This window comes from Gavia stellata, chromosome 4, assembly GCF_030936135.1.
Source record: "Gavia stellata isolate bGavSte3 chromosome 4, bGavSte3.hap2, whole genome shotgun sequence".
NCBI lineage: Eukaryota > Metazoa > Chordata > Aves > Gaviiformes > Gaviidae > Gavia > Gavia stellata.
Window position 1 is genome coordinate 59,448,624 of NC_082597.1, and position 72,089 is coordinate 59,520,712.

The 72,089-nt window shown below is 43.5% G+C and overlaps 1 protein-coding gene across 1 annotated transcript; it reads right to left on the reverse strand.

The window, feature by feature from the left end:
- Window positions 1-16,048: 16,048 nt before the first annotated feature.
- ISX (intestine specific homeobox) lies at window positions 16,049-43,771 on the reverse strand. Its single transcript, XM_059816705.1, has 5 exons — window positions 43,600-43,771; window positions 35,578-35,820; window positions 21,668-21,819; window positions 16,953-17,069; window positions 16,049-16,291 (listed from the first exon to the last, which is right to left on the reverse strand). Exons 1-5 carry the CDS (start codon window positions 43,769-43,771, stop codon window positions 16,049-16,051), a joined length of 927 nt encoding a protein of 308 aa, XP_059672688.1.
- Between the last annotated feature and the right edge of the window lie 28,318 nt (window positions 43,772-72,089).

Here is a 72,089-nt window from a genome sequence, read left to right on the forward strand (position 1 = left end):
GTGCCGGGGCTACCGATGTTGTTTTAAGGGCTTGTGGGGGCTTTAATTCCTAGCCTGGCAGATGTCAGATACAAGGCGACAATACATTGCAAGGAGAAAACAAGAAAGTGTTGTGGGTAGGAGAGCAGGTATCTAATCCCCTCGTCTGCAAGGCTCTTTGTGGTGGATTCCCATGGATGCAATTTGTGATGGGTCAGTTTAGCCTAGAAAAATTAGCTCCCCCTGCAATCAGGAAAGACTCTGTTTGGGGTGGTTTAGAGCAACTAAAATGGAGCCCATGTCTTTGCAAGACCTTTTGAGAGAGCCTGAAGTTATATCTAATACGTGAGGTTAAGTGCCAGCCACGGCACCTCCAGGGGTCCTGGTGTCCCAATACTTTAAAGATACCAGCTAGATGAATGCGAATATCATCACACTTACAGCAAATGCTAAGAATGCACTATACCATGCTGCTTCTTAGGGAATTTAAAAAATTACCCCTTTCTTCATTGAGGAAGACAAGAAAACCTTTTTTATTGTATAGACACAGAAGCAGAAGTTGGAAAAGTTGGTCAGCTGCTCACGCTATGTTCTTTGGTCTGGAAAGAGGATGAGAAATGTGGCGATGTTTCTCACTTATCCCTGAAATGGTATAGCAGTGGTTCCCACTGAGGCACTTGAGGGTTAAACTTTTTATGGGCCACCTTATTTTTCCTTACGTAGCTCCATGCTCCATTTCAGCCCTGCCAACACCCCGACTGGTTTACGACCTCCCTCAAATAACGTCTTGGAACTCCGGAGCTGTTAGGAGCTGTTGTATAATTGTAAATGAGTTAAACTGTTTGGGAGCCTAATTGCTGCTAAATGACTCAATTGTCTTGTACAGATAGCAGGAAGGTCTCTCTGCTCCCATCCCATGTGTACAGTGTAGGACTGGGGTCATGTAGCTGGTGGCTGATTAAAAAAAAAAAAAGCAAAGGACGTTGGCCTGCCTGGTCAGTCAGATATCTGTTTCCAGTCTGTGGAACTAACTGGCCTTTTGAGCTCTTTAATAGATTGGTGCTGCTCAGACGGTTTGGGAGGTGCTTACCTTCAGGAGCAGAGCATGGACACCCATCATTCCCTCCAGCTCGGCCATGCTCCCTAGCCTCTGTAGAAATCCACATTATTTGTATTTTGCAACCTTTATTCCCTGCACCTGCTCTGCCAGCTGAGCTGAGAGGGAGCTGGGATCCTCCTGAGCTGGTCCCAGGCAGTAAAGCCTGTGCAATGAGCAATTTGATGAAATGAGCTCCCTGTTCCCCATTTTCTCACCTAATGGGCAGAGCAGGGTAGTGCTGTCAGCTACAGGAGCAGACACCTCCTGGGGAAGCAGTGGGGCAACTAGCTGTCCAGCTTCATCCACTGACCTGTGTATCTACCCTTTTCACTATAGGGAAGTGGTAAAAAATTTCAGGGCTGTAGCCAGGCTCTAAGGTAGGGTCACAGCTTGTTAAGTGGTGCTGCTCAGAGAATGTAAAAGCAAGGACTGGTGGGGTTTATATCACACATAATGCTGTTCCTGGCAGTGCTCAGGGGGTGTGACTTTGCACCAAACTTCCCCAATGACTGCCAGTTCCCTATAAGTGTTCTGCCTCACCAGCTGAGATATTTAGCATCTGTTGAGAGGTAAAATCACTCTGGACCAGGCTGTGTTTGACATGTGTTTCTTGGTATGTGAGGAGACACAGATGCATTGCATACAATTTCTGCTTCTACTGAGGGGCAAATACCAGACTGGAAGGCCTTTCAGATGGCAGGAAACTCAAGATGTGGGGCAACACATGGTAAAATATTTTTTTTGCAAAGGAAAATTCCAACACTCAGAAGACCATGGTTTTGTTTTATTTCTCCATGGCATTTTTGACTGGCATGTGAGCATTGCTGCTGTGGTGGACAATGTAACCATTACTTACAGCAAGTGTTAAAGTTATCTATTTTTTTAGTTGAATTTTGTCACAAAGGGAAAAAGAAGTTATGTAAAAAGTAAGATAAAACTTTAGTCTGTAATAGCATAAATGGGGCAATGCTTAGATTAAACCATATTACTGAAGCAGCATTGATTCTGGGTGGGAGAACTGCATGCAGTTGCGGAGCTCAGCAATAGGAAGGCAGCTGTGATGCTTTCCGTTAACGAACACATCCTTGCTGTCATCAGCCCAGGCACTGCCTTTACACTACCCAACTAATAAGGGAGAATAAGGTTGCTTTGAGTTTTTAATATAGTTTCTACCTAATGTGTTGCTTCCATCTGAGTTTGGCTTTGAGCGTCAGGTATTTTTCTAGCCTCAGAAGAAAACTCTGGGGTTTTGAAGCCATTCCTGCTTGGGGAAAAGAAGCCATTAGCGGAGACTTGTGCGGGAACTAGCATTCGCACAGGGTGGTGGCATTTTGCTCATTGCAACGCTGTGAGATGTGGCAAGATAAATCATTTTAATCACAGAGCCAGTGGAGAACGTTGCTTTCTCCCCTCAGATTTCCAGATGACCCAGGTGTAACAATGAAAAAAATAATCCCTTGAAAGGACTTGTAGCTGCTTCAGCTGCAAGATTTAATACTCCATGGCATGGAAATATATGGGAAGCATCTGTCAATGTGTCGGTGTTTTAAAACAAGGAGAGGAAAAAAAAAATAAAAAACAACCAACAAAGAAACACCTAGGTGGACAAGATGGAGTCTGGCTGAGAAAGACCATCCAGAAAGGACATTGCTTTGCTTTTGCTTAGATTTTTCAAGCCAAAACCTTTCTTTTTTGTCCCCTTGTTCTGTGCTAACTCCTCAGTGCTCCCAGGAGACTCTGTCTGAAATGTCAGAGGTCAATTTATAGCAGGACAAATCCAGGAGGCTTTGTAGGAAACCCTGAAAGCGCGCTGGTGGGTTTCAGGTACTTCCATTATTTTCCTAGGTGAGGCAGCTCTCTGTGGAGAAAAGCTGATCTGAAGCATTGCTGTGTAAGAAGGCACAGAGGGGTGGGTGGTAGTCCACGTCCGATGTGCTGTGCACCTCTAGGGAGCCCAGGCGCTTGGCAGATGCTGTCCCCCATTTTCAAGGATCCTTGCCCACATGGTGGTGCCAGAGTGAGATCTCTGGGAAGGGAACCAGCATCCAAATTGTGTAAAATACCTCCAAGTTTGTGTAGGTGGTTGACTTTCTTGGTGAATGTGGACTGCCTTTCTGTGGGAAAGAGCTGGTGGGGGGAAACTCTTCCCAACATGCCCACCACTCCCTCTCCCAGCCTGGAGCTTGGCTTTCTGGTGAAAGGCTTCCTTGAACAGGGAGATGGTGTCCCGTTAAAGTGAATACAAACCTGTTAAGAAGAAGTTGTTAATAGACCAGAGTACAGCCAGTTACTTCTCCTTGCAGTACATGCAGAGTAACTTGTAACCCTGTAATATCTATATACCAGCTACTCATCTCTTGGGCATGGTGGTTGCTGGCATTTCTGGAGAAACTTTCCTCTTCCTAAGCTTATCTAGATGATTTCTTCTGAATCTTCACCCGTGAGCAGGATGCAGGTGAACAGCCTGGGGGCTGAGAAACAAGATCCTTTGGAGATCAGCCAAGGAAAAGGACTTTGGTCTCTGTTCAAAAGTTAGTCTGGTCTGGACACCAGCAGAAGGTTTTCTGCTTGCATTATACTTAGGCAGCAAAACTCATAATTGTCAACAGAGAAACTCTGAGGCCTGCTTGACCTTCCCAGGGTTTTTTCAAGTCTGTCTTTATTGGCACATAGATCTCAAAATTGATGACCTGTACAGGGAGAGATTTTATTTAGTTTGAGTACAGGCAAGAGGGGAGTAAGAAAGGATGTATGTGTGACACAGGCACACACAGGCAGTGTCCAGGGAGCCATCTGTGGGCCACCTGAGCCAAGGGGAGGGTATCTTTGCTCAGGTGCAGCTCCTGGGAGAGTGTGCCTAAGTAGCTTGCAGGCTGAACCTGGCTGGTGTCTTGCCAGGTTATTGCTCTGCATTGGCCAAAACTAAGCATACCTCAACTGTCATGCCAGCTTACTGTGAGGTGACATTTAGCACAACTGCTGCCTGTGCTCCATGCTGCATAAAAATGTCGGCATGCCATTTGGCTATTTCGGAGCTGGAGGAACCGGTCCTATCCCTGGGAGTTGTAATCTATTTGATTTATTTAGCACCTGTGCTCCTGCTTTTAATTTTTTTACACTGGGAACTTGTAATGAGTTTAGTGAGTTAAAATCAGATTTTCAAGGGTGGCTCTTCACTGCCAGCAAAAGAGAAAAAAATTCTTCTAGAGTTTCTTGTCTAATGCTAGAAAATACTTTCCATCACCCCTAGGGAACTGTGCCTACCAGAGACTGGGAGTGATTCTGGAAGCAGCAGGCAGGCAAATCACTTACTTATTTTATTAGCTATATTTTGCAGCCCAGTATGTTTGTACAGTAAATAACATTTTGCATAAAGTCAATGGCTGATGCTGTGCTTTTTATCATGGACTGCTGTTTTTTACAGCTGCTCTTTTAAGTGTCAGCACTGAGCATTTGTTGGTGTCATCATCTGCACTTTACATTGCTATGTGCGGTGATATAACTGTTCCAAAGCTTTGTACTGTGACAGGGGTGTCACAGTTTTTTGGGAGAGATGGAACCACACTTTGAGCATTTTTCACTCTTTGCATGGCCACGTTTATGGCATTTGTAAAATTCTGTGCGATTTTATGGCGTTTGTAAAATAGCGTCATTTTATGGCAGATGGGAAGTGCTGTGATTTCGATGAAAAATGGGCTACACTGGTTTCAGTGGGAGAGTTTTGCAATACCACCGAGGGATAAAAAACACACCCAAACTTTCTGAGCATAGTAGAAAAATCTTTTAAGGACAGCAGCAATTAAAGTGTTTTCTGCCTTTGGCATGTAAGTGATCATTCTTTTTGTGGTAAACAGTATTTGCTGCTTTGCATGATACATATGAGAAAAGAGTGCAGCAAGAAAACCTCTGTAGTTAAGAATTTTAATAAGGCAGAACCTCAAGGAAATTATATATTTATAGTCACACACATATGTAAAGGTGTAATCATGTTCAAAGGCTGCCAATTTCCTTATGTCGATGATGGTAAAATGTAGCTCTGTGCAAAGGGTTGGAGAAGGGGCGTTGGGGCTTGTCTCTGCTTAGTATCCTCCATGTTAATTTGTCCCTATTTGCAGGATGTTAATGCTCCTGTTTGTCAGAATTAAACAGGAGTGTCATTAAATACTGCAGTCATTTTTATTCTTTACAGCTGTGTAACCTTCAATAACTATGGACAATTCCCCCCACCTCACCTCCCCTTCTTGCAGGCTTCACTCTTAGCCATAATTGGAGAAAAATCCAGAGAGGGGCTGGAGGTGAGGTTTGTTAGAGCTGCTAATTAGCTGAGGCCATCACATCAGAATTACAATCCAATTCCTTGGAGGACTCCAGAGCCTCTTCTCCCCAGCTCTGAGACACATGCCGAATTTACCCTCAGAAAACAGGGGCAGATGATTAGTGCTGACATCCTCCAGTTCCCTCACTGAACAGTCTGGCACAGGGTGGTTGGTTTAAGGGCCTTGGCTGGAATTAAGGAGTTTTCTTTCAAGGTTTGCTTTTTTTTTTTTTATTAAAAAGATTCCCAGACTAATTCAACTGAATGTGAAATTTGATGAGGGAAATTTCCTTTCCAGAGCTTCTCATTTTGGGAGGAAGGGAAAAACAACAGCACCTCTGCTGACGATAAAATTCAATTAGAGTTGAACTACCATTGATTGTTTTGATTTCATTTATGTTTATCTTTTAATTAAGCTATCCTCATCTGATCTTTAATATTTTCAAAAATATTTTTTCATCCTCTTTCTTTAGATGTGATTCAGGAGCAGGTGTTCTGTGAGCCTGAATGAAAAGGTATAGTGCTGCACCCCTTATTTACCATGCTGGATGGTGAAGACAGCCTTCTAAGAAGATAAGAGTTGTTAAGATATATATGTTACATTAAGGACAGCATCTAGACCAGGCCTGATACAGGCATTGCGGAGCCATAGTTTTGTGGCCACATCTGGGTTGCCTGAATTAGGTAGTCTCCATGTAGACTCTATGGAGAGATTTAGGCACGCTTGAAGTCCAAAAGCCCCTGCCACTTAAACATGGTTCATAATCCATCTCAGAGGTGGGAGCAGCCAGCATCGCTGAGGGTATCTGCCACCAGCAGCTCTGAGGGTGTGATCTTTGCCACTGCTGCAATTCCCAGGCAAAAAGCCACAGCTGGACCTCAGACCTATTGATTACAGCTTTTATTCACCGGGATGTGTGCCCTAAGTTTTCTCTGCCTGGAGGAAGATGGGATGCACAGCTCTGGTATGGGGGAAGAGAGTAATCCCTTTTCAGGCTGGGTCATGGTGCAGGCAGGAATGCAAAGGCTGTGGGGTCAGAAGGAGAGCAAACATCAAAGAACCCAACCAGGACCTAGTGGTCAGGGTAGTCTGCTGGGAGAAGCAAGACCAGAGTTTGTCTCCCTGATCAGCATCCTCCCCATGGAAAATGAAAGCACAAGATTAATTTTGTCTCTAGTAAATACTTATACTGAGTAAGAACCAGTTATTGCATAACAGTGTGATAAAACATTTTCTGGGCTAGTGCTGTGTGCTGTGATAGATCCTACAAGAGCTGAGAAGACTTGGCTTCCCAGAAGAGAGGGAACTAATTTTCATCGCTCCTTCAGCACTATCATTCATTGTAACACGAGTACAAATTTAACTTTATTAAAGCAGCATTTCTAAGGTAGCTCAGCTAAACACAGAAAATACAAGACACCACCACATGCTGTTGTTTTCATAAGGACGGCAGCTTTAATATTGGAGAGCAATAAATTGCCTGGAATGATATTAAGTCCTAGAATGCTGTGCTAATGCTGGTCTGCACTTGAGTAACTCCCAGTGCAACATCAATGGGCCTCTGGCTGTAGTTCTGTTCAGTGAGTAGGTGTTAGAGGTTTTTTATCCAGCATACACCAATCTCTGGTTCTGCCAAAGACGATGGATGTTTTCTTGTTGATAACAACAGGAACTGAACCGGACTCCCGCACCCAGACTCACCAGCCTTCCTGGAGCCATCCCTAGCACCCAGTTACAAAAAGCTGAACAGCGGATTTTTACAAGGTGTAGATCAGAAAGCAGTTTTTGCCACATAGTACCCTACTTGTTTTGTGACTGGTCATAGGAAATTACCTGTTTTCTGTGTAGTTTGTGGGTTTCAAGAGTCAGCAAAGGCTCATGATACCTGGGGACCATTTTGGATATTTGGGGATCAAAAATGGATCTGCTGTTTGCATAAGACACCTTGCATCCTCCTCAGACTTCAGTCAGTCCTCAAAGAGTCTGGGTGAAAAGTGAGTGGACTGTGACTACCCAGGGAGGCAGGTGCTTGTGCAGGATGAGGAGGTATTCTGATTTTTTGTTCTGAAATAGGCATAGGGAGGAGACCGTCACTGAGTGTTTTGCACAGAGGAGGAAAAGTATAGTCTCGGTCTTGGAGGGTTTCTGGTGGCTGTGGAGACACCACAACTGTCTCACTTGACACAACTCTCACACCTTGACATCACAAGATAATGCCAAGGACAGAGAGGCTGCCGTTGAGAAATGACAGCATGTCGGGTTGTTTGCTTGAGCTGGATGAATGCACAGGAATAACCTGATGCACACAATACAACGTGGAGCAGCACATGCCAAAAACATCCAGTGCTGATCATCTGAGCACCCTATGGCACTGGGCTGGATGTTCATTTGGGGTTGATCCATGGTGGTGTTTTTTGTTTCCTTTCACTCCCAGTTTCTGTAAAATCAGCAGTTTTATCAGTGGAATTTATCTTTTTGCCCAGTAGACTCTAAAGTGTTTCATTCAAGAAATGCACACATACATATACACCCACATTTAAAAACACACATACACTCATCAGATATAGATATCTCTATATTATTCTATTGCTGCCTTTTAGTAATGTATGATATAATTAGATAATAAAATACCTCCTACTCTGGTCAAGTTTTTTCCATCAGTCAACAAGAGTTTATAGCTCTCTGCTCTGCATGGCAGCTTCTTACCCTCTTCACCATTCACCGCTCTCCAGTGATGCTCCGCACAACACCACAGCCAAAAGCTGAGTAAAGAAAAAGCTATCAAGGTAGCTAAATCGGGCACTGAAAAGGGTAGGAAACCCCAAGAGGGTGGAGTGAATCCTCAGCTCTGCCCCCTTTTGTGTTTGCATTGTGACAGAGTCCTTAATTAAATGAATCCACAATGCTTTTTTCCCTGTGGGATCAGACTTCATTGAATGCACAGGATGGAAGGACTTACTGAAAAACAGGCATTAAGTAGGACTTGTTTTTTTCTCTTTATTATTAATTGTGAGCTTTCAGGCCTTAGCTGCTGCCTGCTCTGGTGTTAGAAGTATTCCCAGCCCACCGGTCTCTCTGCAGTTCTCCACCGGGGGGTATTGGAGCCCCACAGACCTATGTCTTGCAAGGGTATGCAATCCCTATACTGCATACAGAAATGGGGGCACAGGTTGGCAACAGCTGGGAGCACTCCTGAGCTTGGCATGCCACTGTCAGATTTTGGAGATCTTATTTTTGCAGGCAGGCAGTGCCAAATAGTGCTGTAGTGTGATCCAGCCAAGGAAGGCATATGGAAAAGGAGCTTTGCGTAAGTGAAAGCTGCAGTTCAAGCCACTAACTGAGCATGCCATAGGAACAGGTAGGGCCAAACCTGCCCCTCACCCCGCCTCAGATCAGCTCTTTGTCCCTGTGCAGTCCACTGCTACCTACCCATCCTGGCTCCATGAACCCACTGGCATCAACTCCGGTTGCACCTCCCTGGCTCCCCAGCAGAGTCTCCTTGTCCAGCCAGCCTCTTCTGCCTATGCCAGTCCTTGTCCTATTTTCCCTCTCCAGCCACAACCCCTCCCTGCCATCCCACCTTCCCTAGGGAATGTGCTCCTGCTATTAGGCTTGAGGAGGTTGCTCCACCATCCTGATCCCGCAGTTGAGGTGGTGGGGCATTCAGAAACCAGAGGAAAAGGGCTCTGGTGGCTATCATGAGAGTCTGTGCCATGTGTTATTCACAGCAAGCCAAGAACTGAGCTTGTGGGGGAAGTCGTGCTGAGCCATCAGAATAAGCATTGCTAGGGAGCATCAACTCCACAAGGAATGTAATTGCTATAATCTGAAGGACACAGAATAAACCTGTGCAAACTGATACTTTTAAAAGACTGATAGTTTGGCCAGACAAGAGTAGTTGGTGACAATGATGGCAAAGAGCACAATTAACAGAAAAGGCCACCTCCATGCCAGATTTCAAGCTCCTGTTCCAACTACTGTTCTCAAAAGGTTACCAGAATTTTGTCACCATGAGCAAAAGAGCACGCTTTCCCCAGCCTCAAGGACTGAATTGCTTAGATATAAGACATCCATCTGAGTCAGACAGATAACACAGAAAAATGTTAAATTTTGAAAGTTAAAATCTGGTAAAATTCAAAGTGTATGAGAGCAGGGGAATTGCGCTGAGGAGTGCTGTAAAATGCCATCAATAAAAGATTGCCCAAACACCTGCAACACTGTCTGAGATTTAAGACCCCTTGGTGGGGACCTGCTTTTCCTTAACGATAGGAAGGATAACCCTGGGAATCATACGGTAGACCCTGAACACCAGATGCCTATCTACTCCTCCTCCAGGCAATCGAAGGAGAAAGCCTTTCCTGAGTAGCTCCCTACACCAGCAACCGTATCATGGCAGTGAGGAGGTGCTTTGCACTCCCTGGTGCCCCTAAAAGTGTGTACACCTGTTCCTGCCTGGGAAATCCTGGCAGCACTGTATGTGTGGGACAGCCCTAAGTTCAGAGCAGAAAAAAGACATTAGCTGAGGGAATAAAGCAAAAGTAGCAGTCGCATTTGTTCTGTTAATGCGTGGAGGAGGCAAAAGAAAGGAGAGGGGGAATAGCAAGGCTTCAGAGAGTGGAAAGTTAGTGACAGGCAAGTGATATCGCTGAGAGCCCTAAACATTTTCCTAGCTTCAGCAGACACAAACAAACCAAAGGGTACTGTCCCAGAGTCAGGAACATGCTTCATGCAGAGAAAGAAATAAAGTGTTAAATTGGCTTTTCCTATTGTTGAGGAGCAGATGAAATGGCTCTTTTCTGCTATTGGAAGTATTTGAAACCATTAAAAGCTGACAAGGCCCAGGGTCTGTAAGGCTGTAAATAGTAGTGTCAATATTTAATTGAAGATGATAAAGGATTCAGTGAATTTCTGTCCCGTAAGCTCGACATCAGCCATGTGACAAAGACGAGGAACGCCATGGCAAAGAATGTGATTATGAGAATCTTGAAATGCAGAAAAAGGGGCAGCTGCTATGAATTCCTGACACGCGGTTGCTGGTAGATACTCTTTTATTCTTTAACAGGCTGCCGATCATTCAGGTGGCCAACACGTACTGCTTGATATGCTGGTCCCAGAAAGGGTCGCAGCGCCAATGCAACCTACCCCATGAGGGGACACCCTGTCCTTGAAATGTCTATGAAAAAGGCTGTCAGAGTAATGAATCATTTGCTACTTTGAGACACAGATATTTTTTTTCCTTGTGCTGATTAAAAAAAAAAATCTGTTTGGGTTTCCTTTCAAATCATTTAATCTAAACCCACCTTGTGGCTTTGACACCAGGTTCATTTTTGATCAAACTCCGGAGCCCTTTCGAAGCTCCAGCTCTGAAGAGCTGGAGTAAAAGGCATTTTCCCTTCCTATCCTCTCCATTCTGCTGGTATTCAGGAGGTCAGGGGGTGAATTTTTATTGCTAGCCACATGAAAATGAAAATAGTCTGTGCAGGTGTCTTTGGATAGACACTGTAAATGATGGATTTCAGCAAAAGTGAGAACATGTAATGAATATGGGGTAAAAACTGCCCCAGGAACAAAGCAGGTTTGCATGAAGACACAAGCAAGGAGGAAGTGCCACAAGAGGCCTTCTTGGGAGAGCCAGACTCTCCTGGTTGGATAAAAGTGCACCTGAATTATTTCACTGACCATTATATTCTAAATTAAGCCCTTATTTACACCCAGCCTTTTTGGTTGATCTCCCTGAGATGCACAGACGTGGACTCATTGGGTCCCTAAGCTAGAAGTGATAGCATTTTCTCATAACACAAAAATGCACCAAACTACCAAGGGGCAAAAAGGGAGTAGAACAAGAAAATATAAGTAGGCATTTAGGTGAGACCTGTAGTCCAGACTAAGGGGAGACGTGAGGTAACAGAGGAAGGACACTTTACAGTCATTTAGCAAAGTCAGGGCAGAGCACAGAGCAGCGAAAGGACGGAGAGCTTGGTCAACAAGGATGAAGAACCATATGTTTGACTGCCTTAAATCACAGCTTTTTTTGACCCAGGGTCTAGTGTGTACCTGTTTGGAACTGCAGAGCAGGCAGCACCCTCTCTGCATGCTCTCTTTCTAACTGTGATCAGAGCATGTGGTAATCACAGGGAAAAAGAAAAGAAAAATAAACCTTTAAAACTAAACCAGCCCCTCCAAACCCCAGCTGTCTTTTCTAGCCACCCCCACAAAACAACAGCAGCAACAATAACAGAAAAGCTTTCCAGAAGCCCTTGGGCTCTCTTCCTGTGGTACAGTTAAAAGCCATCCAATCTGGAAACTCCAGTTAAGAGTAAAAAATACCCCCAAAATGAGCTTTTGATCAGAAGTGCAATCATTGCACACATGTCTTCTTGCTCTGCCCACGTGTGTACATTTCAGTCGGATATGCAGCAAGTTTTCCACATTAAATTATCTAAATAAGAGTCAGGTAGCCTCATCATCCATTTTTTTATGTGGGGTCCTTTTTAAGCCCAGATTTCCTCCTGTACAGTCATGCCCTCTTCCTGTTCAGCAGTACAGGGCCCCTTCTCCCAGGTAGCTGATATGTGGGCAAAGCTGGTCCCAGCCCTGCCAACTTGCCATGCTCCCCATCCCCTTCTCTCTGATGTGTATTTACCATCCCCTTTGGACTTTGTCCCAGTCTCTGCCCTCTTGATTGGTGCTAATTTATGTCGGTTCTCGGACCTTGGTCATCCATCTAATTATTTTTAAACCAATTGAGAATTTTGCCCTCGATATCTATGTCCTAGAGGGATTTACGAGGAAAGATTAAGGACACCAGATAGCTAGGTGAGCTAAAGAACAAGCCAGGGTGCTCTGAGGGCTCAGAGGAGTCTGCAGTGTGCAAACATCATCGGGAGGATTGTGTCTTCCTCGTGCCGAAGAGGACTAATTTCCCAGAAATCAGTGGCCTGGCTCACTGAGAAAAGTCAGTGTGAAAATGGAAATCAGGGCCATAAGCTGGGGGATGGGATTGTTCAGGTTAGAAGGAATTTTATGGGGGATTAAAGGATGAAACTGTCATGTGGAAAATGTAAGCGGGGTGTCATGGAGAGCTGTGAGACTGCAGAGGGGTCTCCCCCAAGGGGGCTGTAAGCCCTGTTGTTTAAGTCACTTGAAATCAGGTGAGGTAAAACCTCTAAGCATTTACCATAAATAATGGCCCTTCATTTTTGTCAGGGACTAGGACAAGATGGGGCTCTCCCGTCACTCATTTCTGAGATGCTATTAGGCTAATGTGACCTGATCCAGTGGACTGCGGCAAGAGCCTTCCAGGATGTCTGTCGATGGGGAGCGCGTAGCTCCACGCTGTCGCCTCTCACTGCCACTGCCTTGGAGAAGTGATTCAGATCCACCGAGGGAACAAAATGTTATCATGACCAGATTTGAGCCTGAGCTCTCTGCCAAGACCTTTGGATAGAGATGACAACTACACATTTTTGTTTGAGAAATGGGATGAGTCTGCTGAGGGGTGGTCAGGGTGTTTCTGGCTGGGACAAGTGTAGCACATGTGCTGGGAGATCAGATGGACTGGTTCACTCCGAGGCAGCACAGCTGGAATCATACACCGGCGGTGAGAAATCTGGTTCCTTTTTTTTCCCAGCCACCTACTCAGGGAATACCACAGACTATTAATCTGAAGTTAGGATGAAACGATGACTGCATTTCTATATGCAGGTCTCACTAGTGTGTGATCAGCTTCCTCGGATGACTTATTCCTCTAGCAACCCTTTGGCAGGTTTAAGATACATTTATGCCCAAAGCAATCCTATGTATCTGAAGCACTGTGGAGTTTAGGGTGTCCCAAAGACTGGGTGTGCCCAACCTGGCATTTTCAGGAAACATCAGAATACAAAACAATGCAAAAATAGCATCCTGGGCACCAGCACAGCCATGAAACAAGTGGACTTTCTTACTTCTTGCTTTGAAGATAGGTAGGGGGTGCAAAGAAAGGGAAAGATGCCACTATTAGATGAGATGGGATAAAAACTGGAAGACTAGGAGGTGTTGGGGTTTAACAAGATGCCATTGCCAGAAACTGTCCATGCTAGTTTGTTCTGTTTGCACCTCAGAATAAAATAATGAAATTGATGAAAAGCAAGGTAATAGTATTAAGTTTCTCTGGGATTTGACCAGCTGCATATGGATGGAGATGCTAGACATAGCCTGAAACCTAGATTTGCTCTTCAGTGGGAAATTCTGAAATGTCAAAAATAAACAAGAAAGCCCAAGCAAAATTATTATACATCAAAACAAACCCTCCAAGTATTGAACCTGCTAGCAAAAAATTAATTCTAAGGCTTTGATTTTTCAACATGAAGTTGAAGTTTGCTCAGCAGCTCTGCTTCTCACCTCTCTGCTCCAAAACAGGGCTTCTAGAGGACCTCAGAGGCATGAAGCAGAGCTTCCAGATTCTGGGCAGGCATCACAATGTGTAGGAACCCTGGCTGTGGGGTTATCAGACAGATATGTTGAGTGGACAGAAAGTAAACAATAACCCTGAAAAGCTGCTTGGTTTCTATTAAAAGACTTGTGAAATTCAAACACTCCATATCCTCACCAAGAAAAATTGTCACGTTATGATCATCCCAGAATCTCCTCTATGCTACACAAATATTCCCCCAGGATAAACTGTCCCAACACAGGTGCTGGCTTGCAGCCCTGGTCTACTTGTGCAAAGAGTGATGCTTCCTTAGCTTTAGATGATTACAATTCCAGTGTCTATATTCAAGCTAATCATTGCATAGGAAACAATTCACACCCTGGAATCTGCACTAATGCGTGGACTTCACCAACCTAGAAACCTTAGTGTGATCACTTTTTCTTCTTTAAAGTGAGCTCAGGGTGCTTAATTCAGGTGTGTGTGGCTGCAATGCAGTCACCTAAAGTTGCATGACGTCAACACCATAGCTAATTCCTGTTGTTTTTAATCAGTTAGGTGCTTAAACCCCTTTGCTGGAGCTGAAGTTTAGTCCTGTATCTAACTGGACTGTCCTTTAGATGACAGATAAGATGCCAGGGATGAAGAGGATATAGACTAAAGACCCAAGCAGGTGTGGGAAAAAGGTCTTGTGTAAGACCTGCAGGAGGAAGGACACAATATATCTGACTTCCGCTGAATAGTTGTGGGCTGGAGAAATGAAACCTATATAGGGTAGGATTTACCTTTTTCCCTGCAAAAATCAGCTACTCCCTAGCTTAGAGATCTCCCAAACCTGAACTACAAGGAAAGCTGGTACCAGCCAGACAACAAGAAAGCTATTGACTCACTGTGATCCACTATGTAACTAACAATTAGCAGCTAGAAGAAGGCTGAAGACCTGGCAGCTGCAGTCTGGCCAGAGGGATTTCTTAAGCAAGAAACCTATTCAGAGTCATTAACCTACCTGCACTCCTGTGTGCACAGGGCAGAATCCCCCACCAAGCCTTTGGGTCATGATTTGCTTTGCTTTTAGACTGTGTCACGAATGGCCACCCTTACAAGTGATATTTCTAGGAGGGAGACCACATTTTAATGACTTTGCTCAGTAGGTTCCCCTGTCAGTGTGAAATATGTGCTGTGGCTGCAAGACAGAAGATGGTGCAACCCTTTAAACAGTGCTTTCCAACATTGCTTCCTGTGGAAGTGGAGACGTCAGTGGAAACAGGATTGGATCCCGAATAAGCAGTGGAAAAAAGCCCCATATGTTGGAAGGAGATGAATATTATGTAAATAATAAGGCATACAGACATTTTGTAAGTGGGCAGGCCGATCTCATTATTGATCAACAATTAAACCAAACTGTGGGTTCGTACCAACCTATTATGCCTAGCAGATTAAACTCAGTTAGGTTGTCTCTTTTTGTTATTGTTTCTGATGGAGTTTAGAGCTTTCTTAATTCAGGTCAAAAATTGAGAGGCTTCCTCATAAGCATTTTAATTAACCAGCTGAAGAATTCTCTTGCCCCCAGAGACTCACAGTACCAAATCCAGAGCTCAGCACTGCTACCCCTCTCAGACTGTCATATTTAAGCTCAAATTGTGTTTGTGCCCCTTTATTCAAGTCAAAAACACAGACAGCAAATCAAACCCACCTCCCTCCCTCATTGACTACTTGGGAAAAAAAAGTATCTTGAAAGTTTGATTTTTGACCTAAACATGTTCTTTGCTCCCCCAGCACATGAGGACCAGAATGTATGAGGAAAGCGACCTAAAACTGTGGAGGAAAACCCTTTTGGCTGGACCTTGGGGCTACACACACCTCATTGCAGGCATCTTGCCTGCCCGAAGCCATCAGTGCAATAGGATCATCCAGTGTTGTCTCAGGGCTGAGTAAAACCCCAGTCCTTTTGCAGGGCTGCTTGGTGCATCATCCCCCCCGGACAGGCTCTCAGTTGAACAGTTGGGTTTCTGCAGAGTATGCTGCTCCTCAGGTCGACGGGGAGGTCCTTCCCAGTCCATGGTGGCTCATGCCCACTTTCACTAGGCTGTGGCGACTTGCGGTGGCACTTCTGCAGCAAGCTGACCTAGTGTCACAGGTCACCATCATCCTGGCAAGCTTGTTCGAGGAGAGGAACCGCACACCTCCAAAATGATCATGGGCTAGAAAAGCATGCCCCCAAAGTTCCCCACTCCCCTGTATCCTCCTCTATGTGGAGCTGGCGCAGATACTGCTCCTTTCCAATTCCAACTTGCGGGGTAGCGGCATGCTGTAAGGGGGAAGGATGTTGAAGAGCAAGTACCGTTTAGGGAAGGGCAGCAGCTCCAAGCGGTGGGGGATGAAGGACAGCGTGCTGGGCAGCCAGGCAGTTGTCAGCTGCCCTTGCAGCGGTGAGTAGTACCCCGCAGCAGGGATGGCAGCAGCGAGCTTTCTTGGCATCACGCTAGGAGCCTTTCAAGAATAAAAATGCAGTCTCAGGCGAGTCAACACAGACTTTTAGTTAGATACAATTTATGATCAAACTTATTTGTTTCCCTGGTGGTCAGTAATTAAGAAGAAAAGTTTAGAAGAATAGACTCCCTAAAACCCAGTAAGTAAGGTGAAATGCCCTTTGCTCTAGCCATGGAAAAATTCCTGTCAGGGAAAGAGCCTGTGTGCCAGCCTAGATAATATTAACTGTCCTGGGCTTAGCAAGGATGTGGGTCAATGGCAAAAAGTGCTGGTCAGCCTAACAAGGCTGGACGTTGTAAAGTGATACTGTCTATTAAGAAACATGGCTTTGTGGCTGCAAAGGTCATATTTCTTCCTGTTCAGGAAATTTCGCATGGTAAAGATATTTTGATCCAAAGTATGATTTACAGGGAAGTGATTTAGAAGTAAAATGGGGAAGGATCATCCTGCAAGACACACCTTGCAGCATATTTACAAAACAGGTTTCATTTCATGAAGAATTGTGTTATTTGACCATATTTGCTGGGATTTCTCTTCATCGTATTGCCGTTTTTGTCTTTTCCAGTCCTCCTTCTCTGGGATAGTCCCATGTGAAGAGGTGACCTGGTGAAGGATAGCTATCTCTCCTTCAGTGGCTTTATACATAGCCTCTGATACTCACTGTGATATCTGACTTGGGAGCAGGAATGAAATCAACTTCTGTCAGATGCTGAAGGCCACCGAAGTTGCCAAACTTTTCATGTTTCCTCCACTTTGCTCGCTGGTTCTGGAACCAGATCTGGATACAGGCAAGAAAGAAAAGGCACAGAAATGAACAGCAGGTGCAGAAGGAACTGCTCACACCCAACTACTTTCCCTACTCTCTAAATGAGCATCAGAAAACATTGACCTGCAGCTCAGCAGAACCAGGGACTGAACCTAAAGGAAAACATGGGGTTCAACACAGCACCTTTCACACTTTGCGTAGCATATGGGATCTCTGGACTATCATGACAACCTCTTTTTTCTCACAGCTCATAGAAAAGCTAGGATCTCCCTGTTCAAGGAAAGACAGTGTCACAAGGTGCAGCAGGTCTTCCAGGGCTCTCCTGGGAATGCAGATCCTTTCGCGGTCAAAGCTTTGAAGCGGTCAAGGCACACAGCATTCTGTTTTCTCTAGGAGGTGTGATTTGTTGCATGACAAGGCTCTTTCACCCTGTTCCCAAGTGCATAGACTGGGATAAGACCCACCTAGATGTTTTGCTGGGCTGCAATAAAAAAGTGTCACCAGTGGGGGTGTAGTAACAGGGTTCTTCCTATATTTAGCTGGTAACATTTTGAAATTCACGTAAGGGACCTCAGCAAAAGAACCATGGGGATACCACCTTCTAAATCACTCAGCAGTCTGAGTATGTTATCTGCCATCTCTTTTGCACTGGAAAACAGACACCTAATTTTCTCAAGGGAGTTACTTTCATCTGTCAGCTGGTCTGACCTATGTGGCTTCTGGCTGAGCCACACAAATATTTATTGTGCAGCAACAGTGCTGCATCTTGTTGCATTGCTGTGAAAAGTTGAATCCTCTTTTCATTGTAGTATCTAGCTGGCTTAGGAACTTGGCTGTTTGAATGTAAACATTTCTTTCTAGGCAAGTGATTCACATGAACACAAGGTGTTAGTGATCAAAACCAGATGCTGTTGGATGTAAATATATATGTATTTTAAACCCAATAATGAGCAGCTCAATTATTTCTACAACTCTTCCCCAGGAAGTAATGGGAATGTCAGGAGCCCTCTGTTATATTGCTGATAGTTAGCAGTATCTGAGGTTACTGAAAGGACAGTCCTGTTTATCTGGGTTTGCATGTATTTGAGAACTGCTTAGTCTGTATGAACTGCTCCATTCCCTTTCTACCATGCAGGAGTTATATGGTGAAACAACACCTTAAAAATGACTCCTCTTTAACATCAACAAAGTGATTGAAGGCAGAGGGGAGACTGAAGTAAAAATTCAACCTCTGAAGTGCTCCTTCCAAAGTCTGCACATGGGATAAAGTCCTCACTTCAGGGATTTTTTTTTAATAAAGGCAAAGCTGTGTTCACAGGTCAAACTGCTCTTTTTTGCCCAACCAGCTCTCCAACACCCTTACCCCTAAAATGATTTCTCAATGCCCATCCTGAATTCCTTTTGCTGGGATTTAAACCTATTCCTCAATGCTCTGTCTACACACAGATGTCAAGCTGCTGATATAATTTATTTTCTGCACACTAATAACCTTGATTTTTCCAGTGTTCCTGAACTATGGCACTGAGATAGGGTGCAGTATTCCCATGTGTGTTCACAAAAGTCACACCAGTGCTAAAGTCAGGGACAAGTGCTTCCTTAATCCTGCCTGAGATTTCACAAAAGACTCATTTGCCCTCTCAATGTTCAGCAGGTTGTCCAAGGAAACAAGGTCTAAAACAGAGTGTAGAGGGAGAGTGGCATGCCCCATGTTGTAGGAATGGCCTCCATTTGTTGCCTTGTAAGATTGTCCTTTTGTTGTTCTCTTGCAGACACATGACCAATGATCTGGAGCTTGCTGTACTAAAGAATCAGCTTTTTCATTATTTTCCAGTCCCCTAATCTTCTTACCATTTCATAACACTATCATGAAAGATTTTATGATTAGGTCATTCAAATTCATGTTTGTGTCAGTAAATGCTTCCTATGAGAGACCACCTTTGAAATGTCCTCATTTGCAATTGGACGCCTGTTGCAGATCTAGCTTTTTGTCTACTAGCACATGCCATTTGATCTGCTCTGTTTTCTTAACCCAAGCAGAGCGTAGGGACAAGGCAAGGTCCTTACAGTGACATGCCATCAATGTTACTACCTTTATCAACCAAATACATAGAATTATAGAACCATAGAAGCATAGAACTGGTTTGGGTTGGAAGGGACATTTTAAAGATGATCTAGTCCAACCACCCTGCTGTGGGCAGAGACATCTTTCACTAGATCAGGTTGCTCAAAGCCCTGGCCAACCTGACTTTGAACACTTCCAATGATGGGACATCCACAAATTCTCTGGGCAACCTGTTCCAAAGTCTTGCTACCCTCATTGTAGAGAATTTCTTCCTAGTATCCCATCTAAATCTACCCTCTTCCAGTTTAAAACTGTCACCAATAGTCTCATCATAAAAAGACGAGTTGGACAACATCTATTTTCCATAAAACAGTGTTGATAAGTATTAAATATGTTACTCTTTCTTTAATTCCTCATTAACAGAGACTCCTGTCGGCTTTATGTTGTTTTGCCAAAAATCAATGTTTGGCTGACAGGCCAGTCATTATCTGCTTGTCCTGTTTACCCTTTCAATACTGACACAACACTAGATTTCTTCAAGGCCCCTGGAATGTCTCTTGTGCTCCAGGAGTGATTAAATATCAACACTGATGACACAAAGTGCTTCTCAAGCAGCTTTTTAAAAACTACTGGAAGTAAGTCACCTAGATGTCCGGATTCAAAAATATCTGACTGTAGCAGCTGCTGTTCAACATTGTCCTTAAGGAAAGTGTTTCATAATCCTTCTGTGACACTACCACCTTACCTGACATATTTCCAAGCATAGAGAAGAAATTGTGACTGAACATCTTTGCCATTTCTGCGTTATGCTTGACAGTCCCACTGTTTCTATAAAGTAACAGATCAATATAATTTTTCACTTTTTTTGTTTTTTGTTCTTAAGGGACTTTTACTGAGTTTCTGATGATCCTTAATTTTTCTGACCAAAGCTTTGGCCTGTATCCTTCTGCTTTGTTTATTAATTTTTTATAATTTCTTGTTTCTAATGTTTACTCCTCCAGCATTCTTCATTTTTTGTTGCATGTATGCATGCACACACGCAGGGATATAATTCCATCTATCCATTTAAACTGTTCCACAGCAATCATACCTTTGTTTCTTGATTGGAGGACACAAGCTTTTTCACAGTTATGAAACATTTCGCTTTGTTACCCAAAGGTTGCTCACTTTTTTTTTGTAGTTAAATTATCTCTCTGAGGTGATTTGAATTACACTGCTTTTAGCTTTGTCAAAACTCTTATTTCAAAGTACCAAGAGCATATACGAATTCCCTGCACTCTATTTTGCTTGTATGTGACAAACGCAATCAATCAAAATTGTAACAACTTGTAACTTGTACCTAAATTACTGTTAATTTTTAGTTCTGTGGCTAGTTTCCCTTTATCAGCCAGGATGAGGTCAAACACAGAATTTCCTGTGTCATGTGTAACACTGTCTGAATTGGGAATTTGCCATCTGCAAGTCATACACGAGGGGCTTTTTACTTCCTTCATATACATCGCAGGTTGATGTTTCCCATAAGAACTCTTTTTTATTTTTCCCCCTACAGATTATAAATAAATTTCTAAGCAGAAGATTGTCCTGTTCTTTCATGTGATTTGCTGTTCTGTTGGGAACACTGAGTAGTAGCCCAGCTTGTGCTTTATACCATTGGAAATGCATTGTGGGTGCACTGATATCGCTAATGGGCATATTATGGCTGTGCTGTTCCAATTCTCCCTGTTACCTAACTATGAAGTAATATCATCACGGTTAGTTGATAGTCCCAGGCATGTCATAGTCAATAAAATACCCTGTGTTGAACTTTGATTGTTAAAGTGGGATATGTGCATAGAAGTACACTCACAATTCTAGCATTATGGAGAGTACAGAAACTGCCTCGTGCAAAAATCATCACAACATTGTCTGGTAAACAACACCAAATTCCAAAACAGAGAGGTTTGTATATTTTAATGTAGCAGATTTCATACGCAGTAAACATTTGGAGTCAATTTTGAGTTCAGTCAGCAAGACTACATTACAGCTGGGGGGAACTGGATTAGTTTCCATGCACTGAAATTACATTCAGGGCATTTATAGCTTGCAATATCAAAATACAGAACAGTAAGAAAGCATTTTCATTTGGGCAGTTATTTTCACTTTTTTTGAGACCCTGTAGAAGATGGATATGGATGACAGTTTGTACTGGATGTACATTAGTCTATAAAAGATTGATAAATGATTAATAAATATTTTCATAAATGGCCGCTCTGTCAATACAGAGTCCAACAGGTTGCTCATAACCATCTGTAGCTCCTATTTGCTATGCATTTAGTATGCTTAGAACTCCTGTTAACCTTTTGATTAATCCCATTTGGTTAGTCCCAGCCGGGTGACAAATACTTTTTTCCCTATTTGTAGAAGGAGAACAGTGGTACTGGCCTCCTCTGTAAGGTAACAGAGAGGTCACGTATTTCATTAGTGTTGTCACCCAGGTATAAACTATTAAGAACATACTTTGAATAAAGAATTGGTGCAGTGAACATAGCCTTTTAGACATGCAATGTACCTGAACTCTGGCTTCTGGAAGGTTTATCTTTGCTGCCAATTGATTGCGAATATGGACATCCGGGTAGTGAGTCACTTGGAAAATCTTCTCCAGTTCCTGGAGCTGCTCAGCTGTGAATGTTGTCCGGATTCTCCGTTTCCGTTTCCTCTCAACTGTGCAAACAAGGAAAGGTACATCACATTTTATAGGAAAAGGCCACAGGGCCACAAGCAGATTCAGAGATTCAGCAATTTCTGTAAATTGCTATGCAGCTGGAATGACACGTCCAACACCTTCTAAAGATCTGCTTACCATAGGTGACTGTCTCCTGACCCAACAGTGAATGTAAATGAACTCCTTTATCATTCAAGGAGTGAGTCAAAAGTGCCCATTTGAAATGCTAATTCCATTGATCCACTGCATGTCAACAGCTACAAAACCCTATGTATATTTTAACCACACTAGCCCTGAAATAGGTTTGTCATCGAAGTCCTTTAGTGTTGGACCAGCCTTTGACCCCTTTTTGCTCCTGTCTGTCACATGCATACATCTGTTGCTAATTTATAATCCTTTATTAACTATTGTTAAGAAGAAACACTTAATGTAAATGGAATGAAAGAGTAGATAATCCATTTTGTCTTGGTGCTGTTCTCATGCCTGTAATGAATCACCATCTTTCTTTCAGCTCACAAATTTTCCACCCTTATCTTTTCCTGTCACACTGGTCTTACTAAGCTTTCCTCAAGCTCTGAGGTATTCTTTTATTCCATTGTTACTCTATCAGTTTTGATGAATTTACTCCTCCTGTACGCCAGCAAGATCAAAGAGTACCCAAAATGTGTGCATGGTGTGGAGGGAAGTCAACCATTCCAGACTGACTGACTGCTGCTCTCTTCCCATACCATTCCTTCGGCAGTATTTAGGAATATCGAGCAGTTTCACTGCAGTGTGACAGTGGCATTGAAAATGTTACCTTACCTTACCTTAAATGTCATGGTATTCTGACTGCACCGTTGTGGTGTGGAGACTTTCTAAACAAGATTAACCTTAAGAACTACGAGGCCTTAAAACCCATGGAGCAGCATATGGGGAACTCTGGGCGCTGTAAATTCCTAAGGGGACTCTTAGGCTGCTCCATTCCTTCACCTGCTATGGTGTGACCATACTAAAGGCTTCCCTCAGCACTCCTACACTGTTTTGAAAATGTCCTCCTACACCAGGGTATTTTATTTAGATCATGAACCCTGTATGCTGCTTGGTGTAAGTTAGAACAAGATCTAGGTTGCTCTGAAATGATGCTGAAGGGCTGATGTCTTGCAAGGAGGAGGAGAAAGGAGCAGCAGAAGTGAGCTCTAAGGCAGCTGATCTGCAGAACGTGAAGTTCAGCCTCGTCCCAAGGCTGGAATCTTCTCTGATGCACATATGGAGTATCATCCGGACAACATTGAATGACCAGCGCAAAAAGCCATGGCCCAAGCGTTGTCATAGGGATTTTTTCTAATGAGCTTGGAAAACTGCAGCCTGATAGGAGCATAAAAATTCTAATATCACTAGTGACTATGATGAGCTTGCTACTCAATGACCTGAAGTAATTGGCAATGACACCATGTTGCTCAAGAAAATGACCTTTTTGAATATCTGCTTTTGATCTTCCATGGTCTGATGACAATTGCCAATTCATACTATGTAACTAGATGGATACACTTCCTAATGGGAACAGTTAACCAGAGAAGGTTAGCATAGTCCCTCAAAGAGACTTTGTACTTTTTTTCCCCTTCTGTTCTACCGTTAGCATAAACTTTTCCTTTTGGGGGCGAAAGCAGAGAAAAAGGTAGCTAAATGCCTTGGCCAATATAAATTGGGCTCTGTGCCAATGAGAAAATGACATTTTTTATGCTGTAATTCAAACTTCATTGTGATTCTGTTGACACAGAAAATAAGGAATACAAAATTCTGTCCAATGACTTAGTAGGAAGGTGCCTAGGACACAATATCTGAGGACCAGTAAGTGAATATATTCCATTGTGAATATTTCATCTTTTCTAAACCTTTTGGGTACTTTGAAAGGAAACCAGTCATGCAAGAATAACTGAGGAGCGTCATTTATTGTAAACACTGTCAATAATCCCATATCTCAGAAACAGCCTAATAAAGCTCATGTCCAACACAGTTTAATCCATATCATTAGACTTTTCACCAGCCTATCAAATTACTACTCATTAGACTGCAGCACTGCCTTCAGCCCCAAGGGAAAAATGTTATTTACATTGAGTCTTGCTGGCACTACTGGGGCAGAGATCTGAAATGAGAAATATTTTTGTGTCTTTATGCTGAAGATAGCAATGGTCACTCTCTCTCCTAAGAAGCCCTGATTACAAAGTTGCATCTACTTGAACCTTCCCAAAAGGCGGCTGTAAGGGGGATTTATTGCTATATGGATTAAAAGGGAAGTATGAGTGCTGAGAATATGAATCTCAGGACACTACATCCATTGTAGATATGGTAGAGCTAACAGTTAATAATGGTGTCTTTTGTCTGGAAGATTTTCACCTCACACCTCTCTGTGGGGGCTGGCCTCCATATCCTGCTGGGAGATACTGCAGGCAGGTAAGATTGAGTATCAAGGTGATATTTTGTAAAGCACGTAATGTTCTGTCATACAGTAATGAATTTCTCTGCTATATTTGTATTATTACGACATATGGTATTTGTATTTCTCTAGCACAGGGCAATTCGTATAGCAGATCCTGACAAGTGAAGTTTGCCCTGACCTTGTCATGGTCTCAGAAAAGTGAGGCCTCCCTGAGATGGTCCTGTACATCTCCCTGAACACTGAGCTGAGCTCCTGCCTCTATCCAGGGTAGAAGACTGACTCCACAAACCTGGGAGAAGCTGCAGTCTATCTACAACATTTCCTGAGTGAAGGAAGAGATCCAAGCTTGAACTGTGACCACATCCTTGTTCCTGTGGTCCCAGCTGTACATAAACCTTTGAGATGCTGGCAAGGTTCTTGTCCTGCCAGGTTTTGTATGCCCAGGCAGTCTATGTAACTTCTAGCATTGAGAAAGCCTTCAGGAGAAAGAGAACAAACCTGCTTATCTCCCAGAAGATTTCTGAATTAGCAAATAAAGCCCCATGTTTGGTTTTTTAAAAAAAGTATTAGATTAATGAACTAAAATATAATTTCATGACTATGCAAAGCAAGAAAGAAACTGTTTACATTTTAAAATCTAAGATGTCACATCAGATAAAAAAAATATATATTTTAGTATTCCATCAGAATACAGCAAATAATGATTTAGCCCAATATAAACCCTTCTGTCTCATACTTTAACTAGACTCTGTAGAAACGGGATGACTGAAGTGGACCATGATGTGATTGAAGTGAACCAACCTGATCTCTTTCTATGACCAGGTGACCCGCCTAGTGGATGAGGGGAAGGCTGTTGATGTTGTATACCTGGACTTTAGTAAAGCCTTCGACACTGTTCCCCACAGTATTCTCCTGGAGAAGCTGGCAACTCATGGTTTAGACAGATACACTCTTCGCTGGGTTAAAAACTGGCTGGACGGCCGAGCCCAGAGAATTGTGGTGAATGGAGTCAAATCCAGTTGGCGGCCGGTCACAAGCGGAGTCCCCCAGGGCTCAGTTTTGGGGCCGGTCTTGTTTAATATATTTATCAATGATCTGGATGAGGGGATAGAATGCACCCTCAGCAAGTTGGGTGGGAGTGTTGATCTGCTCGAGGGTAGGAAGGCTCTGCAGAGGGATCTGGACAGGCTGGGTCGATGGGCTGAGGCCAACTGGATGAAGTTCAATAAGGCCAAGTGCCGGGTTCTACACTTTGGCCACAACAACCCCAGGCAACGCTACAGGCTTGGGGACAAGTGGCTGGAAAGCTCCCCCGCAGAAAAGGACCTGGGGGTGTTGATTGACAGCCGGCTGAATATGAGCCAGCAGTGTGCCCAGGTGGCCAAGAAGGCCAATGGCATCCTGACTTGTATCAGAAATAGTGTGGCCAGCAGGAGTAGAGAGGTGATCATGCCTCTGTACTCAGCGCTGGTGAGGCCGCACCTCGAATACTGTGTTCAGTTTTGGGCCCCTCACTACAAGAAAGACATTGAGGTGCTGGAGCGTGTCCAGAGAAGGGCGACGAAGCTGGTGAGGGGTCTGGAGCACAAGTCTTATGAGGAGCGGCTGAGAGAACTGGGGTTGTTCAGTCTGCAGAAGAGGAGGCTGAGGGGAGACCTCATCGCTCTCTACAACTACCTGAAAGGGGGTTGTAGAGAGGTGGGTGTTGGTCTCTTCTCCCAAGTGACTAGTGATAGAACGAGAGGAGATGACCTCAAGTTGTGCCAGGGGAGGTTTAGACTGGATATTAGGAAAAAATTCTTGACTGAGAGAATGATGAGACACTGGAATAAGCTGCCCAAGGAAGTGGTGGAGTCACCATCCCTGGAGGTATTCAAGGAGCGTGTGGATGTGGCATTGTGGGATGTGGCTTGATGGGCATGGTGCTGTGTGGTGTGGGTGGGTTGTTTTGGTGTGGGTTGTGGTGTGTTTTGTGGTTTGTGGGTGGTTTGGGGTTTTTTTTGTGGGTGGTTTTTTTTGGGGTTTTTTTTTTTTTTGTTTGTGGTTTTTTTTTTTTTTTATGGTTGGACTTGATGATCTTACAAGTCTTTTCCAACCTTAGTGATTCTGTGATTCTGTGAATGCCAAATACCAGCTGGATCAGACGTCATCATGGTGGGCACCATATAAACAGCAATCATTAGTTCTTGCCTGTAAGCACAGATGATGACAGCCATCACCTCCTCTTAGTAATGTGGAATCAAAGCTAAGGCCAAGACTTTTAGTGCCCAAAGCAGAGAATACTACCTGGGTTAGAAAAGAATGGTTTACATTATTAGGCCATGCTAGCTGCAGGACTTCTCTATAGAGAGTATGTTCATACACACCAGAGACAGAGATGATAATGTCTCTATCCTAGATTGGCTCTAGATAGAGCCAATCTGTCCTTGGCTACCAGCTTAACTAGTTGCAGGTGCTGGCAGAATGCTTCGTGCAGAGTCCATTGGATTAATCAGCCTAGATAGACTCAAGAAATCAGCTGTTACAAGCCATGCAATACCATCTCTACAGGGCCAAGGTGTGGAACAAACTCAGTAGTCAAGATCATGAGTCTAGAAGGAGCTGCAAACTCTATCCAACAAAGAACATATGAGAATGAGAAGACAAAGGCTGTGCACAGCTCGTGTAAGTTTGGGAAGAAACTTTTACTTGAGTTGGGACATCTTATGGTACCTGAAAGCTAGACCCATTGCCTCGAACCACATAGTATTTTAAATTGTGCTGGAGATGGGATGGGGAATGGATCTGCCAGATAATCTCTTACTGTACTCTGTCCCACTGGCAGCTAAGAAGTGTTAAGGATTAGAGAGTATGGCTTCAGAGAGAATAGACCTGTGAGTTTCTGATGTCTCATATCAGCTTCTTTGGTACGAAAATGACTCAGATAACCTGGTGACGTACAAAAGAAACTCCCTATCAGTTCAGCCTTACATCCTCCACTTTTTTCCTTCTTGAAAGGTGAACTGTTTTACAGACAACACCCTTATGTAATGGAAGGATCTACACAGTGCTCAGAAGTGTCAATCCTACTGAAACCAGATTTTTCAAAGCTGAAACTCATCAGATTAAACAAAATACAGTAGCATGAGGTCAGCTATGGGCCAGTAGAGACTGAAGGAAAGGCTTTGATTTCAACTGGAAATGAAATTAAATTGCTAGCAAAATAGACTCCTGTGAACTAATCAAGGCTTTTGCCAGTAGGAAATCTAGAAGAGTGCATTTTTTTCTGTAAGTAATCAGTCATTCTATTTTTGTGTGTTTTTTTTTTTTTTAAATCTATGAAAAAATACAAAAAAATCTAGGACTGTATGTTAACATTTTCCCTTGCAAGATGAAACTTTCTCTGACTGTAGCTTTGATACTTCCCTTTGCCTTGGGACCTTAGCTTAGAGATCCCATAGCAAACAACAGCATTCAGAATTGCAGTCTAATAAAAAATGTGGGTGGAAGATATAAGACTAGAAAGTGCTGGAAGTGTAACATCGGCTTTACAAACGTGGCTCTAGAGTCTCTGGGGAAATAAGACTCTGTCTGAGTTTCCTGAGCTATTTTCTATGTAAAAGCTGGGGATATTCAAGTGTGCTTTTATGCTCTCTGAAAGTCATTTGCAGGTTAGCTGAATGCTGAAACCAAGCCTGAAAATACCAGGCAGCTAAATATGTCAGCATTTGCAGATGCTTAGAGATACAGCTGTCTATACATTTCTTTACTGTTGACAATGGACGGGCCAGATACTCCACTCTGATAAAGCAGTATACCTCCTTTAAATTCAGTAACAGACCCCATTTGTGTTCTGCAGATCTGGCTTTATTACTAGATCAGACTTGGAGCAAGCTGAAACATTTGGACTTTATAGAAATACAGATTCTTCTTGCAGGTGTGCAGTGAAAGGATGAGATCAATGGGTACAAGTTGCATCAAGGAAAATTCTGATTACATAACAGGAAAAAATGTTTTCACCATGAAGGTAGTCTGACATGGGCCTGTAGAGGCTGAGAAGTCTCCATCCTTGAATATATTCTAAACTTCACTGGACAAAGGCCTAAGCACCCTGATTTAAGCTGGCCCTGCCTAGAGTTGGGGTTGGACAAGATGGTCTCCAGAGGTCCCTCCTTACTTACTTTATTATGTGATCTCTGACCTCCAAATATCCACATAGTCTGAAGACCCCCATCATTCCTTTCCTAAAAAGTAAGGGGAATTTAACCCCAAGGATTTGCAATTGCTTGTTGACACAGTTTTAGCTTAGTGTATTATGGCTTATTTCCACTGTCCGGTATAATACAGTTAAAAGATATTAGAAGTATGAGCAAATCAATACCAAAGACTGTTGCTTGTACCTGGATTTGCTAAGTAAAACATATGCAGCTGCAGCAATGCCATGCTTGGGCAAATTCATTCTGGTCTGTAGTCTGGAGTAGGCAAATAGCCTATGGTACACCTCACACTGCTCTCTCTCAGCTGCCCTGCATACTTGAACCAGCTAGATAAATGCTACCTCAGGGAGATCTCTGCAACTGCATCTCCCGTTTGCACTTAGCCCATTAGCAGGCTAAGATTGTATCAAGCCTACTTGGTCTCACTACAAGGGTGCATACACTGGAGGGATAAGGAACTAAAAACCCAAGAGAAGGGCTGGAAGTCAGTGCTGGCACATCTTTGCTTTGGAGTACGTAATCTAGGTAGATGAAAACTGGTGGGAGCAGTTTATCTTGCTGCAATCCTCTTTGTCGTTTCTGGACAGACACCCTCTCACAGTATGCAATAACCAGATCCAAAGATTTTGCTGCTTCTTTGACAAGGAGAGAGAAAGCAGTCACATAAGCAAGCAAGTGGCTTTAGCTGCATGTTGTCAGAAATACATTTTTCTCTGTGTAACAAAGTTGACTGTATAATTTGTTTCTTGGAAAGAAACTCAGGAGCGTTGAAAAAGAGCCTCATTATATCTGGTTAAGTTCTGTTTTTCCCTTTTAGCCTCTTTAGAAGAAATTCCTCACTCTCTTCTTTTTAATTCAACCAATTACAGATATGTGGGTCTCCCAGCTGGTTCCTTCCTGTGGCTTTTCTGAACGTTATTCTCTTGTGGTGACATTCTGCTCATGGCAGCCGAGCCCACAGCAAAAACAATTGATTGCAACTCTATCAAAGAATTATTACAGAGTGCTGATGGCATCAGGACAAAACATACTTGTCTGTGTGCAGAGATGTACCCGTGGCAGTCCCTCTCCGAGTTAAAGATGTGGCTCACAGCTTTCAAAAGAGCATGTGCTTCAATATTTAGGTGGGAGTACAACAGTGTGGCTAATCTTTATTAAAGTGGTATTCCAGACTTTGTTTAGAAGGACTGACATAGCCAGCGAGACTGATCCTAATTGGATAGGTACAATGTGCTCTGAATAGAGCCTCCTGCTAGCGAAACACAGCATTTAGCATGCAGCTGCTGGCTATTCAGGCATTGCAGAAGTTAAGACAGAGAATCACAACTCGAACTTTTAAAGGCTTGACTTTCCTCCCTTCAGTGTCTGCTTGACAGAGAGTTGCTTCCACCCTGGCGCAGATTACAGTGCCTAATCACCTGACAGCAAGGCTGAAATACAGAGAGGTACAGACTTTAGGCAGTGTGAGTAGGAATGCTAAAATACCATGCCAGAAACCTGTTTAAGCCGCATGGCAGTGGCCAGGGGAGTTTCTTATCCTGCTTGTCAGAGGAGTTGGCAAGGAGTAAATGGTACATATGAAACCGTTCATGTGAACAGTTTGCTGCAGAGGATGGTGCTCGCCATCAACCTGAGCCCCTGGTGAGTTTAACTCTTCCTATCTGCCAGCAAAGACATGACGGTGTTTACAGATGCTGCTGCCCTGAGATGGTGGTGCGCGTAACTCTGGCACAGCCAGTGGTCAGCCAAATACCTGGAGGGAGCATGCCGACCATGGTTAGAGGGACTCCAACTGACATGGGTGTGTGTTAGTTTCCAACAGCTGATATCAGTTCTGTACCCAGGCTGAATGACCTGCACCTTCATTAACTCATTCAGGTCAAAGTGGATTTGGGGTAGATTTATGTATAGTTTCCCCATTCAGCTAAATCTCAGGCTTGAAACGTACTTTCTCTGAATGTTCAGCTATTAACAAACTTCACCTTAAAGATGAGAAAACAGTGACCAGCTAATGCTTTTCACCGAGGAAAACAGGTTCCCAAACCTCTAGACATCAACCAGTCATGCTTGTTTACATCCCTGCCTCAGAGTCTGCTCTCCCTCCAAGGAAGAATAATTCCATCATTATTTTAGTGTGTAGTCTCTTCTGTTTCCCTTTTCAGCATAAAGCACTTGCTAATACAGTAGGTAAAAAAGGCCTGCCCTCACTTCTAAAGAACAGTAATTAAAAGCACCAAATCCCAGGGATGTAATGAAAAGTTCTCAGACAATTTAGAAGAAGCCAGTAAGTACAAGACCTTTGAAATAAACTTATCAAGATGTGCCACCAACTTTACAAGGGGTCACATGACACAGATTTGACTATCAGGAACAAACTAAGCTCTGGGTCCTGTGTACTGTACACTTTGGATCCAAAATTCCCCGGGAAGAAGGGGCTGCTTGAGGAAAGCACTGAATGTTAACATTTGCTTTAACTAAAAAAAAACCAAAACCCCCCAAAACCACAAAAAAACCCCCACAAACAGAATTTGTGATAGTCCCCCAAATGCTGTCAGCTTTGCTTTCTTCAGTGCTTACTTGTGTCAGTGAGACTTCTACAGGAACATAGTCTGAAGGGTGGGAGTAAAGGATTCAGATTTCATGCCTTTCATTTAATATCCAGGGTGTGATTATAAACAGTCAGTTTTCAAAGAGGAATAAAACCAAAGAATCAGACTTCAACAATGCCTCAGGTAAACCCACCAAAACAAGGCCAATGGTCTGTTGCATTTCTAAATGTATACAGGAATATTGCACTTCAAGACACAGGGCTGCAGGGACTATTCACACTGACAAACAGAAGACTGGTAAGACAGCTAATGGCAGCAAAATTATATATAGAGGCATTTATTTTTTCCTCCTGCTTTTCTTTTTCATTTAGAATCGCTTCCTTTTGTTCTGCAGGACAATGGGATGCTTGTGCCCTTTCTTGCAGTCCCATTGGCATATTCTGGGCAGCTGATATTTATCTGGGATTGTGATTATACAGTGCTTCATTGTCTCTTGGGTGTTTTATAAATGCATTAAGATAAGTCAGCATATTGGGAAAAGACTGTTCTGTGAGAGATAAACCATGCTGTTTCATAGGGGTACATGGGTTTGACCATATTTTCCATAAATGAACAGTAGCTATGAATTTATGGCTTCAGAGAAAACATAAACACTAAGCTAAAGATGCCGGCAACTGGCATCAGTACAGAGGGAACATGACTTATATTGGAAGTTCTCCTGGACTGAGATCATCTCTATATTTCCTGTTGTCTTTATGATAATTGCCACCAGAATTTGTCAATATGCTTTGGTATCAAGGATGCTATCATAATAGTAAAACTATTAGATTAATAACAAGTTCCTTGAGCTCCCAGTCAGCAATGTGCAGAGGATTTCTGCTATGGAAGTATTTGGATGATATGGCAGCCTCCTCTACAGTGAATAATGAAGACATTAGCTGCAAGAAATAACATTGTCCAGTTGTTCCTATGGCCTGAACCCTATGGCCTGAACCACCCAGTTTCTGGTGGAATTAGGAGCTGGCTCCATTTATTGAAGTCTGATCTACCTTGTATTTGAATTATTGCCCAGAGAAGAAATCCCACAAGACTGAGCATCTGACAGTGTCTTAAGATGCTGCTGCTATCTGACTTCTCCAAGGCACTGACTGCTCCCTCACTGGAGCAGAAGACTGGAACCATTACCCATGTGCAATGCTGGGCAGACTCATCCACTGTCTTTGGATGTAAATAGTTACAGTGCACACACACAAATGTATACAATCAGACCCAGCATGTATAAAAGACATTGCAAAAGAATGGCCCATGAGGATCTGAACTAGGCTGGGATCTTGTATGTGGCAGTCTCCAGAAGGAGATACCGTAGGTCAGGCATGGGGACTTGTAATCCTCTCAGGCTCCAGTGCTTGGCTGTTGTGAACTGATCAAGTCTCAAGGGTGTCACACAGAGCAGAGAGAAGGAATTAAAAGGAAAGTGGGAGCTCAGGATTTAACTTGGGTGTTTACATGGACATGTTGCTGTGATGCTGACTGGCAGCCACAGAGTTTGCCCTGCTTGTTCTTAAGTTTTGAAGACCCTGGCAGCGATGGTGGTTGCACAAAACAAAATCGCAGCAATTATTCATTTCACAGAGAGCTGGCCTGAGCAGAGTCTGTACCCACAGCTCCGAAGTAAGGTGTCTCTCAGAATGGTCTTCTTCTAAAATGGGTTTTATCAGCGCTGCTTCCCAAGAACCAGGTTTTCTGAAAAAGTTCTGCTGAGCTTTTTGTGCAGAAGGCCACAGGTGAAAGCACCCAACAGTCAGAACGAAGGCTTCCAAATTCAAATGGGAGCTTAGCAAAACTGAATGCCACTGTCAGCATAAATCTCTAGCATATGAGGGCTTTTCTCTTTTTTTGCTTACAATGCAGCCTCTAAGTTCAAAGTGCAAGAGGCATTGCTTCCTGTAAATGGTTTGTGATAAGGGCATAAATCTATTTAGTTTAAATGACACTGCATTTCTAAACCGCTTAGTCGCAGAAACTATTTTGTAGGAAAAGCAAATTTTTAGGAACACTACAGTGTTCCAGGCTTTCCTGGAAATATGCTCCAAATTCACACTCAGGGTCACAGTTGGGGTGCTCTTGCTATCTCAGACTACCTGCCCATGAAAGGCATATTGTCATAGCCACCTCATCATCTATCTCCTCCTATCCAAAAAAGCACCAGACAAACCCCAGCCCTCCCACCTCCAAAGTGATTGTATGGCATGCTTGATTTCTTCTGCTAACTGACAACTATACAGATGTGTATGCTTAGTCAAAGCCTAGGGCCCTTCCTCACAAATTATGCAGGTGTTTTATGTAGATAGAGGCAGGCTGTGACAAAGGGGTGAGGGAACACCCAGCCAAGGACTTCTAATGTCTTTCACGTCAGAAAGTTCTGCTGGTGCCGTTCCCATGGGCGCTTGTAGGCATCCTCGGTGTGGGTGTGAGGGAGGTACTGGGGACGCCTCCATGGCATATGCTATGGGCATTTGGCACTACCCGGGTGCCTTGTTACAGGACCCGTAACAGGCCTACAGCTACCATGCCAAAAGTGCACCTGAAGCATTGCAGAGTCGATACACATGGAAACAGAAGTTCATTTGCTATCAGCTCAAGCTGTAAGGATTACAGACTGCTCCCGTGGATGGTGCCAGTCTACCTCTCCTGCAGGCGCTGCTGCCAACCTCGTCTGGGAAAGGTGACCCCAGCCACAGCCAGAGGCAGGAGAAAAAGAGATGCCAGCTCTTTTCCTCTAACGTAAAGTGGAGGAAGGAGGCTGAAGCTTATGACATTGGAAAGGATTTTAAACCCAGGCCTCCAGCTCTCTGCTAAGAACGACACAGTGTGTGAACAGGATCTGAAACATCATTGTTTGTGCACCACAAGGAAAATGCTAGTCCAGTGCTTTAGGATCCTCCCCCTCCTTCAGCCAGTTTCTATGAAAGGCTCAGAAACTGTGGGAACCAGTAGCCTAAGAAGACGGCAGATCATTAAACCTCTGCTTGATTTCAAAACCCCACTGCCACCAGGGAGCAGAGGGATTTCATTTAAAATGCCTTTAAAACGTAAGTTGTCGTTGAAAGGGCCTGCTCAGCTTGGCTTAGTTTTGTGCAGATAATTACATGCTTCCCCCTCTGCTTTGCTGATGAGGCTGGTACCGACCACTGCACTGGTCAATCACACTAAGTAAGTGCTGAGCTGGGAACCCGCCTCCCTCCTCTGTCACCCTGGGAAAGCCACCTCCCAGCTCTGGTGTGATCCCCATGGCTGGGGACTCCCTCCCGCATGAAATATACTGCTTTTTAGCACTCACAGGCAGCTCTGAGTACCAGATACATACTGCCCTGGCTCTTCTGTGAGGAGGCAACATGATATTGCCCAGCTGCCATCAGCTGCCTGAAGCTTACAGGGCAGAGGCAGGCTAAAACATCCAGTTATCTTATAAGGCTTCTCTCTGCATCAGGACAGACGCCGTGTTGTGCAGGAGGAGGAGGTGACAGCAACTTGTCACAAGACTCATGTATACCATAGCAGCAGCAGCAGGAACAAGGCTTTTCTTTCAAATGTATTATTTCACAGAAAGAAAACTTGCAGAGTATGGGCCAAGGAAGATGTGTGGATCTCAGTGAAGCCAGCTGAGTAACCCTGCATCTGCGGTCACATGAGCCCACTAGGAGTCTTCAATGGACTTAATTGAAATTGCTTTTTTTTTTCCTTTCAGAAGGGAGTGAATAATAACAAACCATGCAGGAAGCACCTTACTGCTGCTACTGAGAACCTGTTTTCGGGAGTGTAGTATGATTGCCTGTATTAACCTTTCCTAAAACTTAAAGAACTTAAAGCAGTTTTTGTCACATGCTACTAATAAACTGTAGTCTGTCTGTTAGGAACTTGCCTTGTTCAGGCATCGTGCATCCTGCTTAGCTTAAAGTCTCTGTGCAACATATTGGCAAAGTATATTTGTATTGTCCTTTGCTTTGGCTAAGCGATAGACTGCTGTTTACCAGTGCTCACAACTAATGAAATTAGCAGACCTACCAACATGGTCAGGCTTGAAAATTGTGCCTGACGCATCCAGCATGCCAGACCTGTTGCACATTGACAGTTTGCCTGTGCGCGTGCTGATGACCTCTTCATCACCTGTGCAGTGGGTCCAAGGTGTACAGAACACATCAAGCTGATTTGGCATGTTCAGCAGCCTCGCTCCCCGCGTTGTGCAACGCCCATTTACCAGGAAATGGGCGTTGCACAACGCGGGGAGCGAGGCTGCTGAACATGGTAACTCCATAGATTGCCACTTCAGGTAGGAGGGCAATAAACGCCCAAAGCAGTACCTATCACTAAAATTGGTAGGGTTGGCAGGCCTGAGCTAGACCTTCAGCTCAAAGGGTGGGTCTCCACGTTTTCGATGGTGAAACTGAAGAACCATCCCTGTGACTCAGCCAGCAGCTTAGCAGCAGAAATATTTGTGACATCTGTTGCTAGGTATTGCCATGTACACCATTGTAAGATAACAGATGTGTTTTTTCGTACTCTGGGGGAAAGTTTGGATACAGGGGCACTCACCATGAAATCGATGGTCCGCCGGAAAATCACATAGCTGATCTTCTTCTTCCTTGTGTTTTCTTTTGCTTTCCAGGTGCTCACATCCTGTGTCCACACCCAGGAGGGAAGCTGGGCTGTCAGTAGGTCTCCTGCAGTGAGCTGCCTGCACTTTCTTTGTTCTGGCCATGGGTGTAGCACAAGTGGCAGGGAGAAACATTTTGGTTGAAGGTAAGTCACAGTCTAACTGAGTCTTGCTGCTGGAATCTGTGAAGAACACAGCACAAGACAGCTTTGAATAAAGCAGCCATCATTCAGTGCACCTTCCAGTTTGTGTGAAAAAAAGAAGCATGAGTGTGGTCTAGATACATTACGAGTCAAACCTGATCATATTTAAAATGGCCTTAATCCTTCTGTGCTGTGCATCAATGCCAGGATGACCCCATGTTGCAGGGGCATGATTCCCCAAAATCAGCATGTTCTCTGCTTCCTTCCACCTTAAAACTTTCAATGGTCCTTGTGGGAGATTTTCAAAAAAGGACTGTAGAATTAAGGACACACAACCGAATGATCAAGAAAGCTCAGCTTCCCTGTCAGTATCCAAATCGGTAGCTGCCTTTTCTGAAGAACTCAGAATTACAGTATATGTGGAGCTGCTCTGAAAATCTGTCAGCAAGATCACTGTGGAATTTGCTGGATGCCAAATGCTTTTAAAAATCTGGTCCTTTCTTAAATGTCCCTGTAGGTACATCTACCCTATAGGAAGATGGGCCAGCAAATAGGCTAAATGTCAGTGCCTTCCCTGAATCAGGTCCATTTGTCCTTTCTTCTACATCTGGGCTGGCTGCCGCTCAGATTTAGGCATTGGATAATCCTAAAAGCAGCCTTTGCCCAGGCTGTCAACATTTTCCATCTGCCTTTGTGACAGGTGACATTGGTGATATCTAGGAAGGTACTGACAGCCAACTCATCTTCATGAAATCACCTGCATGCTCTTGTTGACAGGACAAACATAAAAGAAGTGTATATTGACCCATTTTCATGAAGTGCATCCATAAGGTTAGCTTAGATTTGAGCATGGGCGCTATAAACAATCTCAGTGGGAGCTAAAGGTAACCTCAGCAGCAACCAGTGGTGACATGTGCTGGGACACTCTGAGTGGTGATGAAATTGGTCACAGAAGCCACGATCTTCTGCCATGGTGTTGCCTTATTACTAACACCATCACCTCTGTGTGCAGAGGGGCACTGCAAAGATTTTTCAGATTAGTTTTCTGCCCTCATGAACATAGTATGAGTCCTTTCTCCTCCTTATAAAGGTAAGAGGACTTTGCAAAGCCATGCACTGAAATATAACATGCTGGGAAGCCTCATAGTTCAAGGCAAGGGGCTGTCTGGCTGTTAGCATCCCAAAAGAGGTATACGAAATACTCACATTCTCTTACCTTCTCTTTTCTACATTAAAGCCTTACCATAAGCCCCAATTCTGAGTGCTTTATGTGCTGCCTTTGGTAGCAATCAAGGCTCAGGCTTGACTCTTCAGAGACAAGATAACTGGGTTTGTGCTGCTTTAATGGCAAACCTAGAATTTGATCTAGTTTTCCTTCATGCCTGGATTTCTTTGCTTGGAAAGGCGGAGTAAGGGGCAACTCATAAGCATAATGAACCCATTGGGGAATTTAGGTTCCGTGGTTAGCATGACCCTGAATCAAATGTGACAGCACAGGTTTGTCTGCTATTACCACCGAAGAACATTAAAAAGAACATTAAAATCTTAATGCAATAATGGACTGCACTCCTGAGCAGTCACTCACATCTAGGCTCTGGGGTTTGCAGCACCTGTGGCTGTTCCCCTCTCTCCTTTCATATCTAAATAGCAGCAGGTGTGAATCCCAACAGGTTGTACTGGAAGAAACTCCTTTTTTTAATATATATTTTACTTCTGGTGCATTATCTAGAATTGTCAATCATCTAACTTTTTAGACTTGTCAGAGTTTTATTTTCTGAACAAATAACGAGTTCTATTTGTAACCAGCCTTGGAGCAATGCTAATGATAACATCTGGAGACAAAGTGCCCAATTCTGCCCTCAGTAAAAGCCCACACAATAGGAATTTTACGGATTGCTGACACTGACATGAAGAAAATGCAGTTACAAGACCTCTGGAAAGTAGCCAAAGCCTCATGTCAATAAAGGATGGTTGTTCAAATGTTATCTTTTCAAATTATCACCAATCTTTTGGTAAACTTCTAAACACAATCGCATGTTTCCAGCCATGCTGACCTTAAAAAACTGGTGTGAGGTCCACCTCTGTGTTTGAGGCGTATTGTGCAAAATGAGACTAATTTAATTCCTTTAGGATCAACTAGGTTTGAGTTTTCTGGTGAGAAAACAGGTGAGGTTTTGAACAATATTTGTGGGATAAAGGAGAAGGATAGACCTGGGAGTAATGACTAGCATGGGGCTGGGGTTAAATTATTTGCTCAAGAACTCAGAGGATATCAGTGTCGGCATAGGTTCTTAGCCTAGGATTTCTATCCTAAATTAAGAACCACTTGCACTCCCTTGCTAGATGGGATGCTGCGAAGATGAATATGTTGCAGAGTTGATGGTGCTTATATCCTACAGTAATGAAGAACATAAGGATACCTGAGCGAGGTGCTCTTATGGGCAGTGACTAAAGCTTTCTAAGAATGACACTGGCATTTTCTAAATTATAGAAGACTTCTTTCATGTCTTAATGCTTCATACACAACTTTCCTCCCCAAAATTTTTCTCTGAGGTGCTCACACACCCCAGTGATGAGCATGACTTATGTATGAGCATGGATAGAATAATTAATTATAGGCTGAAGAAGAGAAAACAGGGAGGGAATGGAAGACTGTCCTAGGCAGATGGGAAAATACCAATGTCTCTGTGAACTGGTGAAAAGGAGTGGGAGGATCTGTTGTTTGAAGTCAAAGAAGCAAATTAGAGTGGCATGAACCTTAAAGGGAGGCTGGAAAAATCAAGGAAGTTTTCTGAAGGATAAGATTGAAGGTAGATGATACTGAGTTTAAAGCACATATCTGAGACTTAGGAGACACAAGGTCTAGCCCTGTTTGCATTGCAATCTTCTCTGGTGCTTGCTGTCCTGAACAAGCAAGGAGACTAGCTGAAGTGGTAGCTCTTTAGGCCAACGAGTATTTTTTGGTACATATTCATGTGACTCCAGCAGAGAGCTCTGAAAAATGCCTATGAATTGGTATGGGGTAAAATTTCCTCCAGAGAATGCAGTTTTTATTTGTGGGGATGGCAATGACATTTCAGCCTGGCACAACATGAGATGTTTTTACTGTCATGCACAGGAATGACTTTGACTTGTGGCTCAAAATGGTCTTTTTTGACTTGACTTTCAATTGCGTAGGAAAGGCTGGGAAATTTCAGGCAAGATAGTAAGATTTCTTTTTGGAAGCAGGAGGTTATTTCAGATGGCCTAAGTTCCATGTAAGCCTTTTTATGTAAACACTGGAGAAAGACTGACCTGTTGCAGGCTTAAGGCTTATGATTTTAGGGTCTTACTAAGGCTGTGAACAGGGAAGATTCTGTCACTAAGCACAAGCAGCTTTTTATTGTGCTGTTTTTCTCATGCTTCTATGCCTTTGTTTTCTATTTTTTTCAGGTGGATTGTTTTCCCTTGTAATAGGTGGGGTGAATTGGTGATATCGGCCAGGTGGTATGTGTTCAGTTATATTCCTTCAGCTGTTTCCTCTTTTGCAATAAAGCTGGGTGTAGTGTTGCTAAGGTGAAGCAAACAATCACCATATTGACATTTGTGTGTGAAGTGGCAGTAGTATTCCTATTAATTTGCATATCCTTAACATAATAGGGCATAACACAGGCAGAATGACAAAAATGACAAAATTGCTGTATCTGTTACTGCTTTTACTATTAATTTCCCAGGTGTAACATCCTTATCCCAAGTTCTCCTTGACTTGATAAAGGACTTCCTGTTGGTAGAATCTCACTGGCAGAAACCAGGGGAGTAATGAACAATTATTTCAGCTGTACTTTCAAGCACATTGATATCAAGTTCCCAGGGATTTCAGAAGAAGGATTTCTTCTGAAATAGGCCTGCTAGTCTCCTCTGTTTAAAATGAAAGAGTTGGCACTAGGGAGGAGATCAGCACTTTCTGGGTGTTTATTTGTATCCCTTGCAAAGGCCATGGTTACCCTTTCTAGTCACTGTGACAAAAAGAAGAGGGGGAAAGCATAGACTGAATACTAAAACGACTTCTTGTTCACTATTCCTTTTTTAACTTGGTAAGAGTCTTTCGAAAATTCAAAAATTTCAGCAGACTTCAGATCAGCAGCTGCAGTTCCAGGTCATCTAGTAGTTGTGTTTGTGCAGTAAACTCACAAACGGCTAATACTGCAACTGGGAAGTTGCACACTCCTGAGAAGACTACACACTCCTTATTCCAAGTCCCACTGGAATTACACCCACAAAAACCTCTGAACTTAGGAGTCAGGCCCAGACATCTTCTCATATGTGAGCAAGTCCTGTCCCAGCTTTCCATGAGAGGCTGACACTGTACATCACAACATCATTTTTGTCAAAGAATCATAGCATAATTCAGGTAAGAAGCAAGTTCTAGAAGTCATCTGGTCCAGCACCCCTGGGTTTTCTTGGGAAAGGACTCCAAAGTAAGCTTTGTCTATGATGTCCCTAATTTCTGACATTCTACATCTTCTGGTCCTCTGGTCCTACCCATCTCCTCAGCTCTTAATGGCTAGATTTAGACTTCAGGACAAATGTGATCTTGGTACCTAGACTGCCTAGATCAGCAGACGAGGTGGATGATAATTTCTGGCCTGGATATTTACCTTATGGTAGCCACGAGTATATGTGTGGTGGCAGTTCTTGCTCTCATATAGATCATGGCTTGGCTCAGATACATACTGTACGGGACGTGGGAAATGTTTTAAAAATCCACAGTAAGATATAAATCAGCTCTGACTTGTAGTACTTCCTTCTTTGCCGCTGCTGAACTGTTCTAGGAAAGCAGCTGGATTTGTGTCCATCTTGAAATTTCCAACAAGTTCCCTAGCTCATTTCAGTTCCCTGTCCTTGGCCCGCACCGAGCCAAATTAGATATGGCTGACTATTTACACAACTTGTTTAATGCCAGTGTTATGTGGCATGAAGTTGAATGACTTCAATGAAATACAGCAATTTTCCCAAGATGTACAGCATAGGGTATTGCACTCTTGAAATTAATAAACCTTATCTGCAAAAATCAGTAGTTCTGCTGTGAAAGCAAAGGGTAATAAGCGTAGGTATCTCTTTGGTGTTAGTAAGAAACCAACACTGAAAAAGCTTAATTTTCATTCTCTTTTTTAAACATCCTTGCTCAATTGCAAAAGCAATGTACAACAACATTTTGGAGTATCTCTACAGCTTTCCTGTTATCCCAGCTCCAGTGACAGTTAAGAGAATCTTCATGTGTATATACTGTGTATATGATGTGTATATACATCAGCTAACATTTTACATTGTCTTAAGTACATTAATCCAACCTTGCTTTCTAGCAGGGGAGAGAAGAGTCACTATATTCTCTTGCTACAGCTACAGTATCTCTCTGGCTAGGTGATGAAGCGACATCAAAGGCAAGGCCTGGCTGTTCTGCCTGCATTGCTTTCAAGGTGAAAAACTGACTGTACTCTCAGGTGGAGCAATTTGGGATGAGACAGTACTGCCACTGCAGTAATGCAATCCTAGGAACCCACCATGTCCTGCATACAGATTTGTCAGACCTTGTGCTCGGAGCGGCACGCTTAGCCGAGACACGCAGTGAAACAGGGCTTCAACATATTGATCGCGAAACAGACTTAATATAAAAAGGTCCTGTCTCTGCCACGCTTCTCTGTTCCCAGAGAAGAGTCTCACGTTGTTAAAATGCAGTTCTATGGTCCATGTTATGAACAGTACTGACTTCATTTTCAGTGGTGTTATCTGTCTTACTTTGGATCCAGTGACAGAAAGTGACTGCCATGGGCCCTCTGGAAAGGACTTTCAGCTCACAAAAGCTCAATCCCACAGAGCTCACACCAACATTTCCCCTCCTTGGCAACCTGGCACCTGGGCTCCTTCGGCACCCGTGCCCCATTATGCTTGCACCAGCATCAGCTACGTCCTTGACCACCCCTACAAATTAGCAAGCTCTCGCTTGTTTCAGGACCGTATTTAAAACTTGGCCTGGGTCTGCGTTCGTTCAGGTTCGATCTGCACTGGCAGCTTTAGGAAAGCTCTAAATGCTGCAGTCCTCCAACAGTAGCAGTGGTGAAACAGCCAAGCAACGCTAGCCGTGGCCTTCAGCAACCTTGTCTATCTTTGAAGCTGTCCTTTCTCTGAGCAGCAGGCTGGACTTCCAGATGACTTCAGGAGGTCCCATCCAACCTCTGTTATCCCATGGTTTTGTGAAAATTCAGCAGCACACTATCCCTTTCCTCCATACGGAGGTTTCCATGGGAAGCCGCAGGTACTGGCACAAAGGCAGTGGATGTATACTCAGCCCTAATACTCAGGGCTCCCATGTCTGTGAGATGTGTGTTGTGGGCTGGCTCTGCCCCATGGTCAGGAAACAAGCTCTGTACAGAGACAGTGACCTTACCCTGTGTCCGAGATGAACAAAAGAGTGCAAATCTTGTGCAAAGCATAGCTGAGAGGCAGCATTAGTGGGACTGGGCTCGAGCCCAACTGACGACTAACGTTACACTAGTGAGCCTGGTGCTCACTTTGCTGTAGTTTCCTTCCCAGTTTAGGTCTTGTTTGCTTTCCGGTCCAGGTCAGTATCCAGTTTGGACATAAAAAGAGCTCAAAATATGTGAATAAGCAACGGTTGCTTGGACTGCCAGGTTTTTGGAAAAAGACTCTCTCCCTTACTACTGGATGGTTCATCCAGTGTCCTGGGAAATGGGGTCCTGATCCATGAAAGGATATCTATGTGTTACAAAAACCAAAGTGTACCATTAAGCTTTGTTGAAAGCAGTTGAGTGAGAGGCGAGCGAAAATTTTCTGTTAAAACTACGGGTCATTTTTCAGTTAAGTGGATGTGTTTGTATGCATAAAACATCTCCTTTTCATGGAAGATGTAGATTAGAAAAGAAGAAGAAATACTAAATCCAGAAAATGTTGGCCATTGGTCTTTGTTTAAGGAAAAAAAAGAGACAATTTCTGTGGGGTAAAAGTTCACTCAAGGCCAAAGTAACTAAGCTGAGGAAACTGAAGTCAAAAAGGCTAAAGCACTTGCTGGTTTGCTAAGATCGCAGTCATCATAGTTTTCTACCAGCTGGTTTTATTTAGTTCATGAAAGGGCCTCGTGTCCCTGATGAAAAGGAGAAATGATTAAAAACAAATGGTTTCTCTTTTCTTGTTCCAGCAATTGAATTCTAACACTCCTTAGCTACCATTACCCTTACAGATCATTTCTCCTGCTTGAGGATGAGTGGTCGGATTTATTAGAAAATGGTACTGACATGAAATTTGGCTGTAATTCCAGACAACAGTCAGCTCTTGATATAAGTGAAACTCCAACAACTTCATTAAGTTGCAGCAGTTTTAGGCTAGCTTCTGAGTTTGAATGCCTATCCTTCCTTATGACAGGCAATTCTTTTTTTTTTCTTTAATAACAAGAGTATTGTTTTTTAAAGGGAAAGACGCCACGATGTTGTATTTGGTTACAATAAGCACTTCTCATGATTACTGAAGAGAGCTACCTGCAATAACTGTTCAAGTTCCATACCCACGTCTCCAATGACACTGGGGCTTCATAATGTACAAACTCACACCAAAGGCTGGCAGCAGAGCCCATTCTACTGCAAGGTTGAAAGCAAATTATTTTTTAAAGACCATTTCTGTATAGATAATGAATTATTTGTACCTGATTAGGAAAATCCTAGATTCCTACAAAAGCTGAAGAATAAAAATTCTACATAATCAAATGGGATAGCTTTAGGGCTTAAAAAGAAAGGAGCATTTTCATGAAGTGTTATAACTGGTACTTACCAAAGGCCAGTGGTGACCCTGCTTTTAGGGCTGGAGGTCTCTCAACAGAGTTACTTCTGTTCCTGGTTTCACTGCTTAGGGTGGTGCTGGCAGAAGGTTTCTTTAATATCTCCTCAATGGAAAAGGACAGGCTGGGCTTCCCCTGGCTGGCACACACCTGGAGGTCCGTCATCTTCCTGCCAAAGTGGCCACGGGGCACAGAGTCCTCTCCTGCTCTCCTGGCTCTTGGTGCACCCTGAGAAACATACAGCTGGGAAGGTGTACGTCTCCCCACCCGTGCCTGGCCGACCTGCAGGAGGGCCGGGAGGAGAAACAAAAGTGACCCACGAGTGAGCACACGCACCTGCTCCTCTCTGCTGATCAGCTTGGGTCCAAGACCTGTGCTCCCGTGTCTGGGAACACAACATCAGAAGTGGGGGTGAAAAGTCTTACCAACCCCACCCACTGCCGAACATCCCCCAGCCAGCACAGATTTATGGAGCTCTAAACAATCGCATGGCCATCCCAGGAGGAGGTGTGCTCCTTGCAGCCCTGGGTGAAAAATGCCCTGGGAAGGGTTGCTTCTTGTTGGTAATTCCTGTTTGTGGGGCAGTTATCCATTTCTGCTTTCAGGCTGAAATCTGTGATAAGCCCACTGGATTTATACTGTTACGGAGTTAAGAAAATAATTGGCAGGACGAATTCTTATTCCTCGTACCATTTACTAGCAAGAGAGACACCGTGTAAACTTCTCTCACATACAAGGATGTGTCACACGTGGAAACCTCCCTCACCAGCAATTCCCAGGTTATCCTTCAGCCATCCCCCCCAGCCATCAGCTTTGGTTCAGATTCTCTTTTCTTCTGCTTTGGAAACCTTTTGAACTTTCTAAACACGTGTTTTTCGACATCATCCCATCTTATCAGTCGCAAGAGAAAAAAAGATGCCCCTTGCAACATGCTTAGGAATAGGAATTAGTGCTCTCTACCCCCCACCTGTACTCCTAAAGATAAAACATTATTTTCTTTCTCTTCTGAGCTATGAGGCAAGCTAGCTTGATAATCACCACCAGCTGCCTGCGCCTCCTAGTCAGGCGTCCACTGCAGGGGGAGAAGATTTCCCGGATAATACGGATGAATGCCAGTGATTCCTTTCCTGAGCCACTTCTATCTTCTCGTTAATTTTTATTTTGGGAAGAATGTGTGGTTAGATACACTCCCATTCCTTCCCTGTCCCTGCCCCCAGTGGCATTTCTTGCCTTCTTCTGGGATTGCCCCTCACCTTTTAAATTGCTACGGTTGTGTCTCCCTCTCCTGCTGGTTCTTCTCTGCGCCTTCCTTATCGGGCTCTTATAATTGTATTGGTAGGCCCGGCCTTATTTGCCCAATGAACTGACAATTCTTGAGCTGATATCCCATCATATGACCTCTTCATGGAGCGGAGACCAAAATTACTGTGTAACCAGGGGGCAATAAACCACACCTGATAAGATGAAAGGCTTTCGGCTTTTTCCAGATTTGAGATACTGGAAAAGTGGTGGGGGCAGTGGGAAAAAAACAATGAAAGAGGTAAGAAATGGTGCAGCAAGTTGTGACAAAGAATATTTAATTATCTGATTTTATTAATCAAGCTTCTCCCCAGGTGACAGGCTAGACAAGCGAGTGTCTTTCACACTGATGAAATACATGGGGCAGAGAGTGGGAAGTGCTTCTCTTTGTTCCCTTTGCATCCCTCTTCCCCGTGCCTCAGTGGAGACATTAGTGTAAAGGAGGATCTGATGCCTTCCTGGTTGTGTGATAAGGTGGCAGCTGTTGCCTGGGTGCAAAAAGTCTTCTGGCCCTCTCTGTAAGCAGAGGACACCTTGCTGTTTCTATCGATGTGTGCAGGGGGATGCTGCTCTAGCCAAGCTGTCCTCTCCTGCTTTGCTGCCGGTGCCTGTAATTCCAGCTGGGCACACAAAGAGGGATGTCTTCCACCTCTCTGCTTGGCAGAGTGAAAGAGTGCGTAATTTATGGGATGAGAAGAGGTGAGCGTGTCATCTATATGCAGAGGGAAGGGAAAGAAAGATGCTCTGAATCGACACCCTGGATGAAAACTGCCTGTTTAATAACGGGGTTCCCCTTTTTCCTCATGTTCCCTTATTCAAAACCCATGAAAAAGCACAAGGAGAAACATGGTGCACTCTTTTACAAATGCCGTACTTTCCCTACTCAGCTTGACTAAGGCAGTAAAAAAGGGGCCACTCTTCTTGCTTTTACTGGCTTCCTATAGAGCTATGGCTTCAAATCTCACTCACGTGCCAGATGTCGTGAATTGAATGTCCTTGACCCAGCTTCCAGTCTACTAATTTAGCATATATGACAGCGTCTGGACTCTCTGATGTTTACTGTGCTACCTTTTATCTGAAAGCTTTCAGGCATGGGGCAACCAGCTGTAAGGACCACAAGCCTCTGTTTTTTAAGCCTCCCCTGCTGTCCATTTTTCCAAAGGCAGGAGGAAAGCCCATGGATTTGTCTGCTTCAGTTGCCAAGTGAAGCCCAAGGAAGGGCACATTTTCCTTTTCTGTGGAGTGCTTTGGCTTTGGTTTGTTATTAAAGCCTCTTTGTGTTCAACGGGCTCATTTCTTGCTGCAGGGGGAGGAGGTTGAGGATTTCATGGGAAAGTCTGATAGGTCCCAGCACTCCTTATGAGAGGACTCATATCTTTGGAGGTCACTGGCTGGATGAATTAGCCTAGAGACTCTCAGGGCAAAAAATACACCTCCTATCCCTCCTCTTTGCTCCAGCTCCATTTTTGCTGAGTTAAATACACACTGTTCTGAAAGGAAGAAACATAGCCCTCTGGCAGTTATGTCTCTATGAATGCTCACACCAGCTCCCAAAGAAATCCATGTGCCTCTGCATTAAAAATTTTCTGAAGAAAAGAAAGGTGAGACAGGCACACTCCAAGTTTTCATCTCAGTGAAATACCTTTAATCTATGATCACATCAACAACACATACCAAGTAAAACGAGAGTATCTCCACACTCAGAGAGTATATGCTGCCTGTCTCCACCACCACCGACCCACTCTGGGTAGGCACCTGCTGAGGCAACACTGTAGTCCCATGTCACAAAAATCAAACCATGTATGTTTGTATTACAATTATGTCTCAGTCTGTGACTTTAAATCTCCCTGCTGCTTGCAGGGACAAGTTGATTTTCTGTGTGTGCTTAAATGAGATGCACACATGCAAATTTACAACTTGAAAGCTTCCTAGCAAAGGCTTTATTTTTGTTCTTATTGTATTGTTCTTTTTATTAAAACTGAAGGCAATGCCAACTGAGAAATATATTTTTGTTCTTCTACATAGAAAAACACAACAAGCACTAAAGTAGGAAATAGGATGCATAAGTGACAGCGCTTGAAAGGGGATTAGAAAGCAGCAGTGTAATGATGCATAAATCCCATGTTTTGCATACAAAAGTTTCTTTAGAATAAAATGCAGATTTGATATCAAAATGTTTAAGTAATATTGAAAGACTTGAACATTTTAATATTTTTTTAATACAAAAATCAAAAAATAGTGATAAATGTTATTTTATTAACTAAAAAAATGAAATACTTTCTTTGGAATGACTGCTAATTTGGAATGTCTTTGCTTTCTATTATGTTAAAATAAAGATGAGTAGCAAAAAATAGAAACTCGAAATGCAGATGGTATTTTGCAAATTAAAATACATCAGTTGACCGCCTTTTTCAAATGATTGAGTTGCTGAAATGTAACAAATTATTTATGTTCAAAACAAGAAAGTATTTACTTTTAAATTACTAAAGAATGAAGAAGTTATTTTTCTGCCAAGTTTTAATATGATGGCTTTTGTAGGGTAGTTTTTACATTTCTGCTTGACCTGGAAATGCAGATGACTCTCATTTGTTACAATTATTGTGCTACCTGTCTAATTCAGTCTATAAATTCCTTGAGGCAGGAAACACATCTTCCCCTGGGGTTGCTGAGCTCTGAAGGCAACTCCTTATACCAGAAGGCAGCTGTCTCGAACAAAATCATGCAATGTTGATTTTCTCAACTCATCCTGCCTATACCAGGCAAATCTAGAGGCCCACAAAGCCTGTGAGGTTTCTAAAATATGTTATGCTTTCAGAAAGTGAAAAATCCTGGATGTGTGGACTCGAAATCAACTTGGGATCAATACTTGGGAGTTTTTTGTCCTATATGACCTGTCTCAAAAAGGAAGAAGAACTGTATTTATGCTGTCAGTCAGGAAGCATGACCATTCCTGCCACACTGGTCTCTTCCTCTGAATAAAGACAATAACAGGATGATATTCCACTCGATGCCTCTGAAGCCTCTCCTTTAAGCTCCCACTTTTGTATGTGACTCAGAGTCAGAGCTGTCTGGTGTTTATGCACAGCATGGATCCTGCAGCTGACAACACCTCATCTCCAAGGGCTTGTGCTCAGTCAGCTGTTCAGAGCAAGTCTATGAGCTCAGGCAGTCAGGGGCACTGGTGCACAGGTGCACTGGCACTTGCCAGTGATGGTGCAGCTGCAAATTGCTCATATCACCTCTGGAGCCTCATGTCCTTGTAGGTTGTCTTCCATCCTTTAAGCCTTACTGGACTCTGATGATCTCCCCAGTGACAGCTGCTCTGATCTTCTCAGAGTTCAACAGCTGGTAGTGATATAGCAGAAAGCCCATGCAGCCTGCCTTCTGGAGTCCCTTTAACCTCAGATTTATTAGCCCTGTTGTCTCCGTAGATTTCTCAACAAGCTCATAAATTAGAAATATTAATAAAAGGGACACTGTAGGTTTAAACTGGTAACATTTATTATGTTTTTTATGGCACAATTATTATCAATTGACATTTAAAATGGCATCATAATCCATCAAGGTGAAATGGACTCGGAAAGATACTTCTCCGAGGACAAAAATAACAGCAGCAGGACTGCAAGAGCAGAAGCACACAAACAGTTTGAGTCCAGGACACTGATTACGTAGTTTGGAGGTGGTTTTTAGCAACTTCACCCTCTGTTTAATCCATTCTTGTATTTCATAATACTACTTCTCCCCTGCCAGGCCCCTCAAGGCCTTTATAGAGGTTTTTCTGTCAAAAATCTTTAGCTAATCCATGACGGGGAGCCTGGCTCTTTGCTTTGTATGGAGCAGGAGCTGTTATATGTGGGAAGGGCTGGAGAGATCAAAGGTTGTCCTTTTCATAGCAATTCAGGCCTCTGAGCAGCAATTGCCATGGAGAACTGCCCGGCATGGCTATTAAACTGGCTTTGATCCATCTGCTTCGGCTGACGGGAAGTTAAAAATAAAGAAGGAATGTGCTTAATGTAGCCCACCCTTGCAAACCTGGGAAGAACAACAATTCTCTCCCCACCTACTGAAGAAGGCTACAGAGGCTACATATACAGAAATAAAAACAATTCTCCCGGAAAAAAGTCCAGGAATTGATAACAGAGTAAAACAGAAAGTCCATGACCTCTAGCTCATTATTTCAAATTGGTTGTAGTTTGGTAGCGAATAAATGTCCATAGTGGTGCATGAAAATGAACTTCCTGTGTCCCAGAACAGTTCTTCATCACCCAGATGCGGAGAAGGCACTGAATCCTCCCATGAATCACTAGCACTATGTTGGATTGTTGTTGTTTTGTAGCAGTATCTGCAATTACAGAATTAGGCCTTCACCACATTTTCCATTATGGAGATGCTCAGCAGAAGATAATCTTTTAAACAGTGCCATGGCAAGCTGTCTCATTTGCCAATGGGGAGGAAACTGGCACTTCCAAATGGGCAATTCGAGCTATCCTCAGATAAATACCTGGAGAGGTGTTCCTAACCTCCCTCAGAAGGCCTTCATTTTCAAGGGAGAAAACCTCAAGAAGTAGTTTAGATTAATTATCTAAAAGTTAGGTGCCTAAAGTATGGTAACATCCCCGCCCAATCAACCACGCAATACACAGGCTGGGAGTGTGAGACTGAGCTTTTTTGTCCTGTGTTCTTAACCACTTGTGCACTGGACTGTTTTGTTTTGGTAGACAGCTTTTTTCAATGTGCTTATATGAAAAAAAGTGCACACGAACAAAGTGAGCCTAGCAGTAGGCAGAAGTCAGTGAGGTTGAGCTGACCAATCAGTGTCTTGGCACTATGGGAATATACTATTTTGGGAATTATGCTGTACTAATGGAGTGGAGCTGCCAGCTATTGTCTCATTCCTGAGAAGACTGGGCTAGAGTCATTCACATCCTGGTTACAGTTTTATGGGAAGTAGCTTTCTCCTGCTGAAAGAATTTTGAGATTTCAAGAGATGCTCCTACACCAAATCAGGAAGAAAAGTAAAATTTTCAAGGATTCAAAAAAAGAAGAAAAAATGCTTTTTTTTCAGTTCATTAGTCTCAGCTCAATAAAAACATTTCATTTTGATTGTAATAAACCGTCTTGCTGTTGAAATTTCAATTATTTTCTCACCATAATTATTTTTAAATAAAGAAGTAACATTAAACATGGAAAAACAAACTTTTAAAAACTATTGGAACAACATGTTTCAAGAATTTGAAGAATTTTCATAATCTTTTTTTTTTAAATGAATGATGAATTCAAACAACACCGGCCTGGTGGTGTAGTGCTCTGTGTGTGCAGAGCAAATGCATGCGTTTGCTGCTGACCCAGTTTCCTGGTCTCCTAGATGCAACTGGAAAATCAGCTGTTTGCGAAAAAAGAAAACATTCAGGAAAAGTTATATTATGTATGCTTTTTCTAAGGCTGCTCTCTGTCCTGATTAACAGCAGGCATAGTTAACTACCTAGTCATATTATATTGTTAAATTCACTTTTTTCAAAGGCTTTTCCTCTATTTCCATAGCTATTTTTCTCCAATCCAGCAGTCCAGTCTGTGAGGCATCCTGGAAAGAAATTATTGCATATATAAAGACAATTTATGTGGGAATAAAGAAATTTTGTATTTCATGCATAACAGGGCTTTTATCTGTCTGGAATGGTCACAGATTACAGTGTGTACAAGTTTGACAACCTTTCCTTTCTCTAAAATTGCTTTGATCTCTACAGGAGAAAAAACATTACTGTGTCATAAAGTTCCTAACCGGCTCTGACACCCTGCATGGATTATAATCAGTCAACACCTTTCACGTGATAGGCTTTGCAAACAGTCTTCTGAAACAATGCTTTAGTTACCAGTAATAAATTCAATGTTCAGGCTGACAGAGCCAGTATTAGGTGACCACTGCTTGAACCATTTCTGCCCCTCGAAGCCAGGCAGGACAGGGCAGCGTGTCCTGTGGGACAGCACACCAGGGCTGCAACAGTCCAGGTGGGGAAGTGAAAATTATCTTACATACTTGACTTCTACTTTGAGTCATCCCCATGATGAAAAGATGTCACAGAATGCAAAGTGATACTCTTAACCACCTGATTTCCATGCAAAGATTCTCCTGCAGTTACTTGACACAGTAAACCCCATGATTTACAAGCCAAGAACAACTTTGATTTTTTGCACATATGGGCTTCTGCAGCTTTGCAGGGTGGGAAAGAAGTACAGAAATAGAATAGAATAGAATAGAATAGAATAGAATAGAATAGATTATTTCAGTTGGAAGGGACCTACAACCATCATCTGATCCAACTGCCTGACCAATTCAGGGCTGACCAAGTTAGAGCATGTTATTAAGGGTGTTGTCCAAATGCCTCTTAAACACTAACAGGCTTGGGGTATTGACCACCTCTCTAGGAAGCCTGTTCCAGTGTTTGACCACCCTCTCATTAAAGAAATGCTTCCTAATGTTCAGTCTAAACCTCCCTTGGCTCAGCTTTGAACTGTTCCCACATGTCCTATCGCTGGATCCCAGGGAGAAGAGATCAGCACCTCCCTCACAGAATCACACGACTTGTGACTGGCCACCAACTGGATTTAACTCCATTCACTGCATGTCTAGATGCTGGGAAGTCTGAGGTTTAAAGAATACAGGATAACTCTCAGCTTCTCTTGTGCTTTCTAGAATAAGGACTTCAGTGACCAGGCTTTGACTGATTTTAATTTACTGGCTTTCTTTGCTCTATACAGCTTCCTGTGGAGGGGAAGTGGAGAGGGATCCTGCCTAGTGGATGAGGGAAAGGCTGTGGATGTTGTCTACCTGGACTTTAGTAAAACCTTCGACACTGTCTCCCACAGTATTCTCCTGGAGAAACTGGCGAATCGTGGCTTAAACAGGTGCACTCTTCACTGGGTAAAAAACTGGCTGGACGGCCGAGCCCAGAGAGTTGTGGGGAATGGAGTTAAATCCAGTTGGCAGCCGGTCACAAGCGGAGTCCCCCAGGGCTCAGTTTTGGGGCCGGTCTTGTTTAATAACTTTATCGATGATCTGGATGAGGGGATTGAGTGCTCCCTCAGCAAGTTTGCAGATGACACCAAGTTGGGTGGGAGTGTTGATCTGCTTGAGGGTAGGAAGGCTCTGCAGAGGAATCTGGACAGGCTGGATAGGTGGGCCGAGGCCAGTTGTATTGAGGTTCAACAAGGCCAAGTGCCGGGTCCTGCACTTTGGTCACAACAACCCCATGCAACGCTACAGGCTTGGGGAAGAGTGGCTGGAAAGCTGCCCTGCAGAAAAGGACCTGGGGGTGTTGATTGACAGTCAGCTGAAGATGAGCCAGCAGTGTGCCCAGGTGGCCCAGAAGGCCAATGGCATCCTGGCCTGTATCAGAAATAGTGTGGCCAGCAGGAGCAGGGAGGTGATCGTCCCCCTGTACTCAGCGCTGGTGAGGCCACACCTCGAATACTGTGTTCAGTTTTGGGCCCCTCACTGCAAGAAGGACACTGAGGTGCTGGAGCGTGTCCAGAGAAGGGCGACGAAGCTGGTGAGGGGTCTGGAGCACAAGTCTTATGAGGAGCGGCTGAGGGAGTTGGGGTTGTTCAGTCTGGAGAAGAGGAGGCTGAGGGGAGACCTTATCGCTCTCTACAATTACCTGAAAGGGGGTTGCAGAGAGGTGGGTGTTGGTCTCTTCTCCCAAGTGACTAGTGACAGGACGAGAGGAAATGGCCTCAAGTTGTGCCAGGGGAGGTTTAGACTGGATATTAGGAAAAAATTCTTGACTGAGAGAATGATGAGACACTGGAATAAGCTGCCCAGGGAAGTGGTGGAGTCACCATCCCTGGAGGTGTTCAAGGAATGTGTGGATGAGGCATTGTGGGACATGGTTTAATGGGCATGGTGGTGTTAGCTGATGGTTGGATTTGATGATCTTACAGGTCTTTTCTAACCTTAATGATTTTGTGATTCTGTGAAATTAATAATAGGAAAAGTGATTAATGTTTTTTCCAGTTGAATACCCCAGAAACTACTTATCCCGCAAAGTGTAGGGAGTGAACTGATCCTAATCCAGGCCCTGCTGGGCCAAACAGCCTCTTGCCTGATGACACCCTAAGTATTATTTCAGGATGAGCTGGGAGCTGGGATGGTTTGTATTATTGAATTTCTCTGTAGGTCCTGAACATGAATGGCTGGAGGGCATGAAGGTATGTCCTGAGAGCCATACAAAGGGAGTCCCAAGAGGAGAATAAATTCTTTGGTGATAGAGGAGTGAGAGCAGTAGACAAAAAAGTCTTGATAGCAGGAGAAGATACTGGGCAGGAGCAAGGTACATCAGCAGAGCGGACTGGGACATATTATCCTTGCAACCTGTTCTGTTGATGCATCATCTTCGTCAGTGCTAAAATTCAGGTCAAACTCCATGCAGAGAGAGTAAAAGAGATTGCACTGTAGTGATCCATTAGTTCTGCTTACAAAACCTGGGGAAAATGTCACTTCCAAATTTAGACAATACGTCAAAGTTTCAACCTCTGCCAGGGACAGTTGTGTCAGGCTGGCCAGATGGCAGAATGGCAAAACAAGCAAACAGTCCTCTGAGGCCCTGCAAAATCTTGGGAGAGCACAAGATACCTGTGTACAGACTAGAGTAGGAAAAATATCACCTGCAGGCACATAAAGGAGATGTTCATCCACTTACTGAGGAGATACGAGCCCCTCTCACTTGGCAGTGCTCTCTCCTCCTGAGCCAGCCCTCTCACAGGCTCCTTCCCTCTACTTCGGTGGCATTACAACTTTCCCTGTCCTCTCCCTGGGGATGCTGAGAAAATGATGAAGTGCACAGTATTCCTAGGCTTACAGCATTTTGTTTTCTTTAATGGGCTCCAGTGGGAGCTCCTATTAATCCACTCTAGAGAGAAGAGCTTTTTTGTTGTTTTTGCTGCTGTTGTTGTTTGCCCCCTTCTGCCTGAGGCAGATCATGAATTATGTGCCTGATGTTCTTCCTCACTCCTGGACTTCCCTGTGATGTCCCACGGGGGCCCATTAAGAGCTTGCTTGCTGCATCCCTCCAGAGAAAGGCCAAGTGCTGAAGTGGCAGAGGCCAGGGAAGAGAGATGCTTTTGTGGCTCAGATAATTACAGGGTCTTTGTTGGGGAGCAGCAAGCCACTGTTAGGGTTTGGATAAGGGCAGAACATCTCCAAAGCTTCATGGGTGCGTGGGGGTCTGCTGGGGGGTTGAGTTGCATACTGGAATAAACTGTCCTATTGCAGGGCAAAAGTATGGTTTGGGTGTTTTGCCTTCTTAAGTTGCTCTGAGTCATGATATTTCCACTCATGTCATGGCACAAGGACTCAGACTTCAGGGAAATGGACACTTCTGTCCTGCATCTGACTGCAGAGCCTTCTGTGGTCTGGCCCACAAACTACATACAACTGAGCCAAAGTTTAGCTCTAGCTGCTAAAGCTGCCTATGCCTTTGGGGCAGAAAAGCCCTAGTATGGTTCCCCTGGGTTACACCTAACATAGTCGCTTTCATGCATTTCAAATAAATGTCCTTCAAGAGGCCATCCCATGTTTTTATAACCACAGACATTTTAAACACATTCCTGTATTTTCTGATGTGATGCTGCCACAGGCTATGAAAAATGTTTGGGCTATATAGTTGTGGTTTTTCTTTCTTCCCTTACAGTTTGTAGCAGGAAAGCAACCTTTCTGTAGTTGTGTGCCAACCTGGCCTCTCTTCAAGTGCACTGTCTGCTTTTTATCCATAAAATCACATACCGGAAGGTCCGTCTAAAGAACATTATTAGCTGAGGCTGCAGAGTCAAGTACTGGAAAGCTAAGGCAATGCCAGACTTTATATTGCTTCTGCTCATACATTAAGGAACAGATGCATTAGGACATGCTAAAAGATTTTGTATATGATTGGACTCCTGCAGAAAGTGGGAGGATCTGTCTCAAAAGCAGGACTGATGAATTACCTGAAAAGTGACTCATTTTCATGAACTCTCCCTCAGTCGTGGCCCCCAACCCCCCTCCCTCTGCTGATTTTGGTCCATTGTGCATGTCCTCTGCAATTCCCAGTAGGTACTAAAACCACGGTGGCTGTTGCACATGCCACTGCACTCTGCCACAGACGGGGGAGGAGGAGGAGGCAGATGAGTATTGCCTCGTTCAGACACCTCTGAGAGGGATGAAAGGGCATTTTTCAGCCCAGCGGGCAAGGGAGGGGTTTTGAGGCTAATACTTCTATTCAGGTGCTGCTGGGTAGATAGCTCCTCTCTGTGGTTTGTTCCTGGCTCGTTCAGCCTCCTTTGGTGATGAGCTGTCAGTCACTGCTGGCAAGGCACTGAAAAAGGGCTACAAAGTAGTGCTATTTTCTGATCCAGTAAATGTTTCCATGGCCCACCCCGAGAAGAAAATGAAAATTTACCCCTACCTCAACCGAGTGCAGAGCAGCTGAGCTATTCATGGCCAAAGCAAGGCACTGAGAAGCCTCCTTACATAGACAAAAAGAAATCTAGTCAAGAATGGGTGAGGGCTGTTAGGGGCAGCTGGTGCAGGGTCTCTCCCTCTCCCCCCACCCCTGTCTACACTACTGGTAATGTAACAGGGCAGTGAGTTTCCCTTCTGACTGAATACTGAAGCTTATTGGCAGTTTAGGTTGCCAAAAAAACCCCTAACTGGCTGAAATGTTCCATTTAGTTGTATTATTAAGGGAGTAAGTTTTGAAAAATGAAAACTTTTTCAGATCGTCAGTGTTCTTTTTATGAAATTAATGAAAACAGCATTTTTAAATATGAAAAATATTTTCTGTCTTCTTTATTTATTTAGGAAAAAAAATAAAAGTCCTTTTAATTTCCCTTTAGCTTTAGGTACAGCCTTTCCCTCTGCTGGATGCTGACAGCAGATTCAAGCAGATGTTGCTTTATCCGTGACATACAGGTTGCCATTTCCAGCTTTCCTTCATGGCCAGGAGGGCTAAAAGCATTTCTCAATAACGAAAACAGAGATGTTGTTGTCATCAAAGCAGAGCTGGAGCCCCATGCACATGCCTGTGCATGAATTTGTCCTGGGCATTATGTAGATTTGTTCCTCTGGCTCTGCAAAGGCAGGTACAGCTTTGTATGTGCTTTATCCACAGGGACTTCCCTGCAGACACCACATACTAATTGCCATCTCTATACTGTTGACATGACTAGGTGAATACACAAGACAGTCACTATCAGCTTTGGTGGGTTTTTTTGTAAATACTTTTCTAAATTTTGTTTACGTGCTAGTACACTAATGGTAGAGGTGAGGTGAGGTTAAGAATCAGTTTATAATTACCCATCACTTCCTATTTTAAACAATAATTTTCTTTTACTTCTTTGAGGAACTATGAAGAATATGGAGTGCAAACTCACATTATTTTTGCATCTCTAAATCTGTCACCTTTAAATTAGTGCTCATGTAATCTATCACTTGACTAATGATAGTGACACAGGAAGTACCTCTAGATCCCATTTCATATTCTGGCATTGGTTATTCAGAAATTGTACTAGGTAAACAAAATTCTACTGCCAAAGACATTAAAAGGAATTTGAATGCTGCATTCAAGCATCCTCCTGCTTATACCTGAAGACTTATAGTTTTGCTTAAACACTTAAAAATAGTTGAAACATTGTGTATTCAGGGCCCAGCTTGGTTCCCATAAAAGTAAAATAAAAAGTTCCTTTGATTGAAATGGTGGCTGGATGAAGCTTGCAGCATATCTGTGTTTTTTCATGAATACCCAAGTGTTAGATCTACCACATGCATCTGTAATATTATTTTTCTGATACTGTATTTTGACTTCAAGAGTTCTGAAGAGGCACATTTTGGACTTGGGGCTTATAGTTTATAACAGAAATATCACATTCCAGTAAAAAAACCACCTCAGGCATAACAAGCTAAATGGCTAAATGTTCAGTTGGCTCCACCTTAATACATCACAGCTACACAGCAGTAAAAAATTTGCACACACACACACACACACATAAACACATAGTCATACATAGCTAAGGACTGTTTTCTCTTGATAATGCAAGGTAATAGCGATACAGATGGCATAACACAATTCACAAAAAGCAGTAAGACAGCTGGCAGTGAATGCATTTGAAATAGGGTAGAGCGCATACAGAGAGGGTGCAATAGAGAAGAGAATGTGGTGAGAGACCATGTCAGTGCAGACATGCTCAATCCAATGTCCAGCAGAGATAGTGTTCCACTTGGGACCGTGCAGCACCATGCAGATGACCTATTTAGATGTGGAAATAGCGTAGCTGTTCATGTGGAGCATCCACAGCTGATTCTGCAGAGTTAATATCCAACCTGGATAATGGACATGCAGAGAATCAAGAAGAGCTGCAGCATAATCTTTTTATTTCCTGCTTCATCCTCAAAAAAGGCAATCTCTGTCTTCCACGAGAATCTTTCCATTAAGAACTTTTCATGATGTGTAACTGAGCTAATCAAATCCAGGATAATTCAGTCCAAAGAAAGTTCAAGGGTCCTTAGTCTGTGGAGCCTTCCAGACTCCACTTTTTCATAACAAAGATTAATCCAGATTGCATATCTCTTCTACTTGCAGCTGGAGCAGGCAGAAAGATGGGCAAACAAAGTCTTAAATCTCATGTCCAAGCTGGTTACTTAACCTGACTCGTGTCTGCCCAGTTTGCAGTTGCTCTCTAGTGCTAGTGGTCAGATTCTCTTCCCTCTTTTATCTCTACAGTGAATTGTTGACAAATCTTCATGGTGACCATTTAGAAGACCAAACACACAGAGAGTGTTTTAAAGACACAGAGAGAGAGAGGGAGTTTGCACAGGCTTGTGTCTGTGATGAGGAAGCTGTGATGAGCGCAGTGTGAGAATATTTTTATTTGCTTCCTGAGAGAGAAAGAGAATGACTACAAGCATTTGCTTAGCAACCTTCTGCATGGCAAAACACGGCCAACAAACCACCTGTGTACTTTTTATGTCCATGTAGCCAAGATTTCTGCCTGGTGTGCTGGCTGAGTGTCCCTGGGCCACAGCTCAAGTACTGGACTTCCAGTGCACTAGAGACCTTTACATGTGGAGGAAATAAGGTTAATGCACTTCCTGCATTGCTCATGTAGACTTAGATGAGAAAAGTACTAAGGTTTGGCTCACACTAATACAGTGCAGTGGGAGTATTTGGAGGAACACAGACAAAAGGAGCGAAGCCATTTGCAATTCGTGCAATGTACCTCATTCATGCATTGGCTGGCCTGGAATATTGATCAGGTGAGGTTTTGCTTTTTGGCTTGCAATTACAACTCTTACAAAACTTGCTGATTGAGGATGATTTAATGCCTCATTTGGCACCTGAAGTTTCACCCAGGCCAAACAGCACATGTACTAGGTCAGAGGAAAAGGGAATGGCTCTGTGTCTTCACAGGCCCTCCTTCACATCACGGCTGCATTCAACCTTGCAGTGGGTCCTCTCTATGCAGAGTCCAAACACGTAGCCTTCAGACCAATAGCCTGCAGTCACAAATAACGGTTGGAAACATGCTCCAAATTGATGTGATTTTCTACTAATGTGGGGACTGTAGTCATATTATTCACTGAGCTTGCAGTCTGTGTTTGTTTATTTCTCCTAAATTTAGCTTCCACTTGGACTTCTCAAGGCACTAGACTGAGTTTACAGATCACCTCTCCTTTAGCACCTAAGAACGTCCTTGTACTAGGTGCTGTAAAAGTATCGAACAAGTAGACACTTCTGAGTCGAAGATGAGAGATGTCCAATTAATGCAGTGATCTTGTGAAAACAAAAATGTTAGAAAAAACTTGTTATATCTTCATGATGCCCTTGGTGGAATGGGCTGCACTAAGACGAGCTAAGTCATGGTTGTAGTTTGAGCATTTGTATCTGAACTTCCTTCTAGGTGCATCAGGGCATGTCAGCACCAGGTGATGCAGAGATGTATGGGCTAGTTTCAAACGTGCTGGTTCCTCCAGGTGGGATTGTGCTGAACTTTGCTGTACTGAGATGTTGCTTCTAAGACCCATGGAACTATCTGGGTTAGCACAGAGTCCCAAACAGGCTACTTTTAGTCATGTTGGCGAGTGATCCGGATGAAGGAGTTACCTTTTACAGCACTGGCTCTTGCATCAACACACAGTGCTGCCCAGAGCAAGAGAGATGAACCCTCCATTCTCGGTGCCCTCTCTTGGACCAAGTGAAGAATGAACAAGAAAGCTGCTTCTTTCCCAGCATTTTTCAGTCCGCACTGTACAGCTAGTCTGCCAGCAGTTAGCAGCATGCTAACAAAAGCACTGACCTCGGAGTTACGGCAGGTAAGTTCCCAGATGAAAGGTACTACCCTGGCAGGGTCCTGGGCTTCCTGTTCATTAGCTATTCCTCTTCAAGAGCTTCCGTTTAGTTTTATTCTCCCACCTCCCTTTAGGGAAGATGTGAACAGGACAGCGAACAGGAATTTTTTTTTTTGCCCTTGTTTTTTTGTCGGTGCCCATGCCCACCCGGCTGAAGATCCCGCCGGGCAGCCGTGACGGCCGGACGCCGCCAGAGGGAGCGGTGCGCACGGCCGGGCCGCTGCTCTGCCGAGGGGCCAAGAAGGGCCCGCGGGCTCGGGGGCGGCGGCCGCGCCAGGGGCGGGACGAGCTTCTTCGCGGGGCCTGGGAGGGAACCAAACTATAACTATGCTCCTCGCTTCGCCCCCCCGGGTTGGGACCAGGAGGCCTGGCTCTGAGAATGGACAAAGGGAGTGTTAGAATGGGAAGAAGGTGTGGATGAGCATGGGTCTCTAGAAGGAGAAGGGGAAAGCCACATGGCCTGGGTACCCCAGAGATAAAGGGCAATTTGGGGACTGTCAGGGCACCCTGGTGCTTTAACAGCTTAGAAGGTAGGGGTAGTTTCACAGAAGAGGGAGGTGGTTGCTGTGGTCCCACAGGCATAGCATGCCTCTAAATACTCTCTTTGGAAAAGAAGTGAATAACGAATTGGCATAGCCAGCTGCTGACATCACATTATTTACAGCAGTCAAAGCTAAAACTGTTTGTGAAGGCTTGCAGAAAGAACTTGAGAAACTGAGTGATTTGGTAATAAAATGGCAGATGAAATTCAGTGTCAATAAATGGAAAGTAATGCACATGGAGGAAAACAACCTTAACGACACGTTCACAGTGATGGACTCTAAATGAGCTATTACCACGCAGAAGACAGATTTGGGAATCATTACATATAATTCTTCAAAAACATCAGCTCAAAGCTAGCAGTGGTCAAAAAGACAAATGGAATATTAGAAATTAAGAGGAAAAAAATAGAGAATGTGATAAAAGACATACTTTTTGTTACCATGCAAACCTATGCTGCACTCACATCTTGAATGCTATCTGCAGTTTTGGTCTCCTGACAGAATAAAAAAAAGTATGAGGTATGTGTGGAAAATAGAGAACTAGAAACTTCAGGAAGAAGATGACAAGGTTCACTGGAGGGAGGGAACAATTTATTAGACAGCAGGTTTAAAAGAAGCGCTGTAAGTATTCAGTGGCACCGTGAAACTCATTGCCACAGGAAATTTTGAAAACCCAAATGTAATGAAATTAAAACAACAACAATTAAATGAAGCTGTTGGCATTAGGCCAAACAAAGCCTGTATTTTTTGAGTGATGTAGACACAATTACAAGCTCAGGAAATAACAGAGTTTCTAGCTGCTGGAAAGGCATATGGGAATGGGGATAATCACTCTACACTAGCTTGGCTTCTAACATTCTTTTTTTATATCTTTTGGGCTGCACAGACCTTTGCTTTTAACCGACAAGGCCGTACTTATATCATTATGCTAAAGATAAAGAAATATTTTGGTCCTAAGGAAAATCAATGGCAGAATTCATTGATTTAAAGAACAGGAAAATCAGTTCTGCCTCTAGCTGTGTCATGTCTCACTGTGCGAGGTGTTGCATTGATTGAAGTGAGACTGCTGGCACAGCATGAGCAGCTTATAACAGGTAGCTTTGAGCTACCCAGAAAGTAACAGTGACTATGAGGGGGATTTATTTCATCGAACTTTAGCTGGTGTTGAGGACCAGGTGCTTATTCTTTAGGCGACTGAAGTACTTCTTCCTGTCACAGTGTTTCCACGGCACCAGGTTTGCCAGAGGAAACAAGGACAAAATACCTATCATGTTCCCAGAAAAAAAAGCAACTAAAACATCAGGAGCATAAGTCACCTTTCCTGCTTTTCAGCACCTGAAATAGGAAATGAAGGTGATGGTATTTGGACACCTTGGGGTAAAGAGGAGCTGAGAACTTCATTTCCCTGGGGAAAGTAAATGTGATACTGTTTGCCTTTGGGATGTAACAGAGTACCCATACTTTTCAGATGTCTCAAAGACAGAACAAGTGAGCAAAACCCATAAACTGTATTTGCATTAGAGGCATAAATATTTCTGTTTGGTGCAGAATTATTGAACAGGGATCCCACTTTATGTCATTAGTGAACTGCTGCAGAGCTGTAACTGCTTTGTCTAGCCAGGGTTTCATCCCCTTTTATTGGAGAAAGACCTTCTGCCAGTGAAGAAGCATCACTCCTCAGAACTGTGTCCTGACTGCTGGAGCAAGCATGTTTTAGATCAATAGTAGGCAAAACTAAAGCAGAATATAGCAGAAGGCAATACAAATGAAAGAATACTTTAAGCTGTATGTTTTAGGAAGGCAGGAAGGAGGGGACTAGGTTTGGGGAAGTATGTTTGAGGGATATAGATGATATACCTTGCGGGTTTTTTTAATTGCATATGTAGCAGCTGATCTCCAGTTCTTCCCCCTGCACTAAGTCTTTTTCTGTTTTCAAGAGAAAAGCTTAATGGATCAGAGACTTGAGCAGTAATGAAAACCTAGTATGTTTGTTCCAGACATAATTAAAAAAATGGAAGACACCATTTTAAAATCCTTAAAATTTCATGGTTTAGGAACATTCCTCTCATGCTTTCCAGATCTCAACACTTATTTACCTTATTTTTTAAATGGTCAGTCACTGAAGTTTTTCTGTGGAAGTTTTTCTGTGGAAAAGAAATATGTATATATGCTTATGTATATATTTATAAGCAGAGATAAAAATAAAGGGATAATCACCTTTTCAGAAGCGGGTACATAGGACCTGCCAGTCAGCTGGTTTCTTTGGTATACACAATTAATTCATATTAATTTTTGTGTGTTGCAGTGGTGCTTAGCAGCTGCCACTGAAATTGAAGCTCCCTTGTGCTGTATCTGTACAAACACTAAGGAAGAATACTAGCCTTGAAGCCATCGGTGCTTAGCTAGACGAGAGAAGCCATGGCAGGAAAGAGGAGACATGTCCCCCCATTGAATTTCTCTGACTGTCCTCATAATTTGTAAAGGAACATCCACTCAAAGCAGTGCTTGGTTAGAGACCTCTGACCAAGCTAGTGCCTTGAAATGTCCCAGGACAGTACTGTGCAGAGACCCTAGATCAAGTCCCAGATGCAGAAAATTCTCACAGACAGGGTGCTGTGCCTGTACTGGAGTCCCTCCTCTGACCCAGGTTGGTGTGGGAGAACTGACAGGCTGATGTGGCTTCTACCTCCTCAGCAAGTCTGTGGAACATTGTCAGAAGAGCCATCACTCATCTTGCCTTGAGTAACAAACACACCTAAAGTGGCTTAGCTGAGGGCACACAAAGGGGCAGCACTAGAATAAATTGCAAACCTGCCTAAATCTTATAAATGAAAAGCTCCCAGTCCAGCAAACCTTATCCACAAGTGTTTACATCTAATTCCATGCTCTTTACTATACTGTGCACGGCACATTGTCTCCGGGAAGAAACAGCGTTTTTGCAGTGTACATCAGTTTTGGCTACATCTACTGTTTCAATACAGTTTCTGGGTACCGTATTTTATTTGTTAAAAAAAAAAGAGTTGCCATTAGCGCTCAGTGTTATTTCAATATGATGATAACCTGTGCATTAAAAATGCATAGGTAGATTAGATATTTAACATTCAGTTGGAGTTCTGGCATAGTCTGAGGGCATGAACTGAAGCCAAGAATATATAGATTCTTAAAACTGTTTCCTGTGCTAAATCTCAGCATCGGCCTGTCCATAAGTAATGAGGAGGATGATGTAAAATAATGGTATTGTTAAAATACTGTCACCTCTCCCTCCTCCACGTTTTTTAAAGAAATATATTGCAAAAAATTCGTAATGCACCTGACCATCTTTCTCATGTCTTTCTTCCTCATCCTGATGGAATCAGTGCTCTATATTACTCCTTAGATTCAAGACATTATGGCAATCATCTTCTCTGTTTTTTCATTAATCGAGCTGATTCTGTGCAAAAGCTGTTTAAGATTCATAAGTGATTTTCCCTCTGCAAAGAATAGGAATGCCACTGAGGGGAAAAAAAAAAAAGGAGATGTTTCCAATATTCTAGTCTGACCATGGGATACTGATTAGAAATATGCACACAATTAACTTGAAATAAAATGCAACAATTTCTTCCTTCAAGACTGCCTCCACAAACTGAGGTGTGCCTAGCTCATTGCATCCAAACCATTTGCATCCTCCCTCTTGTGCAGACTGATGTTGCACAGACATATTCCTGCTTTACTGGGTCTCTGCATAGCCATAAGCTCCCAACAATTACCACAGATTTTCCCCAATCAGGGAACCTTGAGGCTTGTGGTTTCTGGGGCCAGATCCCATTGCTTCAGGCCAAAGTTTATTTTCTCGTACCAGGAGGCTTGCAGACAGAGAAAATCAGATTCTGTTGGTCATTGATCCCGAGAAGCTGGAGAGACACAAATCCCCTCTCTACCCACAGATCAGCTACATACACCATTGTGCCTGGGGCATGCTCTGTGGGTGCCTGAACAATCTGCCAGACCCAAGCAAAGGGTGAACTTTAACTTAGATAATTCCTAGGCTCTACATCTGTCTATAGTTCCCACTTCACACCTCTCAGTGGATACAGGGATCATTTTAACTGATCAGTTTTAGGCTGAATGTCGTAGATACCTCACAGGAAGAAAAACAGAACTAGTAACAGGATCCCTGCTCCAGTGGGCTTATCATGCTTAGAGGTGCCAGTTATGGCGGTCTGGTGTAGTGCTGTACAGTACAATGGCTTTGTGCCTCCTGATCCTCCAGACAATTACCGAGACTGATGTGAGTGATTTGCATACCTTGGATCTGCTCAGGAGACCATCCTGCCAGGTGCTGCATAATGTCAGCTCTTCCACACTGGGATCTGTTTGTCAAAAGCATTTGCAAATAACACCCATCCCCCTTCCCTCCTGGCTTTCCCATCCTGTTTCTGCAAGGTACTTGGAACAGGAGCATGGCATTGAACATGAAATAGTCTGAAGAATTACCTTCGGACTTATGTTTAGGCACACGTGCTTCACTACTTTCTTGGATCAGGGCCTTAGCACCCTGCAGTGACCAAGTGAACAACCCTAATGTGAAGCCAGTGCCAACTTTGAGTGGCTAAGCAACAGAACTGGCACATTGTATTGATGCTATCTTCTTCATTAAGAAAGATGATTCAAATCTCATTATTTCTTGAAAAGCATCCAGCCTGTGAAAAGATTCAGATACTGTTGATTAAGTTACCATGGATTTCTTTTGAGACATTCAAGCTATTAAGAGCAAGAATGTTTTGTCTGAAATGCTCTACAGAAACCTACTGATAGAAATAATCACTTGCTAGCTGTTACTTTTCATCTTTTGTACAGGAGTAGAAGTTTACCATGTTCCTAATTACAGTGAATTAGATGAATTTGTCCTAGTAAGTCAGGCCATTCAGAGTGTGAATATTTTCTGGAAAGGGAAGAGCAAAAAAGACTTCAAAGAGTGAGTCCAGAAGAAAAGGTTGTGAAGATGGGCACATACGAGTCATAAAGGAGGGATACTGTAGGTGTCCTTCATACCTCTGCTTATTGTTTTTTCTTCTTGTACAAAGGAAACCAGTAACATTGTGCACAGACAACATAACACCTTCATTTGAGTACCTAATTTATTGGAGCTTCTTAAAGAACCACTCATTATTTAGTATAACGGGGACAGAAGCCTTCGAGGCACCCTGGAACATGCAGGTCCTATCGACCACACGACGGTCATTTCTGGTCTCTAATCCCTCTCTAGAAAGTTTCCCAGACGAACTCTGTAACACAGCTGTGACTACAGAAATAATTTTGTTCACTACCTGTTGCAAAAAAAACCAAAAGAGGGACTGATCTAAAAAATGTATGTGGTGTTTTTTCTCATTCACAGAAAGGTCTTTATACAAATTTTGGCAGTATAGAGTTGAGTGGGATGTGACTACAATCTAAGGAAGTGGGGAAAGAGGAGCAGCCGCTCCCCAACCTGCAGCTAAGAGTATACATGGCATCCAGTACATGCTGTAAGCAGAGCTATAGCCCCATCAACCCTCCTCCCTATAAGTCTATCGCTGATGTAACAGCAGGGAAAAATTGTGCAAAAAAAAAAGTTTACTTTCACCTTAAGGTGCCGCTCCATTGTAAGACTAGTGGAAATAAGAATCAGCGTCTCTGTACATAGAAGTGCTACTTGTTACTGTGAGCCATTGTCCTGTCTTCCTCAGGATTACAAGGCATAACTGTGCCTGGTAGCGCAATTGCAGAATCTCTCTCTGGAGCTGTCTGAGGTTTCAAATTGTTTAAATCCTTCCCCAGGTTATGAGAAAAGTTAACACAAATATCTCCCCTTTAATTTTTAATCCAGAGGACAATGAAACTGAAAGAAGCCCAGATTTCACTCACCTCTCTGAATGCATGTAGCTCTGGGGCAGAATACAGTCACTTTTTAACAGTCTCTATCACAACTGCATAATTGGCTGGGGCAGGACAGGAGGTGACTAAATATGTAAGAATAACTCCTTGGTGGATGCTCCCTCACCCTCTGTGTACTAGAGAAGAATCTGTAAATTCACTGCAATTCCTTGTGAATCAAACAGCTGCAGAGGACAAGCTGAGGACGAGAAAGAGGTGTCACTTTACTGTACCTCACAAAGGAGACTTTGAGATTCATTATTTAACCTCTTATGTTCCCACTGGGACTCATGGAGGATTATGACCTGTCCTCACTGAGGGCAAGGTGACTTTAGTTAATACAGTCTTGATTTGGTTTCTCATGGACTGTACTCCCCTGCCACTCCCCAGCTCTCCAGCCTGGTCTGCTGATTTGGCTGGGGATTCCCAAACTCTGCAGCTGAGCTTCATTTGATGAGAAAGTTTCTGGTATGCTTCATGCCTCACTGGGCACAGCTCCTCAAAGACGGGAATGAGGAGACTGGGTTGTCTCTTGCACAGGTGCTACTATTTTGGCATGTCACCATTTTGACATGTTGGTATTATTAGCAAACACTGTATGGCAGCATCTTCAAACAGCTGGGGTTGGGCAAGGAGGAGAGAGGAGAAGGTCAGCCTCAATCATGTCCTAAATGAGAAAGGCTACAGGATTGGCTGTTCAGAGTCAGTGACTGAAAGAGAACATGTGTCACAGGTGCAAATGTTGCATCCCAAACATAGGACAACCAGTGCTTTTGGGACCAGTCAAGATTTCTGGGTTATGTGTGCCATCCAGGTAATGCTGCCACATTTTCTGACTGGGATTTTCTGGACAGGAACACACCACACATGAGGAGCTAGATGCTCCCTGGTTGCATCAGAGCTGCTAAGTGTGTATTTTGGAGGCAGCAAAGCCACTTCTTTCTGAACTGATTGTGCTAAGCAATGATACTTGACTAGAAATGTTTGTCTGAATCCCCCAAAAAAATAAAATAAACAAGGATCTCAAAGGTCACTGGTGCAGCATTTCCAGGCAGAGGAATAAAGGATGCGCTTCAGGTACTGTGGATGGATGGTTGTCATACATGAACAGTGTATTTCCATTCATGATAAGTGAGACACCTCAGATTGTGGGAGAAGCTGGAAAAACAGATATACAGGAAGGTGTGAAATCAGCAGGTCGGACTTATGGGAGTGACCAGTGCAGTGTTGTATTGGGTTTACGTGGCAAGGTTTTGGTAGCCGGGGGAGCTACAAGGGTGGCTTCTGTGAGAAGCTGCTAGAAGCTTCCTGTATGTCCGATAGAGCCAATGCCAGCCGGCTCCAAGATGGACCAGCCAAGGCTGAGCCAATAAGCAATGGTGGTACCACCTCTGGGATAACATATTTAAGAAAGGGGTAAAACAACTGCGTAACAGCAGCCGGATAAGAGAGGAGTGAGAATATGTGAGAGAAACAACTCTGCAGACACCAAGGTCAGTGAAGAAGGAGGGGAAGGAAATGCTTCAGGCACCGGAGCAGAGATTCCCCTGCAGCCCATGGTGAAGACCATGGTGAGGCAGGCTGTGTCCCTGCAGTCCATGGAGGTCCACGGTGGAGCAGATATCCACCTGCAGCCCTTGGAGGACCCCACGCCAGAGCAGGTGGATGCCTGAAAGAGGCTGTGACCCTGTGGGAAGCCCAAATTGCAGCACGCTCCTGGCAGGACCTGTGGAACCGTGGAGACAGGAGCCCACGCTCGAGCAGGTTTGCTGTCAGGACTTGTGACCCCACGGGGGACCCACACTGGAGCAGTCTGTTCCTGAAGGACTGCACCCTGTGGAAAGGACCCACGCTGGAGCAGTTAGTGAGGAACTGCAGCCTGTGGGAAGGACCCACGTTGGAGAAGTTCGTGGAGAACTGTCTCCCGTGGGAGGGAGCCCACGCTGGAGCAGGGGAAGAGTGTGAGGAGGAAGGAGCGGCAGAAAAAACATGTGATGAACTGACCGCAACCCCCATTCCCCGTCCCCCTGTGCTGCTCGGGGGGAGGAGGTAGAGGAATTTGGGAATGAAGTTGAGCCTGGGAAGAAGGAAGGGGTGGGGGGAAGGTGTTTTTTAAGATCTGGTTTTATTTCTCATTATCCTACTCTGATTTTGATTGGTAATAAATGAAACTAATTTCCCCAAGTCGAGTCTGTTTTGCCCGTGACAGTAATTGGTGAGTGATCTGCCTGTCCTAATCTCAGCCCATGATCCTTTTGTTATATTTTCTCTCCCCTGTTCAGCTGAGGAAGGGGAGTGATAGAGTGGCTTTGGTGGGCACCTAGCATCCAGCCAGGCTCAACCCACCACAAGCATCCTGCTTTTTATTTTTTCCCAGCACCATGAAAGGATGAATTAGTTCTGAACTGGCTCTTTGCCTTTGTTCTACACCTGAGCTTCTTAATCAGCTACCAGGCTTCTGCCTGCTGCCCATTCATCCTTGCCTTGCTGCCCAAAGACTGGTACCTCTCAGGGCTACAATAACTACTGCCATCTCCTAGTTAAGCTGATTAAACTAACCTCGGTGATTTTACTTGGCACAAATGAAGGAATGCTGACATGAACTGCTGTGTGGACTGGTTTAAAAGGGTGCTTAATGCTAGGGGAGGGAAGGGGCAGGAAGAGGAGGACAGGGGACACAACAGATGAGCAGCTGCAGTGGTAACATCCAGCAGCACAGCTAGATCTGAAGGAAGATATTTGTCCACAGCCTCTGAAAGCAATTAAACTGGAGCCTTGGGTGGTCTGGCACATCTGAGGATAAGTGCTACTTATTTCGTTAACTAAATAGGGATTTGGATATTTGTCCTTATTTCCAGGCTGTAACATTCATGGGCTTGTGTGTGCTGTGTAAACGTTGAAGATTTGGCTGCTTTAATTACTGGCAGCAGCTCCTCCATTAAATGCTGTGCATCACATGACAAGATGGTGATGCTGATTTCAAAGGTGAAGTAGGGGGAAGGGTAGTTCTGCTGTGACTTCCATCAATCCACAAGGTGCTTTTTCTTCCAAATCAGGCTGTCTAAACTCAAAATGACACCAAATTTCTGAAGAATTCAGCTTTGGAACCTGATTTTTTCTAGTTTCTTCTTTAACCTTGCTTTCCTAAGGTGCCCTGTGACTGCTGTATTCAAGAATACTCATATCAGGGCATCCTGGGACTGTGTGAAGTGTGGCAGCCTAAGATAGTAGTCATTCAAACATTTCTATACACATTGAATTGTACTATGGTGAATTGTTTCTTCATTATCTATGATAGTTAAGTGCATAGTCCCTTATCCAGGTTTGTGAACTTTTCATTATTTTCTTTTTATATTATTTCCTTTAGGGAAATGCAAAAGTTTGGAAAATACTGCTCAGGACTGGAAAACATTACTTCAGTTGTCTTTTAGAAAATAATAATTTGCCAAAATCAATGTATTTTTTAGGATGTATCAATTTCATCTACATCACCTTGTGTGAAATTATCTCAGTCAGCACGATGGAAAGGGTTTTGGTTCAGTGTTGTCAAAAGAACTTTTAGCTCTAGTCTAATAGCTAAGCTGCACCATTTTGGCTTTTAATATTGAAAGTTCATCTCAGCTTGCCATACAAAATTGAAATGATATGGCCAAAATGGCACTATTTATATGTAAATATGATCCTCTTCCAGTTTACCTGCAGCTGTGGTTACACTGTCCAAGGTGGATCTGGACACACTTTTCTCAGAAGGGAACACACAAAATAACCGCACTGGCTGAACATCCTGCCACTGGTTTGAACTCTAATGTCAGACCCTGACCAATGGATCACATCTAAAATACACCAAACCAGGGTATGCAAGACAATTGATTACTTGCGGGCTCCTTAATACCCTTGAAAAGGGGATACTAATTTCCTGCTGGTCAATGCAGACATCTCTGCTATTTCTTCAAAGCTGCTATCTATGATATTTTCAGTGTGGTGCCTGGTCCCACCAAGATCCAGTTCTTCCCCAGCTTCAGGCATGGTGAAGTGGGTAGTCTTTACCCAGCTCTGCAGGCACCCATGGGAAACTTTATTGGAAAGTGGTTAAGCAGCCTCCTTACAGAACGTAGCAAGACTTGCTGGAGGCCTGTAGAGAGCTTGACCAGGCACAGAAACCTATCCTTCCCCTGCCTCCAATGCCTGCAACCATTTCTGTCCTTCCCTCAAGCACAAGGCCAAAGGGCCAATGCTGTACATCCTTTTTAAAATTAAAAATGGGTGATGTTATCAAAAATTATAATATTCTAGGCCATTTTTGTTGTTTACTATGCAGCTATAGTAAATGGTTTAATTGTGTAGCACCTCTTTGCCCCTCACAGCAAGCACATAACACTTGTTAGCTTCAATACTAGAGGAAATGGCCTCAAGTTGCGCCAGGGGAGGTTCAGGCTAGATATTAGGAAAAAGTTCTTTACCGAGAGAGTAGTGAAACATTGGAATAGGCTGCCCAGGGAGGTGGTAGAGTCACCCTCCCTGGAGGTATTCAAGGAGCGTGTGGATGTGGCATTTTGGGATGTAGCTTGATGGACATGGTGCTGTGTGGTGTTGGGTGGGTTGGTTTTTGGTGTGTTGTGCCTTGTTGTTGTGTGGTGGTTGGCTTGCGTGGGTTGTTTGTGTGGGTTTTTTTTTTTTTTTTTCTTTTTTTCAGGTTGGACTTGATGATCTTACAGGTCTTTTCCAACCGTAGTGATTCTGTGATTCTGTGATTCTGTAATAGGAGTAATGTGCGCATAACTATGCAAGAAATGAATATACCCCTTTGATTACAATAAGGTTATAAGCAGCAGGAGTCCATTATGATTAGCAGTAAAATGAAGAATTTTTCATAAATCATAAATGTTACTTTATAATTTCCATTTCTACTTATCCTTTTTCTCTGTGTGCATCTACAAATTTTTATTTTGTCCCAATTCAGGCACTTCGTAATTGTCCCAAAAGCTGTTATTCATTATAACCCAAAATGAATTTGCTGAATCTTTCTTTTTTAATTTCCAAAGGATCAATTATACCAACAAGAAAGGAAAAATAAAAGGCTAAGAACAACAAATTTATTAAAATCACCCAATAATATTTGCCTGAATTGACTTTCTGCTTCTCTGCCCTAGGGCTATATCTGACTTGAATGTCACTTTGCATCCTTGCAAAGTCTGCTGCATCCTTGCAAAGTCTGCCACATCCTAAAGTCCTCATATTCCCAAATGGCAACAGAGGCGCCTTTAATATCACCTTAGTCACTCCAAAGCAGTTACAAGGTCTAGTGGGGAGGAAGGAAATGTTACTGTCAGCTGTACTGTTACGGCTGCTACCACAGTATCTGCCTAAGGTGGTACAGTGTGACATTTTTTTCTTTTGGTTGTGAACCTCTGTTCTGAAAAGGTATTTTCCCTGCCATCCTTTCACCTAGCAGTGATTCTGGGCAGCGATCGTTTGCGTAACATATGCGAGGGATGTATCTCTCATGCAGGCAGGGTGTGAGATCTGCGGTGCCCATGAAAGCTTTGAGGCAGCGTTGGAAGAAACGAGTAATGGTTCTGAGGCGAGGGTGTGACTGGGGCTGTCTCTTTAGATATAACTGTGCATCCGTGACTGTTGGAGGTAGGACAGCGGACTAGGCAGACTGCCGGTCTGCGATGTCAGCTCCTGCATTTCACACCTAGCTGCACAAAATTGCAATTCAGGCCAGTGCATATGCTGCGCAAATGGCCAAGGATTACATCTTCCTTTGACATTACAGAACGCATTTATGCTGAGAGAACAGGTAATCAAAAATTAACAGAGAAAATCTTTGGCACTTCAGGTGGAGTTGCATATCTCAACAAAGAAGGCAGCATTTCTCTCCTCACATACAAAGCAAATGAAAGTAAGCTGTGTTTTCCAGAAGCAGATCAGAATGATATCCTCTGGTACTGTGTACTGACCAGTCACTAGAAAGGGCTGTTAAGCTTATTGCTATTTCTGTTGTTTTTCCATAACTGCTTTGGTCCTGGCTGAGAAATTGCATCTGACAGAAGCGGAGTTTGTGTGTGGTTCTGGAAAGTGGCTGTCCTGTGTTTCCAAAGGATCAAGCCTTCCCATGGAGCAGATCTGCTGCACAATGAATCACACTGTATGTACTATTAAAAATCACAAAAGAATTCCTAACAAATGCTGTGTGGGGTCATAGCAAGTAGCAGGTGCAACATCAACTTGAAATAGGGGAGCTATCATGACCAGAGAGCTAAAAGGCATGTTCAGCTACATGTATACAGGCATTCAGATACAACCTCAGGATACCACAGTGAGCCAAATCCTACTGTGCTTAACTGTGACTGTGACATGTGTAACCAACATA

Coding starts and splice junctions, on each gene's coding strand:
- ISX (XM_059816705.1), bottom strand. CDS start 43,771: ATGACGGACCTCCAGGTGTGTGCCAGCCAGGGGAAGCCCAGCCTGTCC. Junction 21,820..35,577: donor GGCGGACCATCGATTTCATG/GTGAGTGCCCCT, acceptor TTGTTTGCACAG/TTGAGAGGAAACGGAAACGG. Junction 16,292..16,952: donor CTCCCAAGTCAGATATCACA/GTGAGTATCAGA, acceptor TATTCTTGAAAG/GCTCCTAGCGTGATGCCAAG.